Source organism: Cryptomeria japonica, chromosome 1 (genome assembly GCF_030272615.1).
Source record: "Cryptomeria japonica chromosome 1, Sugi_1.0, whole genome shotgun sequence".
Taxonomy (NCBI): Eukaryota; Viridiplantae; Streptophyta; class Pinopsida; order Cupressales; family Cupressaceae; genus Cryptomeria; species Cryptomeria japonica.
This window is the reverse complement of record NC_081405.1, coordinates 392,605,814-392,677,902: the sequence shown is the minus strand read 5'-3', so window position 1 is coordinate 392,677,902 and position 72,089 is coordinate 392,605,814. Positions and strand designations below refer to the sequence as shown.

At 35.6% G+C, this 72,089-nt stretch overlaps 1 protein-coding gene across 1 annotated transcript; it reads right to left on the bottom strand.

Moving 5' to 3' along the window:
- Positions 1-27,503: 27,503 nt before the first annotated feature.
- On the bottom strand, positions 27,504-49,050 carry LOC131070930 (glycine cleavage system H protein 2, mitochondrial). Its single transcript, XM_058006622.1, has 5 exons — positions 48,720-49,050; positions 48,419-48,507; positions 47,803-47,973; positions 27,991-28,150; positions 27,504-27,822 (listed from the first exon to the last, which is right to left on the bottom strand). Exons 1-4 carry the CDS (start codon positions 48,829-48,831, stop codon positions 28,022-28,024), a joined length of 501 nt encoding a protein of 166 aa, XP_057862605.1. The 5' UTR covers positions 48,832-49,050; the 3' UTR covers positions 27,504-27,822; positions 27,991-28,021.
- Positions 49,051-72,089: the final 23,039 nt, after the last annotated feature.

The following is a 72,089-nucleotide window of genomic DNA, read 5'->3' as shown; positions in this document are numbered from 1 at the left end:
TCACCGGCGCCATGTGTAGAGACATTGCTCCTCCCTCCTTCAGGATTCCATTTCCTTCATTCTTCACTTTGCACACACTCATGACCAATTCATCCATAATAAACTTACCCATTCCCATCATGACTTGTTATTGATCTACCCAAGATTGGTTAGCCATTCATAATAAACCTCCCTTTTCACCTCCCTTTCCATCCATAATAAATCAGCTCCTATCTGTGGCTAAGGCAAATCCTATGTCTAGTGATGGGTGTGGAACTGAGAACATCACATGTTTCGAGGAGCACAGTTTCTTCCAGCTTCCTTCAGTCTATCCACACACAATCCGCAATAAAGCAACATTTGCTTCACAGATCCGCAATAAAGTTTCATCTTCTCCACAATAAAGTATCAGTTTCATGGATTCAGTCAGTTTCAGATGAGACACAGCAGCAACAATGGGCTTCAACAAATCAAATCTTTCAACAGACTCAGACAACATATGGTTCAGTGCTATCTATCATTTCTGTGAAAGTAAACATTATGACCACAATCAAATAAGACTTATACAAGTGACAAGAGACACTAAACTTGAGGACTACAGTGGATGTTGGTGTCGAGTCTTGGTTTTCTTTTGATGTTATCTTTTGGTGACATGTCTATTAGCTTTTCCAGGATGTCTCTGACTAGAGATTCTATCTCCAGGATGTCTTTGACTAGAAAGGCGAGGATGGGGTATCGTCACCTATTTATATTTGTTGTCTGTGGATTGTCTCTTAGTAATGCTATGACTTGTCCAAGGATATGAGGACATTGTGAGTCTAGTATGAACTGGGGCATTCCTTGTTTGTGACTGTCTTATCTCCATGCAAACAGGTACAATGACTTTCTGGGTCAAACATATGCCTCGATTGTCATAACCTACTTGCCATAATAAAGCTCAATGATGATAATGCACAAGAAGCTCTTTCACTTTCATATCTTTTGTCTTCCATCCCCCTTTCTTGATTGACTTCCATCATCCTTCTCGAGTCCGTGTAGCTTGCTATCACATGACTGAGTATAATGACACACCAAAAACATTTGCATTTCATGTAGTTGCACCTGCATTACCACATATATGCATTTCATACATACATATAGATATCACATCCTGCACACAACACCTGTTAGCACAATTTACATTTGCATTATCATATTCATTTGCATTACATACATTCACATTTGCATTGGCATAACATATAAAAACATAAAAGAACAAATATTGCATTACATCATATAAATATTTGTATCCATAGCATAAAACAAACATCACATAAGAACATCTCATCACATAAGTACACATGCATATAGCTGCTGCAAAGATAAATCATCTCATATATATAATCATAAAAGTGTCATGATACAATGATGTCAAAATCATATGGCTACAAAAGCACCCGCAGGTGTCTACATCATCATACAAAAATGGTACAATACTGATACATAGGGAGCCCTCTATGGCTATGATGAACTCCCTCCCTCGGAGCCGCCTGGCCTCAATGGAATCTAAGCCCCTGAAGGACCCGCCCCAGGATCACTCGATGTCTGTCTCCTCTGGCTCTCTCCCGTAGCTGTCGATGTACGCAACAGTCTCTGGAAGCTCCTTGCCCACTAGTCCGCTGCACTGCACCATAATAGAGATCCCACCAGTAGGCAATCTCCTCCCCTACCCACAGGACATAAGCATATCCTACCCCTGTGTCCTCCGTTTCCTGTCTCCCCGCCCTTAGCGCTATCTCAACCTCTGTATAACGCTGAATAGCTTGATCCCGCTCCTGCTCAGTATCTCTGAGCCTCCTCCTGAGCCGGTCCCTCTCCCTCTCCAACTCCTAGATCTCATCTGCCTGGCCCTGGCAGATCTCCCTCAGCTCTATCAGCTCATCCTCCTCTGTGTCAGCCCCCTCCACCTCTAGCTGTGGCTCCCCCTGTACAGGTGCCTACCCCTGTGCCTGTACCTGTACTGGTACCTATCCCTGTATCTGTCCCTGTCCCTGTACCTGTACTTGTCTGGGACCCTGTGCTGCTGGCACCTGTAGCAGCAATCCACCGCGACCTCTCACCATCCGAGCCTGTCTCTCCTCTCCACCCTCCCTCCGAGGTGCAACCCTCCTCTCTCCAACTGCTCCCCTCCTCCTCCGTCGGCCTCTGCCCCCATCACCTCCACCATCATCATCATCCCCACCCCCATCTTCATCCAATGGCTCTCCCGGATCCATCAAGTGTGGGAAGGGATGCTCCGCCCAGTATGCTGTATACTCGGCATCCATGTCGGCATCCTCAATCTCTGGCCACATGTCCTAAGGTAGGGGCATCATCTCTACCAGCTGTGTAACTGCCTGATCATATGATAATAGGGACCCAAACTGTGTCGAATCTCTGACAGTCCGTGCATACATGCCTAAGCCCCGTGGCATCCTCTGAATCCTCCCAAACTGTCGGCCAACCCTGTCCACTAGCTGCCTCTCCAGCACATAGGGCGTCTGCCCAATCAGATACCTGCTCCGAAAGGTGTAAGGAAGCTCAACTGCATCGTCCTCCCACTGCTCGCATCCCAGATATGGCCTCCATATGACCACATCAATATCATCTATCACCCGCTGCCAGTGCTCCAACCTGCCAATCCGTGGCTGCGACGTGATCATATCATACAAGTGCACAAAACTGCATCCATGACCCCTGCCTCTGAAGTGTATTGGCCTCATCACTGGCAGATGCTCATAAGCCCACACCTGCAATAATGTCACCCCGCAGCCCAATCCCACTGATCCATGGTATACGAACTGATGCGGCTCATAGTAGAGGTGTGCCAGCACACACGGTCCCCAAGCATATCTGGTGTGTTGCGTCACCAGTGTCTCCAGTGCTCCTCCCCGACCCACAGCCAACCCCCGTGTCGCCCTATCTGGACACAGGAACCCACTGATTGCTCCTCCTACCACTGCTGGCAGCGCTAGCCCTGTGGCTATCATAGTGTCCCACGCCACATGTCCTGCCCTCATCTCCAGTCTTGGGGTCCTGGAATACTCGTCTCAGGGCCTCTCTGTCTCCATCTCGATCGTATGGGATCAGCTCCCCATCGATCGTTATCCTCAGTATCCTATATACATCCTCAAGGGTGACTGTCATCTCACCCATCGGCAAATGAAAAGTACAGGTCTCGAAGTGCCATCTCTCCACCAGCGCAGTCAATAGTCCCATGTTCGCCCGAAACTCAGGCACATATAGAACATGTCTCAATCCCATCTCCTCAATAGCAGCTCGCTCCTCGGCTCTCAGCTCAGGTCGCAACCTCTGAGTAGACAGGAATCTCTCCCATGACTCCAGCATCGGCAAATACTCCTACAGTCAAGCAAATCACCCATGTCAGTCATAGTGGCATTCCCTATTTATCACAAAATGCTACTTTTTATCTAAATGCATATTGCTATCTACCCTAGTGACACTCACTGTTCATCACAAAGTGTTGCTTCTATCCTAGTGATACTCCTTGTTCATCACAAAGTACTACGTGTGTGACACTCACTATTCATCACAAAGTGTTACTCACATTTGCACTCACTGTTCATCACAAAGTGTTGCTCATATTCTAGTACTCCTTGTTCATCACAAAGTACTCTATCTTGGTACTCACTATTCATCACAAATTGCCTTGATCTATTCTAGTCTTCCCTAGAGGACCTGCTTGAGTGTATCCTCTTAGCAGCTTATCCAATCGACAGCGTATGTTCATCACAGAATTGTCGATTTGACCTAGAAGACACAACTTCACACTTTTTAAAACACAAATGCGCTTACCTGACATAAACGCGCTTAAAGACTGCACAGACGCGCCTGACAAACATAGACGTGCCTATGCTCTGCACAGACGCGCCTAGGCGACACAGACGTGCCTTCTTGGCACAGACGCGACTGACCATCACAAACGCGGCCACATTTGGCACAGACGCGGTTTCAAAGGCAGACGCGCCTGGCACAAACACAGATGTGCCTCACAAGCACAGACGCGCCTGGCACCAACGCAGACGCACTTGGACGTTTTTGGACATTTTTTGGACCCTAGTCTAAGCGCATTTATTGCCCTATCTACCATGCATTAATGACAAAATTAAATGCATCAAAGTACGAGGAGGTTTGGTGGTACTTACCGGCTCTCCTGCCTCTGCTGGCCTCTAAAATCGGCGAACGCGGTCAGATCTATGAATGAAGGCCATCGCTACTGACTGCTACTACTCTTTTTTTTTTTTCGCTCTGCAATCTGCTCTCGTGGATGTGTAGATGACAATGAGGATGTATTTTCCCCTGTGGTCTATCTTATAATCTACCCTAGCCCTAGCCCTCGCCTCCCAAGTCAGTCTTCATTATCCCGTGACTCTGTCACTTTATCTGGTCAGTCCATTCTAGCCTCTCTTTCTTATCGAGAGATTGTCTGCAATCTTTTCAAACATTTTCATCCAATCTCTCCAGGGGGCATATCATTCCCATCTTGGGGCAAATTTGTATCAGTTCATCTTATCTTCTTTGAAACAACGTGACAAGCCGCATTGTCTCAAAGAGGGGCAAAATGTAGACACCCAAAATTGTCATGTCTAATTAAATAAATATTTTATTTATTTAATTATCTAAGCTTAATTCTTCTATTAATTAAATAAATCTTTATTTATTTAATTAATTCATTTATCCTCTTCTAGCCTTATTTCTCATTTAAATAAATACATTTATTTATTTAAATTATCCTTTTCCTAAATTAAATAAATATTTTTATTTATTTAATTATCCCACTTCTTCTATTAATTAAATAAATTTTTATTTATTTAATTAATTCATTAACCTTTTCTACCCATGACACATGTCATTCATCTCTTAATTCATACACTACCTACCCCTTTCATTGTTTTATTATTTCTTTTACCTACCCTCTAATCATAGCCGACCTCCTTTTACACCTCTCAATCTTATCCCTCCATTTCTTATAGTGTCTTCTATATAAGGAGATGTTTCCTTCATTATCAAACCCTAATGATTCATTCTAATCAATTTATGTAATTTGACTACACTACGATCCTACTAGCAACCACATTCCGTTCTTTGTTGAGCTCTTGTGCACATAAAATCTGAGAGCAAATATACCAAGCAAGATCAATGGAGATAGGAAGAATGGAGATCAAAACCCTATTGGACATGTGATGGTATAATCTTTGTGATTTCGTTTGATTTGCATTGTCTTAGGTAATCTTCATATGTTATGGTGGATCTTTGTTGTTGTTAGGCTAGGGTTTTGTGGTTGAATTCATTTAGCCTTTCAATATTGTTATTATTGTTATCCATTTTCACCATATACAGTATGATTTTTACAAACTGGGGCCAATATTCCCCAACGCTTTTTTATTTTTGATATTCCACTTGTTTATTTCAATCTAATAATCCTTTCATTGATGTAAAGAGGATATTATTGATAAGTGTCGACATAACAAAGATGTGTTTGAATAGAGCAGAGAAGTAGAGAAGTATTCAAGAAAGGCATGTGCAAAATGGATAAAATTATGTTTGGGATTATATCCCACATTGTCGGTGTAGCAAGGCTATTGGCCATTTATATATATCAACACACAGCTGGTGAAGAGAGTTATGGACCACATGCTTTTGTCGCTCGACTTAGAGTATGTCTTGAGCAAGCGATGTCAATGAGACACAAAGCCTTCAATGTGAGTTTCTCTCAAACTAATCAATATGCCCATGTTACATCAATCACGGGTTTGACAAGAGCCATCGACATGAGTTGGTGTTCTCAATGAGAGTCTTAAACCCCTCTCACTGATATGGTGTAGTCACATCGATATAGTAAGTGACAAGTTAAGTGTGACCCGCAAAGTTTTTATTGTTAAGACAAATTCGATGAGACTCTCCTTCAGTCACATCAATCCAACAATGTCTCTCTAATATAGGTTGAGAACTTGGTTAAGTGGTAATGAATTATATGAAACAAGCATGTCAACAAGACATTAACACATTCACAAGGGATCTTCCAAGTCTCTCTAAAGTGACATATAGATGAAGAGCCAAGAATATTTTGCAATCTGTAATGTGATGTGGCGTGTGGAACCACCACAGTGGTGAGATTGACCAATTCATTTTTTGGTCAAACCAAGATGATCAACGGTCTAGATTTAAATGATCTAAAGGAACTCACTTTGGCACGATATCAAGGTATTATAGGAACTTTATGTAGAGTAGGATAATAACCAAAAACCAACACAAATCAATCACCTTGGAGGGCTCACAAAAATCCAAAATGGGAATCTTTCTCCCAACTCACCTATCCCTTCACTAGACCCAACTCAATCGCAAATTTGGCACAACCTTGGGACAGACCTCAAAATCATTCAATCCTAGATAGGAAAGATTCTATAATGACTATAGGAATAATAACAACACTAACCATCCCCTTTTTTGGGTCCCACAACTTGCCTTCAAGTATGTTGCTTCACAACTAGGCTAGGCTCCTTATAGCCCTACTCAAAGGGTTTTCCTACCATAACTTTCTATACGGACAGGTTCAAGACAAAAGGAGAATATTTATGGATACCCTTTTGGCAATTTTTCAATATACATAAAACTTTGGTAGGGTTACTTTGGAGTAAAGGCCTCAAAAATTGATTGCTATTTCTGCAACTAGGGCTAATTAGGCCACTTTTCCAAAGCAAGTACTACAAATTCAATCACCAAAATTCAAAACACAACTCATGAGGCTTAAAAACATCACATAGGTTCCCAATAAGTGGATTTTTTCCACCACTTGCACTCACTAATTTCTCACCAACAAATTCTTACTCCCACCTACACTTCTAAGCCCAACACATGAAGAAGTTGGGCTAGGGCTCGCTCAAAAAGGCATCAAAAAATTAACCTCCTGCAAAAATCCTTCAAATCCCATCTGGATCATCCCTATACCAAACATTCCACTAATTTGGGTAATATTTCAATAGTGAAATTGTGAGATATGCATATTTTTTCGTTTCACACCCTCAAAACAAGGGTTTCAGGGCAGTTTTCAAAGATTCACTTGTAAAATACTTAAAACTTATTAAAAACTCATAAAATTGGTACCAAATGAAAGGTAATTTGATTCCCTTTCAAATAAACCTATCCTTGAGTCATAATATTTCTATTCCAATATGGAATAAATGCTACAACGGAGAAAAAAATAGTGAAAATGTAGGAAAATGAAGAAGTTTTATTGCTTTTCTTCAAGATTTGCATCAACAACCTTTTCCTCGAGATGTGGGAAGATTATTTAAACACTTTTACATGAATTCCAATGGTCTCCAACTAAAATTCAAAAAGATGACTATTCATCTTCCCCTTCCAACCAAAATTGACATTGTTGCAAAAGCAACTTTACAACATTCTTGCAACTTTTAACAAAATTGACAAAACTAAACAAGTGGACCCTACATGACACAAAAACATTATAAATGGTCTCAATAGACCTTATTATCATCAAAATAAGACTTTACACACTAATTTCCACAATTGCATCAAATTGACAAAAAAAAAGTGTTATGGGGTGCCCCTGCACCAGAACTTGCACAATTTGATTTAGACAACTATTTGTTATTGTAATTGGATAGGTTGTGATGAGTTACAAAATGGGATGGATCGTCTATGTTGTGATGATAAGAATAGAGTGCAAACTGAGTGAATGAATGATCCCTAAAGTAAGCATAGAAAGATGTACAGATCATGTTGTATGATTTCAATGAAAACAAAAAAAATTATGATCTTTGATGAGGTATGGTGAAATAGGATCTTGGTAGATTTTATGGAGGTGAATACAGACCATACATTGACATAGATTATGTTTATTTTTTAATGAAAAAAAGATTCAAAAGTTGTAGAGAAGCTAAACAGAGTGTGTGCAGATATTGTTTCATCAATCTGAACAACAACAAAAAGGGAGAGTTGCAAAGATGAAAGGGTGTGAACAATACTTTTGAAGAGACAAAGCATAACTATAGAGGTTCATTTTAATTCATTCTCTTTGCATTAAGTTTATTACATCAAGATTGTAGTCTTGTATATTGATTGAGGGTCGGAGCCCTATATGAATGTAATGAGGGATTGGCATCCTATATCCAAATAGTTATTTTAAGGGGATAGATTTCTCCAAAAGGTTGGTGCCTTCAAAACAATTGTAATCATTTGATACATTTGTGAGGCTGGATTTGAATAGTAGCTCCAAGTAGCATTTTCTCACTGTGGTTTTTTCCATCTTGGGTTTTTCACATATATTCAAGCATTGCGTGTTGTGTTACTATTTTTTCATTCATTTTCATTTTATGATTAATTGCTTGTGAGTGCTAAAAGTGGAAATAGGAGGATTTTAAGTGATACACTGATTCACCCCCCCCCCCCCCCACACCCTCTCAATGTATTAGTGTGTTCAACACCACTTAACAAGTTCATTTGGATCAATTGGTGATATTGAATTTGGTTTGACAACATCCCAAAGATCTTTTCAATCAAATGCAATTGCATTTGTATCTATCATGTATGGAAATCTTTACCTTCAAAATTCTCATTGAAACTTAATTTATCCATAACTATTCCTTTAATCAAAAGAGAATAAAAGGTGTCAGGCTTCATTGACAATGCACCTTTATTATAACGTATTCAACACATTGAAATTTTTAAATGCCATTATGTGAACAAAACTAAAGAATAATACTAGCTTTCATCAGATCAAATAAAAGACATACCTTGTAATGCTAAGCATTTTTAACCTCTTCCAAATAATGTAGTGATGAAGCTTTCCAAGGACTATTCTTATGCCAAAACTAAGATATATTAATTGTTGGCTTGTCTCTTAGAGGCCTTTTCCTTCACCCAAGCGAGAATTGCTATGAGGTGTAACCCACTTTTTTTAAACTATTTCAGTCTCAACGGAATTTCCACACTTGACTCCAAAATTTCTCATTGAAGCATACAATTACAAATACCTATTCCACTCAAACAAAGTTACAAGTAATGTAGATTCTATCCTACCAGGGAGTGCTAGATCACAACCAATAGTCTGGATTTGACTTTTAATAATGTAAGAATTGTGTAGTGATGTGGGAGGGCAGTGTGTGGATAGAATGCATTACTCTTTGATAATCAACTACATCTTTAGAATGGGATACGGATCCTTATACGCATCCATTGTGCATGAATTCACTTTATATTAGATGCCACTCTTTCATATTCTTTCAAAGAATATTCAAAAAGAAATTTCAAAGAAAGAAGAATGAATAGATTGGCATGCCGAAAAAATGGCGTCAATCATTTAGCATCTTATTTGAGTTATGTCATCGACTTCACTATTTGTAACAAATTCATGGATTGTGCTAGCCTAGATATAAACAAATCTGATGCCTGTAAGAACTCTATGTTATGCAGATGTTACAAAAGGGAAGCAGCTTGACTACTCTAGTACCATATTTTAATTCTGAGTGTTGCAATTCATTTACATAAAAAGGAATGATGCTTTATATATCTTATATTTTAAACCATTCAAAATAGTTAAATGAGCAATAATAATAGAGTTTCCAATAGGTTCTAAGAAGTCCTTGGGATTTTTTTTGCCTTGCCTATGAGTTTCTTGGAGGCTATCTTGCATGAAATTTTCTATCCATTCTTCTAATTTGTACTTTTGTTATTTCATTTGATTTGAGTGGCTTTAACCTTTATAGACTTTGTGAAATCCACATTATGTAATTATGCTTTTGACAAACCGGTGCCAATAGTCCCCAAAGTTTTTTATTTTTGATAATCCACTTAGCAAGTTCATTTGGATCAGTTGATGAAATTGAATTTAGTTTGACAACATCCCAAAGATCTTTTTCAATTAGATGCAAATATATCTGTAGCTGCCATGTATGGAAATCTCTACCTTCAAATTTATCATTGAAACTTAATTTATCCATAACTATTCCTTTAATCAAAAGAGAATCAAAGGTGTTAAGCTCCATCAATAGTACACCTTGATTATAACACTTTCAACACATTGACATTATTGAAATATCATTATGTGAACAAAACTAAAGAATAATACTAGCATTCATTGGATCTAAACAACTTGGATCAAATAAGAGACATACCTTGTAATGCTAAGCATTTTTAATCCCTTCCAAATAATGTAGTGATGAAGCTTTCCAATGAATATTCTTATGCCAAAACTAAGATATATTACTTGTTGGCTTACCTCTTGGAAGCCTTTTCCTCCACTATGAGGTGTCACCCACTTTATTTTAATTATTTCAGCCTTAACAGAGTTTCTAGCTTCCACTTGAATACAAAATTTCTCATTTGAGCATACAATTACAAATACCTATTCCACTCAAACAAAGTTATAGGTAATGAAGATTCTATCCTACCAAGATATTGGTAGAGCACAGCTTATAGTCTGGATCTGAATTTTAATTGTGTAAGAATTGTATAGTGATAGTGATATGGGAGGGCAACGTGTGGATAGAATTCATTACTCTTTTATGATCAATGGCATCTTTAGAATGGGCGACACATCCATTGTGCATGAATTCACTCTACATTAGATGTAGATGTCACTCTTTCAAAGAAGAATGTAGAGATGGGTATGCCGAAAAATAGCATCAATCTGATATGAGTTATGTCATTGACTTCACTATTTGCAACAATGTAATGCCCCACCAAGAACCCTAAAGGAAAACAACACAACTAGGCAACTAAAGAGTGAAATAATTTTTTTTGTTAAGGACTAAGTGCACTAACTAAAACCATTGCACATTTAATAACACAATGGAAGTCTAACATATGATTTCCTAAGGGTTACTAGCGGAGATTAATTCGTAGATTATATTAACACCACAGTTAATCCAATTGTCCATTTAATTAGATAAAATAAATGCTTAATTTTAAAACTACACATACATCTAAATTCCATAATGAAGAAATGAAAGTATTCCAATGTACCCAAATTCCATAAAACAATTTAACATAAGATCAAAGCAACTGAAATAACATACATTCCACTGACATACTGTTTACAATATCCATAAATACATGGCTTCCAATAATACCACAGGTTACAAAGTTACAATATCAAGGTTACATAAAAGTCTGATACAATGACCACAAGGTCTCAACTGAACAATGATCTCGAACAAGAGTTAGTACATGAACCACGAACCAAGAAACACCAACGAAGCCTTTCCTCGCCTGAAGATACAATCCAGAACATTCGATGGGAAGTGGCACTACCACCCAACCATGTGATCCCGAAATGGAACCACCCCACCGTGCTAGGAGATAGTAGAAAACCCTCAAGCAAACAAAGTAAGACAAGTACAAAAGGACTACAAGACTCTGCAAACATCCATGTGACTCAACTCACAAAACACAAGTGACTCTAAGAAGAGAGTGTCATCGCATAGCTTGATGGTTACCATGGTACAGCCTCCATAGGTCCCAGCCCCCATCCTCGGGTTTCTCTTGGTAACCTCTCCCGAGCTTCCGGTTCCAACTAAGTCTCATGCGGACCCTACCAATCCTTTCGTGAAGACAAGGTGGTAAGTTTGCCATTCCAGGCCTTCTCGTAACATTATGAGCCCTGTACAAGCACTCACCTATGCATGAGGTACACTTATCTTAATTAATATTTATCTCACTCCCCACCCCCCCCCCAATATATTATTATGTTATCACTTTTTAACCAACTTTCGACGGGTTATCCTATCATCCACTTTGAGCACAGCCCCCGCTCGAAAGCCACTCTCTCTCATAAACACTAACAGGAAATGTCTCTCACTACGAGAACTCTACGGTGAAATGGACAACCATAAACAATCTTGACAAAGCACAGGTGAAGGATACATAATCACTAACCCAAGATTGACCATTTGGACAAAACACACAATGGCTCACATCAAAAAGGTTATACAACAACACCTGGTCAAGGAGAAATAATAACATAGAACACAATGACAACTCAACCAGAATTGCAACAAAATTAAGCTTGACTGCAAACAACATTTACACAAGACCCTAACATAGGCAATCTTTCTTTACAACAGCCAAAAGCATAAATAACTTGCAAATAAGGAATTTCCAGAAAATAAGAAAATACAACTATATTAATACAAGAAATCAATGTTGTCATTTGTCCAATAAAGTTAAATAAAATCACATAAAAATTAACCCCCTAAATATATGTTCATAATTAATTTACAAATAAACCCGATTAGATTTTATAAATAATCTAAATTAAATTCCAAATTAAAAATTATATATAATAATATAATATAATTACATAAATATATATATTCTACAAATATAATATTATATAATTTTATCACATTTAAATATATAATAAAAAGAAGATTTAATTTTGAAATATCTTTCATTTCCAAAATAACATAATTAAAACCACAGAAAATACTATATACATATATATAATATTTATTTTTATTTTTTATTTTTAATTAATTTTTATTTTTTTTAATTAATTGTTTGTTTTTTTTTTGTTTTTGTTTTTTTATTTTTTTTTAATACAATAATCTAAAACAAGTAAATTCTATTTTCACCCAAAATTTATTTCCAATCAAATTTATTTACAAGGAAATTAATTAATGCATAATATCTCCAAAATAATATAATAAAATAATTTCCCTTAACTTTTAATAATACAATAAAGTTAATTAATAATTAAATTTATTTCTATAATAACTAATAATATCACAGAGATACACAAATATTAAAAAGACTGTCATAGCCAAATATCGAAACAAAAATCAAACAAGACGAAATGATTTATCTGGTAAATCCCATTCCTCTCAAATCTTGCAATTTCCATGCACAATAAAAATCTTGGCAAAATTCGTCAAAATAACTTTTCCCAATTTTCTCAAAATTTAATCTACAAACACCCAAGTAATAACTTCTTTCCACAAACTAGAAATTAACTTCAGGAATGGACTTTAGCCAAGAACAAGAAATAATCAAACAGGATTTTAGATTTGACAAACATCTTAACACACACATCATTCAAAAAGAAGAAATAAATAAAATATTTTCTTAAAACAACAATCAAAAGAAGCCACCCAACCTGGTATAGCTTTACTGGAAGAAATCTGTAGAAGAGGCCTAATCTTTTCAACAAGCTTCCAATAAATTTCTTCACCTAAATTCCTGACATGTTTCCTGTGTATCTATAATAAAGACCTATTCCGTATTTAAACTAAAATTCTAGGTTCAATAGCTTTTTCTTAAAAACCTAAATTTAGATTAAAAGCAATTTTATTTTCTTTTCTAATTTTATAACAAAAGATGAGCTAACATGCAATAATTAAAAATCATTATTCTTTCTTTTCTTTTCTTATGCAAATTAATTAATTTATAAATAAAGAGTTAAAACAATACTTTAATTCCAATTAATTCTTTTTCTAAATAAAGAATTGAAACAATACTTTAATTCCAATTAATTTTTTTTCTAAATAAAGAATTGAAACAATACTTTAATTCCAATTAAAAAAATTTCTAAATAAAGAATTAAAACAATATTTTAATTCTAATTAATTATTTTATTCATTTATTTATTTATTCTTTTATTCTTTTATTTATTTATTCTTTTATTCTTTTATTCATTTATTCTTTTATTTATTTATTTATTTGTTTATTTATTTATTTATTTATTTATTTATTTATTTATTTATTTATTTATTTATTTATTTATTTATTCTTTTATTATTTATTTATTTATCCTTTTATTTATTTATTTATTTAAAATTCTAGGAAACAATAAATATAATTAATCTAATTTATTTTTCCACTAAAATTTAAATAAAATATATTTCTAGTATCATGCAACTTGCAACTTAATTTAATAAAAAAAAAAATTTAATTAATTAAATTTATAATCTCAATGCATACATAATTCAAAAATGAGATAATTTCATAAACTTAATTAATTAATTAATTAAATCCACTAAAAACACTCAAATTAAACAACTCTCAAGCAATTACCCATAAAAGATAAAATGACAAAATACGAAGACCGAACTAACTGACAAGACGACCAACTGACAACACTCATACGAGTGTAACTGAATAAAATAGGGTCAACTACTATCTCCTCCACTTCCATCGAAAAATATAAGGCACGCTCAGACCTGTGAAGCTAGATGGAGACGATATCCCGTACCTACCCGGTACTTGTACCTACAATATCCTACATCACCGAACCACACATGCATATATACAATATAGAAAACACGGCATACACACTGATGAAGGAGAATCGCGACGTTCCTTGTCTCACCGAAATGAGTGAAGGAAAATCGTCCCCTTGCATCCAATACACTCTCAGACACACAACATATAATTCCACATTGCATAAATAAAGTAAAGTGTCAGTACATAGCAATAATCCATAAAATACCATAAATCACAAGTACTGAAATACTGCAAATAAATTATGCATCTCATATCCAAATAAGGCATGAAATAATGTCATATAAGTCTGATTAACACATCATGGTAATGTATCCACTGAAAACAACCAATAACAAAATATGAGTCTAATGAGTTCAAACAAGTAGGGGTACTACAAACAACTCCATGGATTGTGCACACACGAATATAAACAAATCTAATGCATTATGCAGATGCTATGAAAGGGAAGTAGCTTCACTGCTCTGATACCATATTGTTAATTCTTAGTGCTACAATTCAAGTTGCTTGTTATCTCTTATTTTTTTAAACATTCAAAACAATATATATATAAAGGACTAAACATCCTTTCTACGGTTTTAACTTATTCTTGCCTTGCTTATGAGTTTCTTGGAGGCTAGATCACATGAAAATTTTCTATTCATTCTTCTATTTTGTATTTTTGTTATTTCATTTGAATTGAGTGGTTTTAAATTGGTTTTTATATTTTATTTTTTCTTGTCTCTTTTGGTTAGTTCCCAAAATATTATGTTATATCTTTGATTCTTGGTGTGCAAAGAAGATCAATTTGGGCAACTTTTATTTTCTACCATCCCAGGATAACAACACATATCTTAGACTATAACACAAAAATAGGATAGTAGCATAATGCATTAGCATTTGGGATAGTGAGTTGTTGAGTATATTTCCTAGGTTTTGTATAATGTTAGATTTATTGTCTTGTAATTGATTTTATGTTTCTTAGTTCATTAATATAGTATAAAGTTTAAAATAGTTTAATTTTATATTACATAGTAGATAAGAACAATACATGAGATTCGGTGAAGCTTCCTACAGATAGGCAACATGATGTGTGCAAATAGATTTTCAAAAAATCCAATTTCGAAGAAAATTTTAAGAAGTATGAAACAAAGTTACTTGCTAAGGCTTATTTTCAAGTAGAGGGAAATGATTTCAACGAGATGATTTATTTTAATGTGAAATTAGCATCTATGATTCTTGCAGTAAGGGGCACCTCATCTCGAGAGGATTCAACCAAGACAGAGTCAGAAGCATTAATTGTCAAGTGATCTTCAGTAGTGTCCTTCCACCAAGTAGTAGTGCCTCTGTGGCGAGAGAGAGAGAGAGCAGTTTGAAGATAAGTGACTCGTTGAGAAGCACCTTCGACAGCGAAAGGGGAGGCCCTCATAATCCAGCGGTTGAGCCCATGGCTTATCCCCAACCATAAGAACCACATCCCTGGGGAGGACCAGAGATATTGTTGTGATTGCTATCAAAGGGGAATTAATGTCAAGGCGATTTATTATTAATGTCAAAGGAGGTGTAATATTAAAATATTTATTGAGTTTTAAAGATAAATACTTGAATGTTAAGGGTTAGTCGGCCTATGTATTAATAAAATTTATTTATTTATGTGCAAAAGTTGGCTGACCTCCCTAGTAAAATAAATACCTGCATAATTAAAATAAATCTATTTATGTGCAAAAGTTGGCCAACCTACTTGGTGAAATTTAATTAAAATTATTATTTTCATATGAGGTCAATCTCTTAGGTAAAAAAAGCATGATCGGGGTATAAATAAAAGATGAAGTTCAAGTAAAGACATAAAGCAACTAATGAAATATCTTTTAGTTTTAGAACAGAAGTATATTCTCCACCCATAGATTTGTAGTAGACTTTCAAGGAGATTTATAATAGACTTCAGTAAATTTGGAGCAGACTTAAGAGAAGATTTAAGGTAGACCTTCAAGGTGATTTAAGGCAAAGTTAAGGTAGACCTTTGAGGTGATCTAAAGTAGATTTATGGCAAACTTTTCAAAGAGTTTTAGAGCAGACTTTTGGAGGTCATTTATAGCATATTTGGAATAAACCTAAGAGTGTGGAGTAGACCTAAGAGCAACCTTATAGCAAATTTTTGGAGGTAATTTATTGCAAAACAATGATATATTAGTCCAATTAAGAGAAAACCTAAAACAAAAAATATGAAGGGTGTTGAAGATTTATATTAAAGGAAGTTGGAGTTGTCATCATTGAAGATTTATTTCAAACATTATGCCTAATTTGGAGACAACCTTGGTGCAATCAATATACCATTTTGGATCAGTCATGAGGAGCTTTCATCACATCAATTTTTATTGCAAACCTTGAACGAACATATAGGGAAGATTAGAAGCAAAGGTACAATGTGAACTTGAGCGATAAATATAAGACACGTTTGGAGCAAAGATTTATAGAATTTGGATAAAAAATTACATCATTTTGGAGCACACTTTATTGCAAATCTTGAGCATAGATATAAGGTAGATTTAGAGTATTTATATAAGGCGAACTTGGAGCAAATATTAAGCCAAAATTGGAGCAGAAAATAACTGAAGTTTTGAAGCGGATATTAGAGAGGTTGGTGCCTTCCAATTTAGAAGAGATTGGTGTCTCTTGTTGTGTTGGTGAATACAAATTGTAGGGATTGTTGTCTCCAGTAGGTTAGTGCCTATGAATTGAGGAGATTTGTGTCTCTCATGGGTTGGTGTCTATGAAGTTTGTAAGACAACTTTATATAAGCAATAAAATGTTGTTGTTTTGTTTAGTAAAGGTTTTCATATAAATCGTGCATTCTTCTTGTGTTGCATAATTGTTAGATCTTATGTGCATGACATTATGCAATTAATATTATTGTGCTTGTAAGTTTGAAAAAGTAAAGAATTGTCTTATATTGACTGACTAAAGAAAAGTTAGTTGCTAAGAGTTATTTCCAAGTAGAAGGAAATGGTTTCAATGAGATGGTCTCTCTTTATGTAAAATTAGCATCTATGGTATTCTTGCCAGATTGTGTTGTTATGTTTGATCTTGAAATTAAATAAATAGGTATGAAGACAAATCTTCTACATGTGGATTTAGTGGAGATCTACATAAAATACCTAGAGAACTTCTTGATAAAAGATTTGGTTCACACATTGAAGAAGTTCTTTGTGGTCTTAAATAGTCCCTCACAATGTGGTATCAAAAGTTCAACACAAGATTTTGGAATTCAAGAATGTTTGAGCTCAATTCAATCACTATAATTTCTACAAATAAGATGACAGTCATTTTACTATTCTTTATCTTTAAGTCAATGACATGTTTTTGGCAAGTAATAGTAATGATATGATTAAGGCTTTGAAATATTAGCTTTCAACATAGTTTGGTATGAAGAATAGGGAGAACCTAAGTTCATTTTAGAGGTGATAACCAAGAAACATAGAGCAAACATAAAACTTTAGATCAATCAAAAAAAGAATGTTAACTATATTTCATAATTATTTGGGATGAAATATTACAAACCAATGAGTGTCCATATTCCTATGAGAATATTTGATCGGCTCCCTTCAACACAACATGGCATATAAGACATGAGCCACATCCCCTATTCAAGTGTACTTAGGAGTCTTATGTATATTATATCATTTGCACTATAATAAACATTTTCCAAGAAATGGGAGTCTTAATCATGTATATATATAATCCTCAAAGAAAGAATTGAACTACGTTGAAAGGGTTCTTTAGGTATCTTAGAGACACATCAAATTGTTTCATTTGCTCTCAAGAAGGATATAATTTAAGAAAGAAAATGAATATACTGTAAAGATTTATGGATTTCTATTGGACTACATATTTAGGGTATAGAGAAGTTCAACATACATGTAAGAAAGAAATATGGTTATGGATATTACATTTAGACATCACATTAAGGTGGGAAACAATGGCGGTTCTATGTGAGTTGGAATTCCATCAACTTGGCAAAGAACCTTGCCTTTTATAAATGAACAAATCACATTGATATGCCATATCACTTTGTTCGTGACATGGATGCGAATAAGAATTTCATGATCAAGAAGGTGGATACTTTAGACATCACATTCTGGTGGGAAAAAATGGTGGTTCTATATAAGTTGGAATTCCATCAACTTGGCAAACAACCTTGCCTTTTATGAATGAACAAATCACATTAATATGCAATATCATTTTGTTCATGACGTGGACAAGGATATTCATGATCAGAATGGTGGATACCTTGGTGAATGTTTTAAATTTTGTAATGAAGCCAATGAGCATAAAGAAGTGCAGATGGTATTACATCGATATGCGAATAAATCCCTAGCATTTGTCTGTTACATTTAACTTACAATTATTATTCATGCAATGTATATAACAAGTGATATTTTCCACTCCACATTTGCCCGCATACTTGTTGACCTGGATATCTCAAATGGGTTTCTTGCTGAAATTTTACTTAATTCTTCAAAGGGTTCTTGGGTCCAATCTTTGGACTACGAAGGGATTCCCTTTCGTTGTAGAAGATGTTTTAAAAGAGGGCATGTTGTTGAGCATTGTGGGCTTGAGAAAAAGGCAAATAAGGATAAATGGTGGAAAGCCACATCAATACAACATTATACGGCGTTGAAGTTACCCGATTAACCTAGGAATTTTTCTGAGGTGGTTGCTTTGGAACCACAGGATCTTGAGGCATCCCCTCTGGTTGTCTCTCTTGGTGGGGCTGTTGAATCTATGCATGTGTCTCCTGATGTTTCTCGTGTGAAGGAGACTCGGGAGGCTTCTTCTGGTGTTAATGATTTGACTAGCACTCTTGTATTTACCAAATATGTTGACTTGTCTGTTGTTGTTGGGGTTTTGTCGTCTGCTGGTTCTGGTGAGACTGTGTCTATTAGGCTGAGGCGGACTAGTGATGTTGGGGTTTTGCCTTTGTTGTCTGTTGGTTCTAGTGAGGCTGAGACAACGGCTGCTAACACTCGCTCTCATGATTTTGGTGGGTTGGATTGGCATGTTAAGGCAGCGCAAGTGGAAGAGGGATGGATTTATGTTAAAGGCAAAAAGGATAAGTCCTTTAAGCCTTCTTTCGATATGACTCTCTAATCCCATAAGAGGAATCCTAAATGTAAATCTTGATGGTTCTTGGGTAGGGGATGGTTTTTTGTTGGCTGTAGGTTGTTCTTTCTGCAGCTTTGTTGTTTTTGGTTATGGGTGTCCTTTTTTCCCATGGTTGTCTGGTGCTTTCCTGTTCCTTTTATTTGGACAACTTTCTAGTTGAGGATTCCAGATCCTTTCATATTCTATTTGTAAAGGGTTTTGGGTCCCTTCAAAACCTATTTTTTCCCTAATCAAAAATAAGTGAGAGATTAGTTTAACAATAGGAGGTGTAATACATCCCCTTAATCCTATGTCTAGGAGCAATTATTTAATATTTGTAATATTGTAAAAATGTATCACATGAAAGAGGCCACTCCACTTGGTTGGAACCTTGAGATTCTATTATTTGCACTCTTTATCATTTAGCATTGTTTTTATGAGAGTTGTAACAAGACATTGAATATAGGTTTATTAGATGGACTATGAGCTTAAGCATCTTTGACCAACTAAATATAGTCATGTATAAGAGGTGTGTAAATGTATGTTGGATTATTGAGAATCACACTTGAGTCCTTGATCATAAAGCTCAAACTAGAAAAATTAGGAGTTACACTCGATGTTGGGAGGAGTTACTTTTTGAGGGGTGGATTGATTAAATGTTAGCCACTTGGACTTTAATTCATTGTTTTGAGCCTATTGTTTTAATAGACTACTTTTGGTTTCTTGAGTGTCCTTGTTAGAACCTTGATAATGTCTTCAATTGACTCAAAGTAAAAGAATTCTTCTAGCTTAGTGATCCAACCCAACAATTCTTTACATTTAATCTTCCCAAATAGCTAGGCAAGTCAAACCTCAATTTAATACCAACTCACATTAGTCTGACAAAATAGTCTTCTTCAACTTTTTCCTTATCAATATCCATGTTTGCTTCCAACATGAACTCCTCTCCATGCCTACCTTTGTTTGTATCGTCAAACATCTCTCCTTTATGTGGCCTTCATGATCTCAAATCTCATATAGACCTCAACATATGAGTAAGCCCCACCAAGCATGAGCCTCAATTCACACATACAATTTTGTGCATTCAATCTTCAACTTTATGGATCATAATGACTTATACATAATTTACAACACAACAATCTAAAAATGCCTGGAACTATGTATATCATGCATAACTCCAATTTCAAATTCAAAATCTAAGGCTTTGATACCAATTGTTACAATACTATAATAAGTCAAATAAACAACCAATATAAAACATATGATCATAACAAAAAAAAGAGAATAAGGAAAAAAGAAGACAACAAGTAGAACCTTGATGAAAGCATACAAGAATATTACATTCAATGGCCCTTTTTACAAAATAAGCCCACCCAATATCCTACTTAAAAAAATATTGCATGCAAAACTACTCAGCCATGATCCACACAATCCCAATGCCCTTTTCTTGACTTTCTATTTTTCTTTAGAAAGATTATACCCTTAAATAACAACAACAAATTAACATGATCTTTGGGGTTAGCTCACTTGGTCTTGGCTACCAATTTAGGTAACTTAGGTTGTTGATTCAACGCCTGACTTGCATGTAATATGGATGAGGGTCCATTACACTTTGCAAGCTCTAAATTGTTCATCTTAACACTTGATTCCTCTTGATAAAATTTTAAAAAAATAAAAATTAACATGATATTTCACCTGCATAAATTACATGAAGAATTACACCATGTCCACCATTTACAGAAAGTTGACATTACAAAAAGAATTGGAAAATTAATTATTCTCATCTATTCTCAAGTTACCACCTAACAAAAATATTTTGCATGAAACAATTGACTATGAAGTGTACAAGCATCTTCCAAGATCAATGAACAACAAAAAAACCTAGTTCAAGGAAACCACTTGCATGACTAAATAAGTCTAATTAAGGACAAAAGATAAGAATGTGCAGGAGCTTACATTGCAATGCACTTGATGTGCAAGTGATAGGTGCAAGGCAAAATATATAACAAGATTGTGCTTTGAAACCAAGGGCGTAAGGCATGTAAGAAAGCACAAACAAATACCTATTTGAAACAAACCCCAAAATAGACATGTGCAACAAACAGAAACTACATGAGAGAACAAGCATGTACGAGCAAACAAGGCACAACAGAGAAAAAAAAACATGCAACACTGTGAACAAATATTTTGGAGGATACAAGATTGCTTAACTCGTGGATCCTCCTCCACTATTAAGGTGTGTATCCTTAACCTTTTTATCAAATTGGAGATTGGTTGGTTTTCATTTTAGTTTATGGTTTAAGAATTTTTTTAAGTCAACTCTATTTATTTTGTTAGCATCATTTTTCAATGACTATTGTCTCATTTTCCCACTAGTGCATGTGACTTGTCTCTCATTGGTGGATACATGTGGCCTCTCTTTTTTTATGTTGGTTTGGAAAGAATGAGATAATGTTATCTTTGCTCTCCCCTTTTTTCCCACTAGTGCATGTGACTTGGGTGCATATGACCTCTTTTCTTTATGTTGATTTGGGAAGAAGTTAATTTTGCTCTCCCTTTTGCAAGTTGGTTTGTTGGCAATTATGTGGGATATGTTGGTTCTATAATGGAGGCTTGGTAGTGATTTAGTTAGTTTGTTGTGTGTGATAATCTTGGGGAGTATGGTTTGTAAACATCTTCTTCTAAGGGGTATGAATACTTATCTTAATGAAGATGTTTTCAACCACAACATAAATTTGTCAATGGACCTAACTTTTTCTTTCTTGAAAGCATTTAAGATGTCAATGTTGTGCAATTGCAAACAATCATTATTTTGAATTTTTAACTAAAAGAAGCCAGTTGTGCCCTTGACAAAAGTGCATATATGAGTGTTGCACTTTTTGTCATGTTCTCCATTAATCAAGAATTTTATATTGAGTGGGGATGGTTATGGAATTTTTAGGTTATGAGGTATTATCAACAGTATGAGGTGAATTTAATGTCTTGAATAAAGAGCTAATGGTGAATCAATGACTAAACATGATGTGCATGACTTAAAACATTTTGTGAAGATCTTCATTAGGATATAGAGCATTGGTTAGTGTCTCATTACCAAGGGACTTTGATGGTGAGCATTCATCATGTTATCCTCTTTGGTTGGTGGTATTTCGACACATGTTGCTCCAACGGAGGAAATAATACATGTTAAGTTTGTTGATCCAAAGAATTTTGAATGCACCATATTGGTGGAGCCTAAACAAGTGGTGATGGCAAATAAGGGATGGGCTAATGTCTTCAAGGGTAGTGTCCACAATTTGACACAATTTGACACTTAGTGTTGGTGGTTGAGGATTCCCCAATCTTCTCAACCTTTATCCTATTTTCTCAATATTTTTTGGGCAAGTGGAGCTTCAATTGGTTCTTTTTGTTTTTTGTTGGCTTCATTTTTTTTTAAGTTAGTCACCCCTCGTGGGTTTGGTGGGGTATATTTTACTTTGATGCTTTTGTTTATCTCATTCAACCCTTGATTTTATATCCAATATTCAATTGTTAAGAAAAAAAAAAGATTTTTTTTCATTCTAGGTTGAAATACAACATAGATTTTACAAGCATTCTCATAAAATGTATTTCCCTAGCTCAACCTACTTTCCCCAACTATCCATCACTACTAATAAACAAGAAAAAACCTCTAAAAAGAGCAATTTTTACAAATTACCTATTAGGTTTACAAATCCCAAAAATGGAAAAGACAACAAAATCCTTATGTTTGAAATAACAATAAGTGGGAAATATTTAGCATTAATTTGTCTAGCATACATTATCATCCCTAACTTTTTTTTAAAATGGGTTCAAATGAACCTTGTTTTGCAAATTTAATCTTGAAGTTCATCACTACTTGCCTGAGTGTTGACCTTCCAAACAAGATGTCAATAGTTTTTTCCTACAAAGCATGCTCCAATGATTCTTTGGTCCAATCTAAACCACTATTTGATCTTCCAATCTTTGCACTTCTAGGGTCAAGAGGAGGCCAATGATACTTTACTATTGAGTTGGGGTGGAAGATCCATGTGCAAATGCTAATGTAGAATTTGATGAAATGATCTTTATTACTACCACCAATTGACCTAAACCTTGTCCCAAGCACATTATGCACCATGAAAATATTTGACTAGACTTTAGATATCATTCTTTGAGGATTTTCTATGATATAGCCTCCTCTTGTGACTCAATATTGTTCTCGATCTAGCAAGAACTCCTTGTGAAATCACACTCGATTTATTTTGCCTTGTCTATCAAGAGAATGGTTGCCTTCAAGTCTATCCAAGTACTTATGTTTTTCCCCCATGCCATGTACTTCCCATCTAGTCTTCAATCCAAATAGTTTAGTCATGGGATTTTCAACCTTTAGATTCAAGTTTGCCCTTTGATTTGATGTGCACCCTTGTGTTTCTTCTAAATTCCTTAAGGCTCTAGTATTATCTTACAGTCTCTCTATTGTGTTCAAATAATGAAAAAAGAATGCCAACTAAATCTTCATTATTCGTCTCTTAGATGTAATTTTAACCTCATTCTTCAACTCTTAGTGTAGCTCCATTGCTCTTGCATCAATTCTATTTACTAACTCGAGCTTCAAATCATTTTCCATTTGGCTATCAAAAATGCTTCTAGCTCACTTCTAGCTCACTTCTTGGCTCATCTAGAGTCTAGAGGTTATAAATCCCCGTGCTAAAGCTTGGCTTGTGCTAGAAGTGACAAACCCCCTTCTTTCCATAACTTAAGGAGGTACATCTTCCCCTCATATTGTACTTCATAAGTATTGTTGCCATATGATGGATTACTTTCTTATCTTCATAGACCTACCGTCTACAATCACCTTGCACACTTTACCCTTACGTGTGCAAAAGACACTTCTTTACTTCCAATCAATTTTTAAGGCCTCTTTGTTTTCTGTATTAAAATTCTTTGTAGCATCAAGTTATGTCGTCTCGCTTTAATTTCTTGTGATGCGGGTGGTTCTTTTTGAGCAACATATGGCCCTATAAGCTTCCTTACATGTGGATGTTTCTTCGGCCACCAAAAGCTTACACTCGTTGTCTCTAAGACCTCTTATTTTGGAGTTTAAACTCACATTCTCACCTTCCTCTAGCTCTTCATTATTTCAAGTTCTAAGGAAATTCCCTTTCCTATAAAAGAAGCTTAGTCTTGTTCTGCCCCTTCCTTAAACCGATTGGGCTTCTCCATAACTCTTAGAGCAGAGTGATATTTTTCATAAAACGGTATTTACTTTGATTAGGATCAGCTCATCTTGGAGTTGGAAGCGGAGCCCACTGAGGTATCTAGCAACAACTTACCATCTTCTAATAAAATCACTCTTCCTTTGTTTTTGCCAAATGTTGAGTGTGATTAAAGAACATGGAATGGGGAGGAAATGGTTAGGCATAACGAATCGTGTGCTACCTTTGCCCTATTCTATAAAGTGAGAAATATTCAGCATTCATTTGTCTGCCATACATCAAAGGGCAGGGGGTAAATAGAGCCCCGTCCAAATTTATCTATTTTTATGAAAAAGGAGAAAAAAACTCAAAGACTAGTTTTACTTCTTTTTAGGTTTTGGGCTGGTGTTTCATTGCTCTTTCTTCTTTGTTTTAGACAACTGTTGGGTGTAATCAACGAACATCAATTGGGGTAGAAAATTGTCAGGCATACTAAATCTCGTGCTCCCATTTTCCTGGTCCATTTTTAAATCTTGGAGAAATGCTGATGGACCGGTAATCATCCCTGGAAGCAACCTCTGCTTTCTTAGACAAGAAAAAAAAGTATTATCAAGTTGCTTAAGAATGCTCCCAAACTAAAGAGCTTTATAAGCCAAGGACGAGAAAGCAATGGCCTTTACCTCCTTAATCTGCCTTGCCCTAGTTTAATTATCCTCATCAGAGAACGAAGCATGTATAACCTTCAACAGCAAGTCGACCAACTCATCATTGAGAGGTGGGGGGGGGCAAACAAAGGAGTTGTTTGAAGTAGTTGGTAGCAGTTTTGCTCATTTTCGCTTCCAGAATGGATTCTGAACCTTCCACAACAGCAAGTTTAGAAATTTTATTAATTCTAGTGTTTGAGGGTATCTATTGGTGGAAATTTAGTGTTTTTATCTCCCCAAGTTGCTTTCAAGCTGTTGTCTTTTTTTTTGATGATCATTCTCTATGAAGTACTCTGATTTTGGAGTTGTGAAACCCATCGAATAGACATTTACTTATTACTGATGACAAGTAGTTAGCTGGGGAAGTGGATTGGCGACACTTGGGGTGTATTTGTCAAGGCCTGCTGTTCGTTCTCATCCTAAGAGGATTCAACTTTTGCTTGTATTTGAATGCCACTTCTGTCCATACAAAGATTTTAAGATTGAAGAAATTGAAATGAGGTTACACCTTTGAGGTGTGGCACTTGAGTATTTTGATTTCTAATGTATGTTGTTGCTGGAAAAAACGATGAAAGTTCTTAGCTTTTTTATAAAGTGGGGTTTTTTAGCTCCTCTTCCTTAACCTTGGAGCAGGCTGATTAGCGTATTTACTGGCCTCAAGAATGGAAGGAAGATGTTCCTCCATTAGATTTCATGCATCCACTGACCATTTGTTTGAATGAAAGGTGTGTTTGTTGTATATTTGGGCTGTGAAAGGTGTGTTTGTTGTATATTTGTATGCCCAGGAAAGAGCACATCTAGAGGACTTGAATGGCAAGTAAGCCTGTTCTAATGACTATTGTTTGAATGAAAAAAGGTGCATGTGTTGTTTATTTGTATGTGGTCCAAGAAGGAGCATATCTAGAGGAAGACTTCAATGGCAAGTAAGCTTGTTCTATTGACTATTGTTGAATGAAAGAAGGTGCATGTGTTGTTTATTTGCATCCGGTCAAAGAAGGAGCATATCTAGAGGAAGACTTGAATGGCAACTAAGCCTGCCCTGTCAATTCATATGCAGTTCTAAGAAAGGAGAGGTGTTATATATTCAAAAACTTCCGTCTTTCAAGTTTGAGATGGGATGAGTGATACGAGATCTGGCTCTTGAGAATTCAGTCTTGGAGACCTTATTTTGTCATTGCAATAGTGTTCTGCCACTGTATTCTCTAAGCAAGCAACAAGCACCAAGTAAGCAGAGCTATTTAGTCTTCGTGAGAGTCAAATACTATCCAACTAGATGTCTTGTAAGTCATTTCGTCTTTTGGCGCAGAGCTGTGATGTAAATAACACCTGGGTGCTAGTAACTTCTGATTAGCTTTAAGTTCTCAAATGGTCCATTTAGGGATTAAATATGCCTAGATTGATGGCATATATGACACATTATTTGGACAAAAAACATGTCAGCTAATATTTATTATCAACAAAGCGATAAATAAAGTTTCCAAAATATGCTCCCGTATGTACCAGCTGGAGTGCAGTATTATATGGTTTCGTATTATCTACCTTTAAAAAAGTGAAGCAGCAAGCCTATCATTTTAGGGAATGGCATTAGTCTGACATACAGTTTTACATAGATTATGTTATCTTCCTTTAAAAAGTGAGACAGCAAATCTTGCTATTACGGAGTGCCATGTAGTCTGACAAAAAACAAATAAAATAGTATGTCATTCAGTTGCATAAATTATGAGAAATTCCATGAGAAGATTTGTAAACTCTCACGAGTAGCTACCACAGCATTTACTAAAAGCTGAAGATAAAAAGAAATGGTGACCCCATTAGGCGATTCATGGGAGATGCAAATAAAAAAAACGAGTACATAAAAGAAAGTGGAAGACTCTTCACAAGTGAACATATCACGGGAAACCAAACAAATGCACAACTCTTAAGAGATATTATAATCATAATAAGGCTCTTCAAAGCTTCATGAGCAAACAAAAGAACGTGGAGGCATCCAACATTGGACAAGGTCCTCTATGAATTAGAAAGTGAACTATTCTGGAGGTTTGACTACATTCACACGTACCCAAAGTGTTGCATGTTAATTTAATGCTCAAATGGAAATTCAATTTCAATGGTTTTTGAATGGCCACTGCAGACACATTTCTGAATAATATTCTGAAAACAATCAGATTTAACAAAAGCATATATCATCAAGAACCTCAATGCTATCAGCCTCTACAAATTCAAGATATTTATCAAGAAATCCAATGCTGCATTAATTAGAGCTTCAACATGCTTCCTGTATAAAACTGCACTTTGAAGTAGGCAAATTTCAAAAATGCACGTACACCCTGTTTTTCATCTGCATTACTCTCAAAACAATGTTTTAAAACAATACTTGAATATAATATTAGAACAGAAGCATTACATGTGCATGTAGCAATGGTTTTAACCTCAAAACACAATCCTTAATCTCACATTCATATACCACCTAAATGGTTTCCATAGATAAAACTTTGAACTTGGCATTTGGAAATGTTTCCATGAAACTTTGATTATTCAAAGAAAATCTGCAGAGATAACATTCGGTTAGTATCTAGCAACTCTCTAGATAAATATTAAGGCTGTAAACCCAAATCCATACAAAAACAATGCGATGAGATACTTTTAACTTGTGGAAAGAAAGAGTAAACAATGGAATTAAACTTATTAAAAGTTGCATCAAGAGCTTCGATTACCATTAGCCTTATCACAAGGGCAGTTGCTCTGTTAATGGCTAGAATCCTCATTTTCACAAAATGTTGTGTACTGGTCTGCACTCATTAAAGAGTCCACCTCTGATGGGTCATTCATGCGCAATTTTACTATCCATCCCTCATCATATGGACTTGCATTAACCTGAAACCAAATATATGATTACCATACACAAAACTTCAAAGATTAAAAAAGATGCATTAATTATCAGAGCCCAGCTAGATATGTGAAATTGTGCCAGACATAGGAAATAGCATAATACTACAGATAATAATATCTTGTAATCTATGCTGGTGTAGCTATGGAAAATTACATGATATTATGCCAAACATATGAAAAGCGAACATAAAACTATGGATGATAGTATCTAGTGATTAATTTGAAGAAAATTTGAGTAAATTAATAAATGGTTCCTTCTAATGGCAAATTGATCAAGTTAACTGGCAAATTATTTAAAAACTGTGGCCATGAACATCACTTGTCATCTTATGTATCCATTAAATGCACATTCTACTTATATTTTGATTCAGTGCTACATATACATTAATGATATGGTAAGATGTTTGAGTAGAGTAGTAAGTTGTTTCTTCTTATGGCAAATTGATCAAGCTAACTAGCGAATTGTTTAAAAATTGTGGCAAGGAACAACTCTAGAGAATATCATCCTATATATCCATTAAATGCAAATTCTTGTTTCATTCTCATCCAGTGATGCTGTATACATTAATGCTAGAGAAAGAAAATTAAAGATACGATTTTGGCAAATTATTGCCACCATGGTCATCAGGATATTAAAACTGAAAAGTTTATCTTTTCTGACATTTAACATAATATTCATAAATGTTAATGATGTCGTAAGCCAGTCAAACACTTACTGCCATTGCATTCATCAGGAATACATCCAAATCTCCAGGAATAATCTCTTAATGTCCAGCTTCAGGAGACAAGATTGACTTTGCTCTCTATTAGCCCACTATTATATACAGCTTTGAAAACTTGAGCTCGAATATGTTTCAATATGTACTTGTTTATCATTTTATGTTACCATTGGCAACACTTGACGCTATGGCATTATCTTACAATTTTCTCCTGCAGTAAATTTTTAAAACATGGGTTGAAAAAAATGATGCAAATTGTGTCGATTAAAATCAAAGAAACCTGGGGATGTGTCCCGGTCTTTTTTGGCGTGTCACCATTTCCAGGCGCATCCCCATTTCCAGGAAATTTTGGGGACAGGGGGCGTGTCAGGGATGTCCCTGGCCATCCCCAAAACACCACTAATCACCGAAAACATTTCTGAAACGTGGGGACAGGAATGAAACGCAAAGGGGATATAGCCAGCCTTCCCCTCTGTTTTCAATGCATTTTAAACAAAAATAAAAAATCAAAGCACTTTAAAAAAACATTAATTTAATTCTTTTTGGGTGGGCTCCCACGTCCCAGGTCATCCTAAATGGGAAATTTTATGTTTGTCAAAACAATATTGCAAGTGACAACAGGGTTTGAAGTTGAAGGAGAAACAATTTTTTTTAGCAGGGTTTGAAGGGGAAGTTGTAAGAGAAGTTGAATCAAGGCATTTTTGGTAGTGGAACAACTCTTTCTTGAAAGAGGTAGGTCATTCTTTAAAAGATTATAGTAAGAAATAAAAAAAATTCTTTTTCATTTTTCAGTTTAAAGTTTCACTAAATCTCACAAAACCAACATGAGCAGCAATGAGGATGATAGTAGTGACAATGAAGTGGAAGAAATTCAAATAAATGCAACTCAAAGTGTGGAATGTTGTGGGTGGAGGTGAACAGGCAGAACAGCTACCAAATTCATTTTAAGTGCCTTTCAATTGTCTTGAAAATTTATGCAAAGGGCCCTTTTAACAAAAAACCTCTTCTTCAACTTGTGACAGCCCTAGATACCAAAAGTAAAAATTTAAGGGGGAATGGGTGTGATTTTGTTGCATTTGCAAGACAGATTTTAGAGGGAGCTACACAAGGGTACGGTCTCATAGATTGCACATGGAGGCAGAAATGAGGCCTCAAGGTGTGGCAATGTCAGCACATTGTTTTCCAAGTGGACAATCATCTATGCATATGCTATCCATGGTTGGTAGTGATAGTAGTGATATTGTCACAAGAGAAAAGAGGAAAATTAGTGGTGGTGAATGGTTGGTGGTGAGTTATTCAAATGTTCATTCGCAACTGCCACACCTCACTTGCTCTCTCTTCAAGACATTTTCAAAAGAGTTCCTCAAACATGTTGAAACAAGATATGCCAATTAGCTCATTTTATTAGAGAGTGTGTTTGAGGTGCATGATCCTCTACAATTGATGATGCTGAATTCAAAATGGAGTACATGGCCTATTCCAGCTCTACTAAAGGAAAGCCATCAATCAAAGGGTCCTTGATGATGATCGGTGGTCCATTGTGAGGTAAGACATTACTGATTTTATTAAATATTAAATATCAAATTGCTGATTTTCTGATTAAATTTCTGATATTAATATTTTAATATTTTAACTTTTGAAGTTTCTAACTTGTCACTTAATTCTTTTGAATTTTTTGTTTGCATTTTGCAAATATGTTCTCTTTCATCTCACTTCTTGTAGATGTCATTGATATGGTGAGATGGACTCTACTAATCTTGGAGAGATATATGAGACATTTGGCAACATGCTTAGAAAGATAAAGCAAACAATTTTGGCTAAAGATCCTACTTTGGGATTCTATAAGCAACATATTAAGCCCATTGTAATGCAGAGGTGGACACAATGAACACCCCACTCTATATGGAAGCCTTTTCTCTAAATCCCAAATGGCATGCACCAAAGGCTAGAAGGTTTGTGATATTCCCATCTAAACAATCAAAACAGGATGATGCCCGCTTTATAATAGAATTTAATAATAAATGATAATACAATTAAAATGATAATAAATGATAATATATATAACCAAATAAATAAATAGAACGAACTAAATAAAATCTTAATGACAATAATAAACAAGTTTAATATATAATTTATATTTATTAAATATTAATATTAATTTCATATTTATCAAATAATGATATAAATTTTACAATATTATATTATTGACAAAATAACAAAGTAATTAGAAAACAAATATAATAATAATAAATTCAGAAAATCAACTATTCAATAAAAACAATATATAATAGAATAACAATCATTCTAAATAAAGTTAATTATTAAATTAAATATAACTGCTGATGTCAGAGATTGTCCCCTCACAATAGACAGTGATTTATGATAATCAGATATCGATCTTGAAGAGGATTAAGAAGGCCAACAACATTGATTAAGATTATCAAAGACAAAAAAGATAATATGGTTACAACGTGGCCCAAGGTGAATGATCAACTGTGTTAACACTGTGGAGCCAGCAAATAGAATGAATTAATGCAGTAATCATAGTAATCATTATCGCTAGTATACACAATACTATCGGGTGTTGGGCATCTCAAGTATGAAGAGACAATACAGAGGAATATGGACATTGAATAATAGCAGTGAAGTATTAATCTGCGGAGTATTTAGTCTGAAGACCTCAGTAACGGGAGTTAAGAGACTTAGATATGCCGTAAAGAATATCCATTGATATGTTAGCATGATAACTATTACAAATGTATCTGATATATTTTATTGTGGCCAGCAAAAGAGTGTGGAACAATGGATATAGGGAGTCGTATGACATTACCAAGAGACAAGCTCGATTACCAAGCCAATGATTTGTTATGCGGTTGTAATATGCAAGGTCGTGCGGTTTACAAGAAACCATAATTAATACATACGTTAATACAAACAACATATAAAGAATCGAGAAAAGCTGCGATTATAACACTAAACCAATTATAAAGAGATACGATTATGATAGGGTGTGTCTATCCTAAACAATGGTTGCACTCATACAACTCTACAGGATATTTAATGAGGATCGGTTTGGTCTCTAGAGGGGGACATTACATTAGGGGATATAGAAAAGGATCATTGGAGAATAGTTACATATCGCTGTTAGCAATACATGGACATTTGTAAAGAAACTGATATATCAGACAGAATAAACCATCACCAAAGCCATATATATATCAATTGGGGCATATCGTACATCAGACCAGCCTCATTCCTTTATTACAATAAGTAATTAAGTAAATCATTTATAGTATATCTCATAATTGTTTATCAGACCTTGCTATCAGTTCTACATCAATCTGACATAATTGGTAAGAAATAACAATTGATAATTTGTGTAATACTCTTCACTTGGTTTTAAGTCGCAACCATTTGATAGAGAAAGAATAGGAATCGAGATATGTGCCCCCACTTGCCAAGATAGTCCATAAGGGGACATTACAAGGTTGCCTTCATGTGATAACACAAAGAGGTGAAAGAAAGGCTTGAAGGCCTTTCAAAAGATGTATTGAGTTGAGGAATCTACAATAGTTCGCACACAATGGCTTTCCTTCACAAATCTTGGTGGTCCAACATACAGTAAACCAAAGGCAAAGATAAATAGAGCTACATTAGCTCAAACTGACCTTAATGGTTGGTGGACATGGCATGAGAAAGATACATCACAATTTAAGATGCTTTCCATTTGCCTCCTTTCACAAGTTTCCAATTCCTCTAATGCGGAGAGGAATTGGTCCGCATATGGCTTTATCCACTCCATCAAAGGAATAGACTTACCTACAAACAAACGAAGAAGCTAGTGGCCATGCATAGTGCTCTTTGAGGAATTTCTCTAATGCAAAGAGGAATTGGTCCACATATGGCTTTATCCACTCCATCAAAAGGAATAGACTTACCTACAGATGAGTGAAAAAGCTAGTGGCCATGCATACTGCTCTTTGACTTCAAGATCATCAAACTCCAAAGTATCAACAGACTCCACCTTTAGGTGGGATGTCGATCCCAAAGTTGCTGCCCAAGTTCATGACGAGACACCAACGGGATTGGTTGGGATTCCGTTGGATGGCAGATCCTCACCTTTTTGTTGGTTCCTCTAAGAAAGAAACCAGTGGGGTATTGTTGGGCCTCTAAACAAGGAATGAAAAAGAGAACTTACATGAATAAGACAGATCTGTCAAATAGATAGTGGTTGAAATACAGTCCCTTGTGTTGACAAAGGATTATGAGAAGATGTAACTAATGGAATGGAAAAGAGAATACATGGCTTATAGCTCTCATTGAAGCTAAGGTCTTAACTGCAATGTAATGAGAGGATGTTCACAGCCCTTCCATCATGTCCTCATCCACCTCCCATTTTTTAAATAAAAGGACAGCCAAGAACAATTCCCTAACATTCCCAAAGTTGAGGGAAAATCAATGAAGCATGCCCAACAGCCCAAGAACAGCCAAGAACAGCCCTCAAATATCCCCCATATGCAGCCAAACATCACTATGGGTATCAAAATGGTCAACTTTTTTTAAAAAAATTTAAACCAAAAAATTGGCCTTGTGTGCCACTTATCAAACCTCAAATCTTCCATAAATGTTCATTTAAAGCAGCATATTGCACAACTACATGCTTCAACCCAAAGAATCATGAATAGATCTAAGTCATGAATCAATAGAATTAATACTCTCCATGGACCTAACCTAATTATACTGAGGGTTGTAAGGCATGATCAACATTCTCTTGTTCTCTACATCTCTACAAAACATAAAAGCGCTTGGAGATATACTCACCTTCATTATCAGACCTCATATTTGGTCATCACAAAATTAATCTAGGTTTTTCTTGAAAAATCATCAACTAAAGAAACATAGTAAATATTTCCAGCCACAAAAGCTGTTAACATAGGTCCACAAACATCTAAATGAATCAAATATAGATTTAATTTTGATTTGTGCTCATTGTTTAGAACAGTAGTCTTGATGAGCTTGTCAAGTGCACATCCCTTGCATCTATCACTTTTTTCTACCCTAAAGTTAGGTAATCCATACACCATATTCTTCAAATGAAATAGGGCACCACAGTGCGAGTGGCCAAATCTAATGTGTCAAAGCTTATGCAATTTGCCACTGTCATGTATCAATAACATCTACTTGATTGGATTAACAATCAACTTAGAAAGACCTCATTTACAAACACCTCTAGCCAATATTTGGCTCGGATCTTGGCTACAATTTCTACTGATTGCTTGTCAATGATCAAATCCAACCACTTCAAAACTGTCATAGCTGAAACTGAAAGTAAATTCTTTGCTAATCCAAGATCATAAAGTACATCATGAAAGTCAAGAATATTAGCAAAAGACATGCAGAAAAAAAGTAGTTCTTATTGTTGAAGATGTAGCTACGATAGAGATTATCAATGCAGTGTTCCTTATTTATTTCGTCTAGTATCAGCTCCTTAGCTTCCGTTCTTTTCTTGCCTTGTTTGCTGTCGGTGACTCTTCATGTTGCTACGGCTGTCGGTGAAGGTGATGTGGCTGTCAGTGAAGGTGATGAGGCTGTCGGTGCAGATGTAACTGTCTGTGCCTTTCCCTCTCCCTTCGTGTCACTCTTCACTAGAAATTCCGATATGTTATATTCATTATTCTTCCTTGTCTCGGGTTCTTCTTCTTCGGCAGTTTCAATATCGACTTCTCTCTTTCATAAAAATTGTGTGATTGTGTCTGACAGTTCAGAGATATTATGTGTTCCTTCTGTATACAGAGTTTTCAGATATATGAAGCTTTTTCGATTGTATGCGAGATGTATCATCTGAGTTCATTCTTATGATTGATTTGTAGAGAGTCAAACTCATATTATTGTGATTGATAGTAATCTGAGACTATCATCAGTTGTATTCTTTTCTGAGATATAATAAACTTCATTTTGAGTGGGTTGGGTTTTCACCCTCAGTTGGAGGGTTTTCCCAGGATAAGGACTTGTGTATTTGTGTTTCATTCTTTGTTTTTTGTTCTCAGTTTTTCTAAATTCTGGTTCAAGTTTTAACACTTATCCCAACAATAGGACATAAGGCATCATCACCAAGTTCTACATGTAAACCAACCTTTTACTCCTGAAATTTGCTAAAAAACTTTTTATTGAATGTCATATCTTTAGATGGATTGGGGGCCTGGCTCAAATGGTGAGCACTCCCTGTGATAGGAGCAAGGTCACGAGGTCCAATCTCCCCCCAGCCGACGCGGTACCAAAAGGTGTGTCACGCCAGTGGCATCGGTCACGTTAAAAAGTTTACCCAGTGCACTGCGGTTTAAAGGGAGGCCTACCTAATTCCTGCATCTAAAAAAATGTCATGTCTTGATGCTACAGTTCACATACCACCCTACACAAAAAAACAACTTTAATGAATAAGCATGAAACTGTGGAGACAGTGGTCTCAAACCTGGATGAAAGCTAATTCACTGTTGAAGCTTTTGCACCCTTTAAAACCTATTGCTACTGCCACTTGCCTTCCCCTTCTTAGGACATTGAGAAGCATGGTGGCCAAACTTTTAGCACTTGAAACACTTGATATGGCTTAAATCATTCTTCCATTATTGAAAAGAATTTGCCTCCTAGGGATTTCCTTTCTGACCCTTCCCAAGTCTTTTCTTGCAACTTTTATTCATCTTCTATCTTCTATTCTATATTTAGCTTCAAGTCCAATTTCTTCCTAGAAAAAATCATCCCAAAGCTTCTCAAAAGACACAAACACCCAAAACAAAAGGTTCCCAAAATGGAGAGAACATGACCATTGGTACCAACTCTTCATCCTTCACCTTAATCTCAATTGTTGCAAGCTGATCATAAATTTATGTGATCTTCATTACAAAGGTGGCTATTGCCTTTATGTCACTCATGAATGTGGCATTAAATTTGTTCTTCAGCAACATCTTATGGAAGATTTTAACACTGAGAAAGAGTGGCCAAGGCATCACACATATAGTTTGCTGATTTATTTTCAACAATGTGAAACCAAATGATCCTTCACAAAACCCGAGATGGTATGCTTTGCCTTGACCATCCTGTTATGTTAAGCCAACTAAACAACGTGAAAAGGTTTCAACATGGTTTCCATATAGACCCAATGATCAACATCTTCCAACAACATTTGCATTCTGCACTTCCGAGGAGTAAAATTTTGCAGCTGTTGGAACACGCTAAAACTGAACAAATTAGATCAACCACCTATGACAAGTCCAGATCAACAACCTAACACAGTTCTAGATTAATATTCCATACGCTAAAGCAACCAGGATATCACACCCTACAAAATTCAAAGTTCCTAGATACTTCAATCACTAATGTAAAGCACCAAAATCTTGCTACAACTCCTTCACCGGCAGCAACATATTCCATTCACAATCTTGGAAGATCTCGATAGCAGTGCTCTAACACCATGTTTAGCACATGGTATATAAATTTTGCACTACAGGGTTGAAATGAATAGTTTAACTTAAACTTTGATCAAACCTGCACTTCTAAATGCTATGCATACACAAACTTTTAAAAGTACCAAAAACAATGAATAAAAGTTGAGATCAAATTATATCAGTTGTCTGAAATATTCTTCCATTCTAGATTCTTCTGTGTCTCATGGTCATTATATAGACACGTTAATTTAGGCAAACAAAAATAGGACTAAAGCACTAATAAAGTTGAAGCTTATCACATTTTCTATCACTTAGAATTCTCTAGAAATAGGAAATTTAACTACTACTACATCCAGAATAAAATAAAAATAAAACAAAAATATTCTCAAAAGTTGACTAGACACTTTCACCTAAATTTTAAAAAATTAACACTAAATATAGTATCCTAAATTTGGGAAAGCTAAATATACTGTCCTGAGTTTTAACTCAATATGGCATCCTAATTTAAGGAAAATATTGTATCCTAAATTTAGGATATATTTGCTAATTTTCTACACCCAAAAACAATAGCTCAGTGACCTAAAGATCCAACGGAAGGTAATTGTGGCTTTGTTTGCAATTTCCTTTGTTCAATTTACTGAATTGTCTGTATTGTTTTCAATCCAATTTTTGCTTTGTACTCATGCTTCCTAGTCTCTACTTTTAGCTAGAAAGTGCAAGTGTTAGTTAGCCATTGTAGGTTTTACTTTTGGAAAAGAGAAAAATCTTTCATCATAAGTAGAAATGCCGATAAGCCTTGTGCCCTGCCCAAGAAGTAATGCACACTCAAAATCCACATATCTAACTTTTACATAATATAAAAAGTTAAGCATCCATTTCCTTGACAGTAGGGTTTTGCTTTTTGTTACAAAGGAGCTTCCTCTTCTAATTCAAAGAAGGATTTTACCTTACATGCTGTCCCATTTTGTGTTACCTCAAAAGGGGCAAATTAAAATGCTAACAAAAGGAATGGGAATGCAGTTTCAAGAACCAAAAACATTTCAAATTTCAGTGACAACAGGATGACTATTCAAATAACATAGGCAAACTAAAAGAAGTGTGAAATTTTAAAAGTAAATAAAATGTGCTGAATTTGCAATTGATGATCTTCCCCATTTTAAATTTTTAGGTGTTAGCATTTTTTCCCTTAGGAACCTTTTCTATTTTTATGCACCAAATGGTGCAGACGGTCCAGTCCTAAAAAGGGAGATGTCTCCTCCAATTCACCAAGGCATTTGGGATGTTGTCCAGACCCCTGGGTGGCATCCTAGTGGAACATTGCTCTGGACCAATTATCATATAAAAGGATATAAATAATCAAATAAATAAAACTGAATTGAAGAAGTTTTATACATTTGGAAAACAGATTTGCCTCACTTTGGTGTGCCTTTTGGAAGCATTTTTTATTTAATGAACTATATTGCATTTAGATTGAAAATGCCATCAAAACAAAAATGGTAGCTCATTGAGCTGCACTAACTCAAAATTATCTCATCCAAAGGAATGAATTGGTTGCAGTCCTGATTTCTCACTTTGGTGTGCCTTTTGGAAGCATTTTTTATTCAATGAACTTATATTGCATTTAGATTGAAAATGCCATCAAAACAAAAATGGTAGCTCATTGAGCTGCACTAACTCAAAATTATCTCATCCAAAGGAATGAACTGGTTGCAGTCCTGATTTCTTTGAAGGAGGACCATACAACAGATTATTACTATGCTGTAAACCCTGTGGAAGCATTTGCAATTGCTATGGCTGTAGTACCAATACTTGAAATGTACAACAGATCTTGCCTATATAAGCTGTGGACTGGTGGGATTGATATGATTGATTGCTGCGATGCAAGCAAAAGCTTTAACAATGAGAAGGCTCCTTCATACGTGTCAAATAGGTCCTTTCACAATCTTCATCCTCAGCATTAGGTTAATCGGGACCAATGTTTCTTTCATATATGTTTTATACAGACTGCAAAACTCACTACAACTACCAAAATCAATCAGATTCCATATATAGTTATACAGTTATACTCTCTGAAAAAATCAATTTTATGTTTAACCTGCTTTTACCAAAAAAATTCTCAAATTTTCTTTAGAAATTAAACTTGCCCATATGAACATTTACCTTTCAGAGAATAGAAAATTTACTTTAAAATGAAATATTCTCTTTTAAAATTTCCCAGCACTTCTACTGAAATATTTTTTTATTCTGACAATTTTTTTATTTTTTTTTGTCAATATAATTTCCAAATAAATAGCTGCTAATTAAATTTATTATTATTATTATGAATACAATATTCAAAAACATTAGTCAAATAGTATTTAATCAATTTTAAATAATATGGGAAACTGGAGCTGCAATCCTTTGAAAACCTTGATTCTTTTATCTCATGACCCCTTTAGAACTGTCGGGTGGCAGATAAGATTAAAAAACTACTAAATTCTAGTTGTTGCCTGTTTTGTGAACCACAGCCTTCATTCTACCTTTTCTCCCACTTGACCTAACACGTCACCTCCCTTCTGCTGATTAGGCCTGGTCAAAGCCTGCAATCCCCTTTGTATCACTTGCGATTCCTTTTCTAAGGTTGCTGTGATTACTTTGGAAAAGATTCTTTTAAGTTAAAAGTTAGCGACAAAGATTGGAGGTGACTGCAGGCTTGGAAGAGTTCCACAACTTCCCTTAAAACTCCGTGCAAGATTTCAACGCTGCATTGTTCATTTACGGATGTTGATGTTGGCGACCACCAAACTTTCCCATGTCACCTTCCTTACATACTGTTTATGCCTTCTAACTTGCTGCAATCAACTTTGGAAATTCAATTGTTATTTAAATTTGGACATCTACTTCAGAATGGTCATTAATAATAAATTAATAATTTAAACCTCCTAAACCTGGCACATCATCCTCGTAACCCCAACAGAAGCAATTGAACTAGTTGTTGCTCTTTTATTGGTTCATCCAGCTTCCAAAGGTTTATGGGCTACCATACTAATAACATAAGTTGAATTCTGATTTATTTTGAAGTGTGTAAGACAGATTTGATGTAGATAGGGAATGTGTATAAGACAGATTTAATGAGCCAAACTCTGCCAACCATGGTCAGTCACCAACGTGTGTACTGTGTCAACTTTGTTGATGTATGTAGCTAGGTCGGAGCCCTTCTAGGGCCGACCTAGCTCGCCTAGGGTGCATGTGGCCCTGCCGGCCTTAGAAGACATTAATAGTCAGGCCCTAATTGGGCGTCATATGTAACTTGTGGCATATGTAACTTGTGATTCAGTTAAATGTAACTTGCAACTAAGGGAGACTCATATGTAACTTGTAATATATAGGTCTAACCCTATCCTTGGCGCCAAAAGTATATGGCCGACTTGAGGTCCATTAGGAGGTATTGATTCATATATATGCAAGGTCATGAATTGAATAACATGAAGGACATGTAGTGTGCTCAAGGGTGACAATAAGAGCTTATCGTCTATGGTTGGGAAGGCAACAGATCTAATGTTTGCCTGCGGTTAACGAGCACTACCATAAAATCAACATGGTATGATCTTGTGCTTTTGTGAGGGATCTGAAAATGGAGTTTCATAGTTTGGATTATGTGTATGTCTAGCACGCTTTTTTGTGGTTACTAGGGCGGTGTGCGCCCTAGGAGTACAAAATTGTCGTCTGAAATTTTGACCCCAAGGCTTTTGCCAGGGTTGGAAACTACCATGGAAGATCTGGCTGTTGATAAGATTGTTAGCAATGGTGTGGGCCTCGTTCCGCCGGAGCGTGCTGTGGAACTTTATAATGCATTGAACTCATATTTGTCCCGGGCGAGAATCGATGGCGTGAAGGTCAACGTTATTCATATTTTGGAGTTGTTGAGCGAGGGCCTTGGCGGGCAGGTGGAACAAGCTAAGGCTTATTTTAATGGGTTGAGCGAGTCCGTGAGGTAGTACTTTAAGGAAATGGAATGATTGCCAGTATGGAGCACTACAACGACTTTGTGTATCTGGGCACTGAGCAAATCACCCTCGGTCGTGTTGGACGAATCAGAGATTGCATTCAAGGAAGGAAGATTGCTTGCACTTCTTCGCAGAGGAAGAATCAGCATTCAGGGGAAGACTGACATATCATCAAAAGTAACCCTGGACGAAGAGGTCAGAAGATTGATTTCAGCTTCAGAGGGAGCTTGAAGAAGCCTAACATTTCAGCTTCAAAGGGAGCTCGACATTTCAGCTTTAGAGAGAGCCTAACATTTCAGCTTCAAAGGGAGCTCGACATTTCAGCTTCAGAGAGAACCTGACATTTCAGCTTCAGAGGGAGCCACGTCATCATGAAAATTTTGTTAATGAATTCTTCTCTGTGAGGGAGAAGTTCAAGGTGCAATCCCTTGTTAATGCGTTCTTCTCTACGAGAGAAGTTTTAGGTGAAAGCCTCGTTCCACCCTCTGCGAGTAGGTATGGTGGATCCACCCTCTGCGAGTAGGCATGGTGGAGATGCATTCTTCTCTGAGAGAAGTTTGAGGTTAGAGCCCTTGTTCCACCCTCTTCGAGTAGGCATGGTGGAGCCACCCTCTGCGAGTAGGCATGGTGGTAATGCACCCTTCTCTGGCAGAAGGTTGAGGTGAAAGCCCTCTTCCACCCTCTGCGAGTAGGCATGGTGAGCCCACCCTTTGCGAGTAGGTATGGTGGGTATCATGGAAGAAATTGCATGATGTGCTTGTTCACCCTCTGGAAGCAGCTATGGTGAACATCATCCATGGGTGTAGCCATGGTGGTTGTATTCACTTACATTTTCCATGGGAGCAGCCATGTATCTCAGATCTTGAGAAGGTCTCCTCCCTAGCTAAGAGGGAGTGTTGACATATGTAGCTAGGTCGGAGCCCTTCTAGGGCCGACCTAGCTCGCCTAGCGTGCATGTGGCCCTGCCGGCCTTAGAAGACATTAATAGTCGGGCCCTAATTGGGCGTCATATGTAACTTGTGGCATATGTAACTTGTGATTAAGTTAAATGTAACTTGCAACTAAGGGAGACTCATATGTAACTTGTAATATATAGGTCTAACCCTATCCTTGGCGCCAAAAGTATATGGCCGACTTGAGGTCCATTAGGAGGTATTGATTCATATATATGCAAGGTCATGAATTGAATAACATGAAGGACATATAGTGTGCTCGGGGGTGACGATAAGAGCTTATCGTCTATGGTTAGGAAGGCAACAGATCTGATGTTTGCTTGCGGTTAATGAGCACTACCATAAAATCAACAAACTTTACCTGTAATTGATACAATATCAAGTCTCATATGAATGTTGTGGAGTTACAGTGAAGCAGATAACCCGAGTATGATAACAGGAGTGTTCCTGCTTGAAATCCCACAATGTTTTGCAGTTTCCTTTGTGAGTTCTTATATTAATAGAGACACAACTGGATTTCCCCTTGTTGATGAGTTGGTAGAAATTGAAAAAATTAAGAAATTGTTTGATTTCCTTAGTGATCAACATGGATGTTGATGAGTTGGTAGAGATTCAAAAGATTATGAAATTGTTTAATTTCCTTAATGATCAGCATGGACATATGATCATATCATCTGCAAACTGAAAACTGTGTAATACTATCCTTTTTCTACGGCAAGGAATTCATAGATTGTACCTTGTTTCTTGGTTTTGCTGAAAAAATATGTTAGATGGGATCTCCCTTATCAAGAGGTATGGACTAGGAGGATCCCCCTACCAAAGCCAATCCCTATTGAGGAGAGGAAAGTTCCACCAGCGCAATTGTTTATCCAACTGTTAAAAAATTTAAACTGCAATTGTCAAAAGCTGCAGACATATCCATTTTAAAAATGTTTCCAAACATATCTCGTGTTCAGATAGAGTATCGGTAGACTATCTCTCGGGTGGCAATAATGTTGTCAAGTATTTGCTTTCCTAGTATGAAAACAAATTATGAACTTTGAAACGACATTATGTAGCCTCTTCAGTTGTGGTGCAGTTGAATAATACTGATCCATCATCAGTTCAACCTTAGGCTGTTTGGAAACTTGGAATGTCACAGTAGAGCATTTAATTGTTCAAGCATTCTTTTGTTGCAGCATTATTCCTCTATAATTGGCCAGAGGAGGTCCATCTTCCTTGAGGAGGTCCAACAAATGTTCATAGAAAGCAGACAGGAAATCATCCAATCTAATGCATTGTCTCTTTGGAAATAGAAGACCACATTAATAAGCTCCATCACTGTCATTGGACGTATTATATTGTGATTTTCAGCTTCCTGCATTTCAATGGTGATATTTTTCAGCAAAAACAATTTGAGCTCGGAATTTTACTTGATTGCAATTTGCTGGGAGTCACTTGAAGTAGACCCTCAAAGTATTCAGTCACATGTGCACAGATGTCAAACAATCAATGGGCAATGTTTGTTGGCATTGACAGCTAGCTCTCTTCCATGGCTGCTTTATATTTGAGTAAAGCATTCCCAAAGATAACATGTGACTGAACAGTCAATGAGCAATGTTTGTTGGTGGTTTTGATTGCTAGCCCTTCCATGGCTGCTTTATATTTGAAAGTGAAGTATTCCCAAAGACCTCACAATTCCAAGTTTTCATTTCAGCTTCAAGTGGTAGAGTTCATCCAAAAATTAAAACATTTTGTGCCCTACGATATTTTAGGGTTATGTCCACCATTGTTCTGTTTGTGGCAAAAAATCAAGGTGAGAACGCCATGCATTTTCCAATCTCAATTGCTTTTTAGTGTGTTGTTCTAGTTTTGGGGTGATCTCTAAATGAACTATCCAGTGATTCAATAGAATGGCATCACTGACTTTGGTCTTCAGTATGACAGTATCAATTGGGGCTTCCCAATTTGTCTGAGATAATAAGTCTATCTATTTTTAAGATGAGACAAAGATGCTGCCTTTGTGATTTCTTGAAGAGGGAACATGTCAACCTCATTATTCCTTACCTAAGCATTCAGAAAGTGACATTTGTTTGATACACCAAAGCCCCCAAATGTTCCAAGACAGTAGCCACAGATAATAATATATTAATGTGAGGTGCTTGCCTCAGTGGCATTATGATTCTTTAATTTAATAATTATCTGGTTAATCCCATTTCAGCCACATATCCATATTTAGGTTCCAAAGTTTCAATTGAAGATTTCCTCTCTTTTTTCAGAGACCTGGGGGAAAGTTCAGTTCTCAGATCTGCTCATGGGTGACAATAATCTTATCCAGCATTTGCCTTCCTGGGATGAAAGCAGATTGGGAACATGAAATGATTTGATGCAGAGTACTCTTTAGTCTGTGAGCTACTATCTTGGACAGGATTTTAATACCATGTTACATGATGCTAACGGGCAATATTGGTTAATTAGTTCAGTGTTATCCTGTTTGGGAACGAAGACCGGCATAGTACAATTTAATTGTTTAAGCATTCTTTTGTTGCAGTGCATTTCCTCCATGACTATCAAGAGATCTTCCTTAAGGAAGTTCAAGAAATGTTGATAGAAAAAGTTAAGAAAACCACCCAGTCCTAGACCTTTGTCCATTTGAAAAGAGAAGACCACAGTTCTGACTTAATCATAGCGATCAGGCAAATGATATTGTGATTTTCAACTTCCTACATTAGACTGGAGGTGTTCTTCAGAAGATATTTATTAGCTCGTAATTTTGCTTGATTGTTGAAAGTTGCTTGAAGTAGACCTTCAAAGTATTTTGTCCTGTATGCCCAGATATCTTAACTGTCAGTGAGCAAGAAGTTTTCAGTCGCTTTGATTGCAAGCATAGCATTGACATTTTTCATGTTTGTGGTTGATTTTGAGAAAGAATTTAGTGTTCGCATCCCCTTGAAGGATCCAAGTTTCTCCGTATAGTTAATGCAGGAGATTTCTGCCCTACATTGTATAGTGTCAAGATCCTGATGGATTCTTGTTCTTGGTGTGTTAACAATCCCAAATTTTTGTTTCTATTTTTTGATATAGGCTAGCCCTTCCATAACTGCTTTGTATTAGAGTAAAGTATTCCTAAAGAAATCATGGTTTCAGACTTTCATTTTAGACTTGAAGTGGGAGAATTTGTCCATGAATTTATACATAACATACCATATGATTCCTGAAACTTCTTCTACCATTGTTATACTTATGGCAAAAGAAAGATAAGTGCACCACGCAAGTTCTTTTTGTAAAAAATGTCAATTGTGTTGAAATAAAGGATAAGAATATATAAGAACCAAACCCAAGGTCTGGCCTAAGGTTTGGAAGATCACAAAGAGCCAAGAAAGGACAGCAAAGACAATTAAAAGAGCTGGCCAGAAAGGAAAGACTATTAAACTTAGCAACAGCTAACTACAACAATTTACATATTTCATGTATCATACAACTTCAAATCTTAAGTATTTTTTAGCGTGCTGGGATGATCTCCAAATGAATTGACCAGTTATCCAATAGAGTGATATCACTGACTTTGGTCTTCAGTCTCAATTTGGGACTTGCCCAATTGTCTGAGATGATGCCTCTAAGTTTCTAACCATTTTTTCAGCATTGTAATGTTTTTCTTTCTGTCTATCAGTCAACGTTAGTTCTAGATCAAGTAAATGAGCTGTGAAATTAAATCAATTAAGCACCTGCTACAATGTGATTATTTCAAATCAGCGTCTCATGTTTTTTCCTCTGGGGATTTGATTGTATTGGAATCACACATTGGGATGATTCTGACATCTTGATTTTTTATTACCCAGTTTTAAAAGTGATTGAAGTTTATTTAGCAGTTGTATCTTAAGGGGTGGATATATACATTTATAACATACAAGGTTTCTTGAAACCAATGGAACAAAAAGTTTTCAGCTATAATTTGCTTGCTGCCCCAGGTCTTCATCACTTTAGCTTGAAACAAAGAGACCACCCTTGTGGTTTCTTGAAGCAGAACCATATCAATCTTATCCTTCCTTATTTGAACCTTTAGATAGAGGTGGGTGTTGGGGATGCTCATACCCCGAAGTTTTCAAGAGAAAAACCACATGAGATCTGCTAATTTTCAGAGTTGCTTGCCTTGGTGATATTATTATTCTTTGACCTAATGATTTTTCAAGACTTGTGAGGAATTTCGTCACTTAGAAATTTAGAATGATAACACAAAAGCAAGATATTAAGATAATCTAAGTTTTAGAAGCCTTGGATTCCAGGATTTGATGGAACAAGACAAGAGAAAGGTCAGACAAACTAAAGAGCCTAACAGACAGTTAGAGAATTATTCAGTGGTTGGGATATCAAGATCTGCAGTGTTGAAAAAACTAAGGCAGAGAGCTCAAAAAATCATGACATGAATTATGTGAGCTGAACTTAGCCATTGAAAGACTGTTAAAAAAATAATCTTGAAGGGATGAAATCAAATTAAACAGCTAAGACTCCAGCCGAAGTACATAAATTTCAAATAGATTCAATGAGAACAAGGGAAAAAACAGGAAACAAATTAGGCGTACAGAGAAGGAAGACTTAACAAAGAGGAAAAAGGAAAGCAAGAATTTTAGAGATCTGTAAGTTTGGAGCAAAAACAAAGATAACATTTGCAGGTTGTATCAAAAGTACAGTAAGTCAAACTTATATTTGGGTGAATTCAAGTATTGAAATTAGAAGACAGAAGATTGACCATGTTAAGGGAAAACATGAAAATCTAACGCCTAAATTAGGTTTGAGTGAGCAAATCAAAACTCTATCAACTTGCATAAATAGGAATTTGAAGCTATGTGAGAATCCAATAAATTCTCAACTCCAACATCATAACCTCAACTAGGCAGACTACCAACCGCAATCAGGACTAGCAGTTCGTTATATCTCCAAAGCCATTCAGGAAAGCAACAGAGCATAAATCTAAACAGGTGGATTCTAAGAGACAAATATGCTTTAAAAATGCAGACACTAAGACCGAAATTAATTTTGGAACCATAAGAACATTAGGATGCATACTTTAAAACAGCAGACACAAGACTGAAATTTTGATTTTGGGACCACAAGAACATTAAGATGCATATTTTACACAAGCTATCGTCCTACTTTATTGGTATGAACTTCCTTCATAGGCTTTCATCTTGTATTTTATTGGTTGTAAATTTCTTTTGTGGCATTTTTTGAAGGTATCTATCCCCTTGAATTCCTTGCCAATTATGGCTTTGTTCATCAGATTTATGATGTGATACATCCCCTGGAAAATTGATTGGCTTTATGCTGACTAAACAATTAATTGTTGAGTTTTTTAACTTGGAAAGGAACTTCTGCATAGGTTGATTCACATTGTGAACGTGTTGGAAATGGTTCACAAGTGGTTCAAGTTATTCTATTTTGCATTTCACTTTTAAGGATTCAAGTGAAAGTTAATTATTTAGCTAAATCATGTCTAATAAAGTGCAGATAAACAATAATGAACATACTTATCTCTGAACTTAAATATCTTGTAAGAGATAAGGAGCTCTCTGAAGATTAGATCTTTACTAAATAATATAAAGATAGGTGCAAAATTGAATAAAGTAATATACAGTAAATTCCTATGCAGTTGTGAGATGTACAGCTTGTAGAGGTTTCCTTGTAAGTTTTTGAAGGAACGAAGACTAATTTGAAGGTGCAATTATATGTTTATCTGTTTTATGTTTCCCAATTTAAGTTTCAGCTATTTTGTGCAATTGTTGCAATATTCAGAAATTTATTTTTTCTGCTGTTAAATAATAAATGATTTAGTTATTTAATTAGAGAGACAATAGGACAGCAGTCACCTGGGATTTGAAATTCTTCTTTAACTAAACACCAAATATGAGATTGTGACAGATGCAAATAAATCAAGCATACTTCATAAGTAGTTGACAGCTGCATGTTCAAGGATTTTGGTGTTCTGTAAACGAAGTTTGGTAATCTCAGTGGTAAATCCTAACTAATCACTGTAACACGGCATAAAACTTATGCATGAACATTAAAGTCTAAAGGAAACGAGAGATAAATCTATCAAAACATCAAACGATTGATAAACACCTTGACCTGATTTGTAGTTACAGCTCGACTTGTTCTAATTCAAGTTAAGATGTGTATAGAACCGAGAATATAAGGCGATTGAGATAACATGACTATCTATAGTCTAAAAGAAAATTGCACAATTCCAGGATCTAACGCTTAAAAATGCACAACTTGTATACCAATATCTAAGGAAAGTGCAACATTTATAAAGATGTAGTGCTTAAGCTGAACACAGTTTAGATTAGAAGCACGACTGTTCGCACAATTCTCTACATACGTGAAAATGATTGCTCCGTGCAGCTATTCATGAGCAAATGCAGTTGTTCGTGACCAAAACAACAATCTATGATGCATCAAAGTCAAGTAAGCAACAATTTATTTCAGTACAGCAAACTATGATGCACCAAAGTCAACCATGGTAAACAGCAATTTATCTCAATGCTCAAGTTCCTGAAATCTTACCAAACCAGGAGAGCTATTGAGTTCTGCATTGACTTCGATTATTTCTCCTGAAATAGGCGAGAATACATCACTGGTCGCTTTTACACTTTCTACAGCACCAAAAGTGCCCCCTTTTGAAACATTAGTCCCCACATCGGGTAGCTCAACAAACACAACATCTCCTAGATGATCCTGTAAGATTCAAATTCAACAAATAGAAACAAAAAGAATCATTTAACCAAATAATATTTGCACCCATTATAATGGCAACTACATCAAGCCTCTCATTGCTGCACATAGAAATAACATGCCAATTTCACACCCAAAACATTAAGATATGCAGACATTCTTATGAAACCTCCACAAAAAACTTTATAAATAGTAGCATCAACACTAAATCACAGAAGACTTGCAAAAACCAACTTAGTCTCATTATTACAAAATCAAAAGCGGAAGATGAAAACCCAATTATGGATATTTTAAAATCTAACAAATCAAATAAGACTACACTGAAAATAACACTGTACGCACTAAGAATCCGAACCCACTCCCAAATAAGATCTATTCACTTGACTTTTGCCTTAAAGAGCACTCGCACGTAATCAAACCCATGGATTAGTGGTACTGTGACACTAACCTGAGCATGATCACTTATTCCAACAACAGCAAGTGGACCGTCAACTTTGACCCACTCATGTGAATCAGCATATTTAAGGTCCTTGACAACTGCGAAAAAAACATAAAATACACTGAAATTTTCAACGAACAGAATAACTCTGTTTTCGTTATTTATAAACGGTTGTGGCAGATTCAGATTTAGGGTGTTCGATTCGTATTCAGGCTCTCATTTTAGTAAATCATCTAGCCAGAGAATAAAGGCTCCAAGTTCAAAAACAAACCCATGGAAACATAAAGAAAATAGAATAAAAATATCATACCAGAGGCAAACCCACGAGCGAGAAGAGCGTGAAATGGAAATGGGGGAGATCTGGCGGAGCTTATGCTCATCTTCACTCTTAAATGAGACGCAGCTCGCGAAGCCCAGGCCATTTTGGCTGATCTTCAACACCACCACCTCCGATCCTCAAATCCTCTCTACCTGAATACAAATTTCCAACTCAACTCACCTCGCCGCCTCCTCGTTTAATGGGCTGAACGAGCAAGTGCATACATATTACATACCAACTGTTTTGCAATATTTTTAAGCAAAGCGATGGGTAGCTCTCACATCACCCACCTTAGGTGCCACTACCACCAACCCCGAATACCATTCGCATATCATTCGTCCTCCACTTGTTTATACAGTGTGGCCTCCTCCTTGGCACCATTCCACCCCTCATTAAATTTATTCTGCTATTATTAGAGGAATCGTATAGATTGATGATGGATAATTTTTTCCTTAATTCTTTTTTCTTTCTTTTCTTTTCATAGTGTTGGTGTTTTTCTTGGTCTCAAAGGCTATTCAGTTTGGTGGACATCAATAAAATCATTTATCCATTCATTTCTTTCGTCTACATTCTTGTCATTCATATCTTCATTGATTATCATTTCTTTTGGTACCCTTTCATTTAATTTTTTTCCTTTGAATACATTCATAAAATCGAAAGATTGAACCTTGTTTTATTATAGATAAAGTTCATCTACCTATATAATCCATTTTCTCTTCATCATTTTCTTTTCCTTCTCCTCCTTCTACATCCTTGGCATCCACATCTTCATTGACTATCATTTCTTTTGGTATCCCTCTATCTAAAAAAAATTGTTTTAATTTGTTCAATGAAGAAATGTCATTTTGCAATGTCATGTACCAATGTTTAGATTCACCTACTAAGTATATAGAAAAACCTAATATCCATATTAGACAGTGACCATAAGCTCTCTTATATTTATTCCACCATTCTTATAAATTTGCATTGCTATTAAAATCAAGAATCCCCATTGAAACTAAGATTTCTAAATTTTTACTACATACACAACTCTCATTGTATCATTTTGTAATTATTTTGATTTTAGTAATAAAATACAAATAATAGACATCTAAAAATGTTTGGTGATCTTTCCATGACTTTCAAAATATCAAAAAAAAATCTTTAAATTGTGGCCAATAAAGTTGATTTGAGAAATTATAAGTTATTAGAATAAGTACCCAATATTGATGATCTAAAATTGGTTTTTGGATAGTATATTCTTCAAATTATCCGTCTTCAATTTAAAATTGTAGAAAATTGCATAATTTTATGAAAGATATAGCCTTCAAAAATTAGGATTTTGTCCTCATCTTTGCAAAACATGATGTTGATACCACTTGATAAGATACACACATGTTTAATATTATAAATAATACAATGTAAAGGAAAGATGACACAAAACAAAAAGAGATTTTGTAGGCCAAGATTCCCTAATATTCAATATATATAGAAGTAGAATAAACCCTTAAGGTATAATAACACCATACATTACTCCTCGTGGAAGAAACTACATCACACTATATCTCTAAGAGATCTCAAACATAATATCATTCTCAACGCATATCCTTACAATGATATTAAATTCCTATATATATACCATCTCCTAATAACAAAATGGAGGGGTGCCATAATTCCAATGAAGGCCTACTCACCACCTAATATAATTAATTACATAAGTTGTCCACATTACTCATATATCTAACTAAAGGGATGTGTGCCACAAGTTGGCATCTCCATCCATCTAAATACATTGTAATATCATACCCGTAGGTGCATCACAAGATTTACCCCAAGCGCAAAGTTCTACTTTGACAAAGATTGAATGTTAATGTTGGTCTCTTTCATGCATTTATGGACTATATCCCAATTAATGAGAGGGATCCACTTAGTCTCATTAGATCTATTTTAGAGGAACCAAATTACAATTCTAACCACATTGGTCATCACCTTCTTTGTAAGTTAAAAACAAGTCTCATTTATATTAGAATTTTTGAAATGAAACTTTGATCAATAATATTTTCTTGCCACTATGAGTCACATCCCTTTCTAGAGATATAGGTTTGTTTTGCAGTCTCTAATGGTACCCTCCCATAAATTAGATTTAATAGCACCTTTAAATAATGGGACCCCAAGTATTTACCTATGGTATCATTGATGTTAAAGCCAAGATGGGTTGCAACTTATCTTTGTAGTGCTCTTTAAGTATGAAAAAGATGTTAGGTTTGTTACTAAATGTCATTGGTTTATTCACACGCTAAGATACATTAGTCTAGAATGCCCCTAATCGACTCAACTTCTTCCAAACTGGTTTCCCCATAAAAGGATCCTCTCATTCCTGGCCTTGGATTTGATGGCTTGTTCAAGAAATTTTGTCGTAAGCACAAAGAGGAATGGCGATAAAGGGTCTCCTTACCTCAATCATCTTAAGGCCTCAAAGAAATTACATGTGTGAACCCATTCACTAGAATAAAGAAGCATGTAGAGATTTTGTTGAAGATCCATTCCATCCAAGACTATCATAATCTATTTTTTTCAAAATCCTCATTAAAAAAAACCAACAAACTCTCATATTTATAATTGATATCAAGCTAGATGATCATACATTTCTAATTTGAGCTAGCGATTGAGCAAATGACTTCATGTGCAATTATTATTCCATCAATGATGGTCCTACCAAGAGTGAAATCACTCTCTTGCAATGACATTAAATTTGGGTGCCAATTTTAACCTATTTGTAATAACCAAGTCAAAATATCTTTATACACAATGTTATATAAGGAGATAGGGTGGTAATTCACAAATAATTCATGAGACAATCTCTTTGGAGCAAGAGTTATATGTTTGTGGTATTAATATTTTTAAGAATCCTTCTAGCTTTATGGGTATTTTCCACCAAATTATGCTACTTCAACCAATGATTTGCCAAAAAAAATTTATAAAAGCAAGTTGAAAACTCATATGATCATGGGGCTTTATTGGGGTGAAGTTAAAATGTCATGTTTTTGACCTCCTCTATGATGGAAGACATGAGAGTAAAATCATCCTTTATAGATACCAAACAAGGAATATCATGTAGTAGTCTTGACATGTTTATAATATCTAAAGCTCCATTTGAAGTTAGCATGCCCTTAAAGAATGAGAAAACCTCATCTTGAATTTCTTCCATTTTGTTTAAGATGATTCCTTTTGATGAGCATGTTGATTTGACTATATTTTGGGCCCTTCAAACTTTGGACATGTGAAAGAATCTTGTGCTATGATCCACTGCCTCCAACCAAACCTCTCACAATTCAAATTTTCAATGTAGATATGAAATTTATCATTATATTTGGCTAAGTCATGAATATTGAAAACAACTATAAAAGATAAAAAAGAAACTCTCTACATAAACAACCATCCAATTTAGAGATGAAGAAGAACCTCTACTTCAACTCTGTTTGATTTCCAAAGAATCCCAACCTTCACCAACAACACCAACTCCACAAATAAGCCTTCACATTTCTTATAATATTTGATCAAACATCATTTGTTAGAGAGATTTAAAGACCTAACTTAGAAAATTTTAAATGATAGATATTCATTGATCTCTAATGGACGGCTTTCCTCCCTTATTAGATTGAACAAATATTAGTTGATACTTGACTGTCCACCATACATCACATTCCCCTCTCTTTGTTGTTTGCTGCTCTTGCGGCCCCACTTTTTAGAGGATCTAACATTGGTCCCGAGAATCTTTGAAGCAGATTCACTAACCTACCTAAGGCACCATGAATTCATGCTCCAACTCATAGTATATGTCTGAGTTAGCATCCTTCCACACAAAAATCTCAAAGAAGGGCAGATCAAAGAGAATAAGTGGAAGTTCAGACGGTCCAACTCCTTAGCAGAGACATTGGGAGTGGATCAGAAATAGTTGGATCTACCTCCTCGTTGGATTCAGGAGCACATTGGGTTTCGATTTGATTACATGCTGACCATTGAGACATTTATTGGCGAATGAGATCGGTTACCAGATCTCATGGAAAAGTACTTTTAGTATTCAAATTTGACCAACGGACTCCAATCTCCTCTAAACTTTCCAGGGATTTCACGGGTGGAAATAATACATATCCACATATAAATTCTAGTTAAAAATCTTTGATTAAAATGAAACAAGATTCTCCAAGCTATTTCTGAGTAAAATCGTTTGTGATGTGGAGGTTTTTCTTTAATGCTTCCTGCGCCTCCATTGTTTGCAGAGTATGAATTTGAAGACCTAAGCTGCCTCCTTTTAACTATATATATATATCAGAAATGATCGGTTTTGCTTCATCTCATTTTAAAAAGAATTCTTTGTTTGCTACTATCCACTATATTTTGGTTTTCTGTATTATTATATATCATGCGTGTGGAACCTATAGCATTTCTGTTTGATTTTGTATCCATTCTGTTAATTTTTAGTATAGTTGGAATTAGAAGATCAACCCCTTGAGGTGCTTGATGACATTGAAGCGAAGTTTATACTATTTCTTCAGATCTTAAATCTAGAAGCTTTAAAAGAAGTATGATATGGATTGTGGAAATCTGATAGCATTAATACAAAGAAGTGTTAGAATACCGTTATTATGAGTATGTGATCCTTCAAAAAAAATTAAGCTTTTTCAACAAATTTGTTCTGTGCTTGTACTGTTATCATGCATTTTGTCAAATAATTCACATGCGAAACCTGTAAGCAAATGTTTTTGAGACATTTTGTCATATAATTTATGAGTTATAACAAGTAGTTGAAGATTTATTAATACATTTTGTGAAACAATTCATGGGTTTTACATACATGTTTGCCTCCAGCATCCCACAAAAATCATCCCTTCATTATGTTTTGATGAATGTTCATGCCCATGTTAGCATAGATAGGGAGGACTATTGGCAAAAGGCATGAATTTTTTTAATTTTTTTTCTCTGCTCACTAAGGTTTGAGAAAATGAACATGGAATTTGCTTTATACCTTTTAATTGCTTTTTAGAACAACAACAACTTTTAACATCCACGAGGCTAAACAATGAAAGCCTATGGGACAGTCAGTCTTGCCATCATTGTCTTTTGCAGTTTGGTTCTTTTCCTATACAATCTGATGATGAGCTACCCCAATTTCTCAACATACCCCACATTGAAAAGACTGAACCAAGAGCTGGCAATCAAAACATTTTCATAGTTGTTCCTAATGTCACTATAAGCATCACATTCCAAAAAGAAGTGTCTTTCATATTCAACTGCCCCAGAGGTACAAAAGATGCAAACCCTTTCTTCCCAAATTTCTTCAGGTCTCTTCCACAGTCCTGTTTCACATTGAAGTTGATGAGAGTTGGTTCTCACTTGAGCAATAAGGATTTTGGCCCTCCAAGGGATACAAGACTGTATGCACGTTTTTTGAAAATGATCATATGTGGGATTGAACTCTTCAATATAATAGCTCTTTTTTCTCCCTAACTCTCCACTCCAAATATGCATGTTAAACTTATATGTAACAAAAGCCTTAATCTCTTTTTTACTTGTGGGACACGAACTTAAATAAATATTCCATTTACTCAACCATTTCTTGTTTTGTCTCATCCATGTCTTTTTTCTTTTGCTCAAGTTGTCTCCAAAAACCAACTTAGGTCATCTACTTGCCTCCATGTTTTTTATTCTTATTAAATATCCTATGAGATGCATCATAGTTATTGCTTCAATATAGACTACCCCAACTTCACTTAACAAGATATCAGAGTTAATTGAGCTTTTCATTTTAAACTTGGTTGTGATCATGTGCGCTTTTGAATTTTCTCAATTTGTTTCCACTTTGAGATAGAGGTGTTGTTAGCCCATAACTCAAACCCATATAACACAACTAGAATCACAAGAAGACCAAAAAGAACCTGAGTAGTTTTCCAATCCCAAAGTTTCACCTCTCTACATTTGTTTTGGAGAGCATACAATGCTTTCCAACCTCCTAAAGTTCTCTTATTTTTGCAGCTTTCCTAACTTAGCTTCTTGTTAAAGTCAAATCCAAGATATTTGTACTCCTTGACTTCTTCAAGAATATTGCCTCTGAAGTAGAATTTATGATGACTTTGCTTTCTTTTGTTAGAGAAAATCATGATTTTAGTCTTACTAATATTAACTTGCATCCCCACAACATTACAAAAGCGTTCAAGTGCAAATAAGTGTTCTTGCAACCCTTGAGCATAATTTGCAATCAAAATAAGGTCATCGGCATAAAGAAGAAGCCTTATCACAAACTCCCCTAAATGAACCCCATCACCACCTTGAGAATTTAGCCATTCCTTAAGCTTGTCAATATAGAGACCAAAAAGAGTAGGGGATAAGGGGCACCCTTGTTTAACACCAATGTCACTCTGAAAACTTTTTGAGATGCCAGTTGAAGTTTTGATTTTAACTTTAACCTCATCATAAAGTGTATGGATAGTCGCCCTAAGATGCAAAGGAATATCAAGTTCTTCCATTCTCTACCATAGTTTATCCCTAGGGACTATGTCAAATACCTTCTTGAAGTCAACAAAACAACAGAAGGCTTCTTCCATGTTCTCCCAAACCTTTTCAATTAAATGCCTCAAAGTGATGACATGGTCAACTGTAGAGTGTTTAGGCCTAAAACTTTCTTGTCCTTCTGCATGTTTATCATTTTCTTTAGCCCATGTGTTGATTCTCTTTTCTATCATACTACCAAATAGCTTTGCAAACCATGGGTTTATTATCATGATGGTTCTATAATTGGAAGGATTATTGATGTCACCACTCTTAAAAAGAGGTATAGCTACAGTGGTTAACCATTCATTGAAAAACCCATGTTGCATGATGCTATTGAATATTCTCATTATGTGAGGTGCAAGAAATCTTATCCCCCATTTTAGATATTCTGCTTGAAGTTTAGTCAAATCCTTTGCTTTACCAACCCCCAACTTCTTAATACCCATCTCCACCTCTTGCACAGTAAAAAGCTTTGTTGTGGTGTTGACCACAAGAGGAGGGACAACCTCAAATTTATGCTCATAGATTTGTCTTGCATATTCAAACCATCGTGCATCTGAAATTTTATTTTCAGTTTATTTCTTTCTAGGCTAGAGTTCTTTCCAAAAGGACTTGAGATTATTATTACCAAGATAAATTAGTTCTCCACACCTTGTATTCATGAAATCGGCTTTTCTCTTCCTCAAAATCTACTTATACATTTTGATATTCTTGAGTGATTCTTTCAACGTTTTCCTAGTGATTTTACATTCCTCATCAAACCAAGCATTAACCAAGAAACTATTTGTTATAGATTTCTTAAGTTTTTCTCTTTTTTCACTCATTGAGTGCACCTTGAATCAAATTTGTTAGCTCACATCAGTGGAGAACTTGCAAAAGGGGACTCTTTTCCTTAAATAGCCTCTTAAGAGAGTTCTTGAATGCAATGCAGTTTTCATAGGTTAGAAGAATTGTACCCTTCAAAGGTAGTTGTTGGTGAGAGTTAATTTTCCTCACATGTTGCCTCCTTTCTACCCAATAGAAGCTTAAATGAATGGGATTATGGTCTGATTTTAAATCCCAAATCCACTCCCCAATGAAAACTTCTTGTATCCTTTCAATAAATCTTTATGAACAAATGATATAATCAACTACACTTGCCCCATTATATGTTTTGTAGGTAAGATTTCTTGAATTCTTCCACCTATCTAAACCATTTGTGCATCTCTAGAACTCACTACATTCCATGTGGCCACATTTCTTTGAGGCATTTTGTCATACAGTTTATGCACCTTTGTTGTAGGTGCACATTTTATAAGGGATTTTATCAAATAGTTTAGGTGTCTTTTTTAGGTGGTTGCAACAAAAGCATCTAGTAAAATTATTTTTCATATCATGCTTTGATGGATGCCATACTTTGTTCGGTGTTTCTATTTTGTCATAGTGCTAAACTAATATTCGATCGAATTCTTTTAATCTTTAGACTTTGACTAGTGCCACAGAATTTGGCTTTATGCATCAATATTTGAAAATGTAAAATTTTTGAATGCATTTTCTTAGTCCAATTTCACAACACTTATATTTGTAATATCTTCAAAATATTAAAATACTTATTTAATGTTTGTATCGATAATTTCAGGGTTTTGATGTGTTGATAACATGCAACAAGCTAATATAGTTGCCCGAACTTACATTATTTTTTGGAGATATTGAAGTCCATCTAGTTGTCTGATAATTATATCTAGATATAATAGGTTGAACTCACCCTAACTAATGTTTATTTGTAAATCTAATTTTATGAAATTTTAGGTAAGTGTGTAAAAATTTACATCATGTTTTTATTGTAAAAAAAATTGCATTACTTTCCACCCTTGATTGACACTTTGCAAAAGAACTTTGGCTAGCAAATATCAATCATGATTGTGGCATTCCAATAGAAGTGATCAAGTCATTAATAGTAGGATCAAATGCTCTAAAATTGAAGAGATTCCTTTTTACCAAAGTTTTAAAGCATGCAAAACTCCTTCCTAAGGAAAATGGTTTATGAAAGCTCAATTTTCTAGAAACTCTCCATATTTTGAGCAACTTGCCATTGTTGCTTCTTAAGGAGAGGAAACTGATCTAGAAGGATTTAACACTTTGATGGATTTGAATGTAATGGTGGCACTAAATTACATATATTGTCTTCACCGCTATGTTTAATGCATTGCCTAAAATATATGTTCATAGTATGAGACTCTTCATTCCTTTTGTTTTAATCACTCACCTTTGACAATACAGTGTTGTTTTATGTAGCCAATGTTTCGAGAAAGAAAAAAAGGCACTGAACATGAATGGATAGAAAGTTAGTGGTTGTGGATCTTGTATCTTCTATGACACTCCTCACATTTACTCTTTGTATAAAAATGTAATATGGTTGTTCCTAGACAAATGCGTATAATACTACAAAAAATAGACACCTAGCAGACACTTTTGCATAAGCAATCTTGCAACCTAAAGTTTCTTATCATCCTTAAATTTATGTTGTTATGTGACACTAATATGTGCACTCTAATACATTTAAATTTGTTTGAGTGTGTTTTCTTTAGGCAAACTAGAGCCTTAGATCATTAACATAGGGCTAATCGTTATGTTTTGCAATAGGTTTCTAGTTTAAAAATGTAAATAAACATTACTTAGAGTGAATCCAATCTTTTATAGCCAGGGACAGTTATCAAACCTTGGTTTAGTTGCACACAAAAGTTCAAGATGCAAATTCCTAAGGCTATTGTGGAAGACAACGAGATTATGATGTTTCAAATATTCTTGAGATGTTCCAAATAGAAAATGATGTTTCACGTCTTCCTTCATTTTGTCACTTATATTAGCTAGTAATGTCTCACATGTTTTCACTCTAAATCAATGTTTTAAAGATGTCCATCTCTTGCTAGTTAAAATTTGTGGACAAATTTTGGTTTATATACACTATATACACGTTTGAATAAACTAGCACTGGTAAAGGCTTTAGTGTCAAAGTAAGTAATAGCATTTATCATTGAATTTGTGTAGAAAGATTGTATATAGGTAATTGGAGATATATGTGTTACATGAAATAATACTATTAAAATTTATTTGTTTCAAGCTTCGTCAATCCATAATGTTAAATAATAATTTTTTTCAAAGGCATTTGTCTACACAAAATTTTCCCAAAAATACATTTGTTAAGATAATATATTTTTAAATTGAACTTCAATAAGGTGGTTTTGGTAGTGCCTTTCCAATCACATTTTCTCATTTGAGAATACTTAATTTTTTCTTCCTTGCCTTCAACAATCTTAAAATGTCATAATGTATTTCTTTTCTAACACAAGTACTATATATAGCTCCTTCCTCTTGCACCTATAGGACAAAAGTGTTGTGAAGATGGCTCTCCTTATGATAGAGATTAGCATTGGAGTATTTTATTTTTTTAAGGGAACACTAAAGCTTTTGATTCATTTATTTTTTAGGAAATGTGAAGTCAAATGCATAATTAGCTTAGAGAGAATTCAAATGTAAAAATTAAATAACTTACAATTGAACAACCTCTTCGTTGAGCTCTTATTCTTGATGATATTTTTAATACATTTTCCTCTTTGCAAGGCATGCATCTCATATTACATTAGAGAATAATATAATTTTATTGTAGAGTATAGTAACTAGTTACATAATGTCCTTAATCATTCTACTTCAAACATAGGAAAGGTGGGTAAACATGTCTTATTGCCATAGTTAAGATTGTCTACATTGTTTTGATATCTGCAAACCTAAAATTTGATTGGCCAACTCAATTTTAAAAGCTAACAAATGTTGAGGTGAATGTTGGAAACATTTTCATTGGTAATTTATGAAGCATTCTAGTTGCATTACAATTTATCTTACTTTGCTCAATTCTTTGACAATTTAGAAGTTTCCATGAATAACTCCCTTGCAATGGAATGCCACAAGAAAGAGGAGCATGCCTTTTAGCTAAGACATACTATTGAAGAGATGAGGCTCCAAAAGTAGATCACTCTTTGCATCAAAAGTAGTTATGCACCATCTTGCTAATTAAGTTCCTATTAAAAATGACTTTCCTTATTTAATAGGACAAGAATGGGTCTTTGATTGCACTGGCATTTGTTCACCTTCAAATTTCTAAAGATTTGTTTCTATGATTATACAAAGAAAATCATTAGATTTAGCTCCAAAATTTATATAGGCATTCATTTTATTACCATTTCTTTTTTTATACATAATACATACATTATGATTATGATCAATTCAATCTTTGCATCTATATTACATTGATTTTAGCTTCAACTATGCTAAATTTCTCCCATTTTAACATAAGGAAGGTCACAAGTTTGAAAGCTACGAGTGTTAGGGTAGAAAAACTTGTCAAACAATATATAAGGAGTAATTATGTTTGATCTATATTTCACTTAATGGTTAAGGTCATTTTGTTAAGGTTTGTTTTGTAATTTTTGATTTACTTATTGTAGTGTCATAAATTGTACACGCTTGCTAGGGTGGTACAATTTCACACTTAGGTTAGCACCCGCCTTAGTGTGTCTTGCATCTTGCGTTTCTAATTTCTCTTTAAGAATTTAATTAATTAATTTAATTAAATCTAAAGTTATGTTTCATCACTTTACATGTTATAAAGTTGGGCCCTTTACCCTAAGCGTGCCGCTTTCTATTTTATTCCTCCAACGAATCATTTGATCATAGACCCTAATTATGTCCTATTTTGATATTTTAGGCCCGACTTTGCATATCAAAACATCTCAGAATCAGTTGTAACTTTGGGATTCACTCTAATATTATCATATCTAATGATCCTAAAAAATTTGGTGAAAAATTGGTCGGACCGTGACGGGAATGCACATGGTCCTCGACTTTTTTCTCGAAATTTCGGGAGCATAATCCTATGATATATTAATGCTTAACCCCAAATGATCGACGAGTAATTCAAATCCTAGGTCAGCGTAAACATGAAATTAAGATCTAGGGTTTCATACTTAAGAGCTCTCTTTCTTCATTTGAAGGGGTCTTCTTCTAAAAATCTAAGAGCGGGTTTTTGGAGCATAAGAACCTTCTTTGCAATGAAAGAGTAGATCTTTGAATTCTTCAACAAAATTCAACATTTATCCACCGAACATTCATCAAGCATCATTTTATCAATTGGGGGCTTTTGAAGATGTAGAAGAACAATAGGAGATCACCGACTGATGATTGGCTTGTACCTCTCCCTTGGGGTTGGGTATGGTGTCATGTTGTTTTCATGTATTTGCACAAGCTTCATTTTGATTCATATTCATTCTTTAGATCACTTTGCATCATGGATTTAGAGCATTTACTTTGTCAATTATAAGCAATTAGAGTTTACTCTTTAGGGTTGCTCTAGATTGTTTGCTTTCATTTTAGGATCTTGCATGTACACAAGGTTCTTACACACACATTTTCAGTACATTATCGGTTATTTGTGGAGGTTTAAATCACCAACATAGGGTTTTGACTAAGCCAAAACCCTATATAGCCACCCCAAACTCTCTTTTTCAGCTTCAGGTACAGGTTTGGATCCGAGCATCGCTGGAAGTTTCGAGACCGAAAGAGCACACAGAGACAGTTTTTGGTTGCAGATCTTAGAAAAAACCCTAAGGACAGGGGTGTGGTGCCCTCGTCCTGCCCATGATAGTGGCGTGGTGCCATGGTCCTACTCTTTATCAATAGGATTTGGCAGAACAATGTCTTGCAGGCTTCATAACCCATCTTGTTAGTTGCAGCTCCAGATTTGCAGAATCAAGACAGTGGTGTGGCCCCCTGGTCCTGAACATTTCTGCTTAGATTTTAGACACAGGTGCACCTCTGATTTTTCCTTCTGATCTATACTTTTAAGCAGTATATTAGTTATCCTTTGATCTGCATTCTCAAATTAGAGTTTGCTTACTTACTTGCATCCTGGGTTAGATTGCATTTTTTAAGCATTCCTCCCTCTCATTTGCAACAAGGGATTAGAAACCCTAAGAGGTGACCCTCCGCTCTCTCTTCCATGCAAGAAGTGTTGGCATTTGGCATTATAACAGACAATGGGAGATTGTTGGCATTTCAATAAGGATATTGAGAAGGTTGTTGATGATTATGGATATAACTGACTAAGGATGTTTACTGTCTTAATATTATTATTTTGTCATTGATGTCAAGAAATTGATTTTCTAAATTTAGTATGATGTTGCCATATCTTGAGAAGTATGATTTGATGAGTATAAAGATGTCGGTAAAAGACACAGAAAGAATATGATGAATAAGGGGAGAAATAAGTTATTCAATGGGCAACTATTACCGAGTTAGACAATGATGAGATCATGATGTTTAGATTGTTTTGATATCATACATATGCTATTGATTGTAAGGTTAATACTATATTATGTTACCGAGCAAAGAACCTAGTCGGTAAACCCTAAGGAACCTAGTCGGTAAACCCTAAGGTTATCGCTATCAGTTAATGAAGGCAGAATGTCTACCGAGTAAAGTTTAGTATTCACTGAGTTGTAACCGAGCTATAACAGAATGCATTAAATGATTACAAGCATTATTTAATGAAGGAAGCTGATGAGCTGGACATGATTAAATGATTAGTATGCCATGAATGAAGTTTGTTAAAAGATCTATGGCAAAGGAAAATCAGCAAGAAGATCTACAACTTAGATTGAACTGTAATACCCTAGCACAAGTTCCAAGAAATGTATGCAAGTTCCAAGGCAAGGTAAAACGTTTTCAGATCGAAGGATACATTGAACCTGGTCAAAGTTTGAAGATCTGATGGCTATGATTGATCATGGGAAATGTGATCAAGGAGATTAAGCGGTTGGTGGATTGTTTATAAATAGGGAACTATTGATAAATAATGCATGCGAGAAAGTGTATGCACAGGGATGCTACATAGTGATTACCGAGCACAGAAGCTTGAAGACCTGTTTTAAATAAACAGAGTATAGAGCCCCAACAGATGGACAAGATTAGTTCTATGTCTATATTGTATTGAGCAAATAAGAATCTGCTTTAGCATTTTAGATGTGAAGTTGCAGATAGATTTTTATTACTGTTATTTTGTGAAAGTGACAGAAAATCTCTTAGCCGAGTGGACTTAACAGTCTTATTTGTAAAACCCTCTAGCAAGGTGACATTCTGATTGAGTGTTTGAAATCCTTTAACAAGGTCACTTCTAACAAGGTGAAGATCCTAACAGATCTGAGGGAAATCCCTTAACCGGGTCACATCTAGCAATGTGTTTGTAATCTTTAACAGGATTTTCTTTTAACCGAGCATACTCTAGAAGAGTATATTTCTTAGTGGGTCCGAAATCCCACAGTGGTTTTTCCCTATTTGGGTTTCCACGTTAAATCTGGTGTTATGAGTGTTATGATGTTTATATGCTTTTGAGTTTGCATGTTTAGCAGTTTTTGGTTATATTACTGAAGTATATGTTATTGAGATTGAATCTGATGTTTTTATGGAAGATTAAGTTTGTATGATTCACCCCCCCTTCTCATCTTATTAGCTTGGCATCTTTACTTATCTTTAAGTATCAAACCTATCAATTGGTATCAGAGCTTTGGACTCCAGAAGAAAAAGTTTAAAGGCACTTGAGGCAAAGATCCAAAAATGTATAAGAGGGATGCACCAAAGCTGAACAAGTCAAGTTTCTCTACATGGCAAAAAAGGATGAAGCTGCACCTATCAGGAATTGGAGAATATGTTGTATATTATCTGGAGAATGATTTCATCACACCGAGCACCTATCCATTGACAATGGAAGAAATCAAATCAAAGCAAGAACAAATCCAAGCAATGATTGAAATAACATCTGCATTGAGTTTAATGATCTAGAAGGCTGCAATGATGCAAAGGCTATGTGGGACAAGCTCATATCTGTGTATGGTGGAGATGAACACGTTCAAAGAGAAAAAGTGGATAGTCTAAGAGGTCAACTTGAATCTATGAGGATGAATGAAGGTGAGAACATAACCCAGTATAGTACAAGACTAAAGGAGATTGTTAATCAAATCAAAGGAGCGGGTGGAACTATTGAAGAAAAGGACATAACAAGTAAGCTGTTAAGAACCCTTCTACCGGCTTATGCAATCCGAGTCTCTGCAATCAATGAATTGAGGTTTGTACCTAATATGCCAATTTCTTTAGATGCTACTATTGGTAAGCTACATGCATTTGAGTTAAGTAACTTTGATAACAATGGGTCATCGGTAAATAAAGTTGAATCTGCATTCAGTTCTTTTCATCTTGATGAATCTAATGATTACAATGAAAGAAAGTATAAGTACTCTGAAGGAGATCACAGTGGAGCAAGTGAAATATTTCGCAAGAACATGGAGGAAGTACACAAACTGTATGAGGAAATCAGAAAGCAAGAAGAGTTTGAAGCACTATTAGCCAGAAGGTTACTGAGAGGCAAAGGTAAGTATAAAGGAAAACTACCTTTGAAATGTTTTAATTGTGATAAGATAGGACATATGGCTTCTAACTGTCCTAGCAAAGATTCTACTGAAAAGAGAGATTACTGAGATGATAGACAGAAAGATAATCATTACAGAAGACACCGAGACTTCAAAAGAAGAGATAGAAAGTCATGCTTAATAGCCGATGAGGAATCCAATGATGATAAATCAGATGAAACTGATTTAGAGGAAGTAGTTTATGTGGCTATCAAAAATGGATCAGATGAAGAAAGGTATGAAGAAAAAGCCTTGATATCTCACATAAATACTAATGATTCTTGGATCATAGATAGTGGATGCTCACATCACATGACAGGTGATAAACACAAGTTTGTTATGTTAGAAGACTATGATGGAGGCTATGTAAGATTTGGTAATGACGCACCATGTCTGGTAAGAGGTAAAGGATCCATAACACTTCTTGACAATGCAAGATGCAATGATGTTTATTGGGTTGAAGGTTTGAAATACAATTTGTTGAGTGTAGCACAGCTAAACAATACAAGATACCGAATAGAATTTCAGAAAGGAATTGTCAAAGTTCATGACAAGCATGGAAAGTTAACTGCTATCGAGACACAAACAAAAGGTAACACATTTCACCTTGACTCAACTCGGAATAAATGTTTGTATGCAAAGATAGATGATACCTGGTTATGGCATAAAAGGTTTTGTCATGTAAATTTTGATAATCTGATCAAAATAAGCAAGAAGCACCGAGTAAGAGGTCTATCGAGTCTTGAAAAACCTGAGAATGCTATGTGTCGAGGATGCCAGATGGGTAAAATGACAAGATCAAGCTTTACAAGTAAGTCTTACACCTCTAAGGGAATTTTAGATCTTGTGCATACTGATCTTTGTGGTCCTATGAAAGTTCAAAGTTATTATGGTGACAAATATTTCATATTATTTGTGGATGATTACTCAAGGATGATGTCAGTAATGTTTTTAAAATAAAAATCAGAAGCTTTTCAAATGTTTAAATGGTACAAGGCAAGAGTTGAAAATGAAACAGGAAGACAACTGAAATGTCTTAGATCAGATAGACGAGGAGAGTTCACATCTGATGAGTTCAACTTATTCTGCAATGATCATGGTATTAAAAGACAAGTCTCTGCACTGAGAACTCCACAACAAAATGGAATTGCTGAGAGAAGAAACAGATCTATTGTGGATTGTGCGAGAACCGTGATGATTGAAAAGAAAGTGCCACAAACATTTTGGAGAGAAGCAATAAGCACAACAGTTTACACCCTGAACCGAGTACAACTGAAGAAAGGTACTTTGAAGACACCATATGAAATCTGGTATGACAAGAAACCTAATGTAAGTTATTTTAAAATCTTTGGAAGTAGATGCTATGTACACAAGGATGATAGAAATGGCAAGTTTGATCAGAAAAGTGAAGAAGGAACATTTCTTGGTTATTCCTCTAGAAGTAAAGCATTTAAATGTCTGATCAAATCATCTAATAAAATAGTAGAAAGTGCAAATGTGAAAATTGATGAATTTGCAGAAAGAAATGATGAAGGAAATTCCAAGGAACCAGAAGATTATGATGAATTTGTCTGTGTTCAACCGACAAGTCCTACCAAGAAAACTGCAGAAGGAAATGAAGAGAATATCTAGTTATTGAGTGATGAAGAAGATCATATAGAGCCTACCGAGCCTGTATTAGCCAAGTATGTCAGAAGACATCATGCACCAAGTCAGATTATAGGAGATAAGGATGATCCAGTGATGACAAGGAACAAACTGAGACAGAACACATGTCTGATATCTGAATTTGAACTGAGAATAGTGAAAGAGGCATTTAACAGTGAAGATTGGATAAATGCTATGACAGAAGAGATTGATCAAATCAAGAAGAATGACACATGGACATTGGTCCCAAGACCGAAGGACAAAAATGTAATCGGTACAAAATGGATTTTCAGAAACAAGCTGAATGAAAAAGGAGAGGTCATTCTGTTGGTAAACAAATTTGTCTTTCATTATGTAATTAAATAACATCAGTGTGAAACACAAAAAAATAGACAATTTCTCCTACCAAACAGTTGGAAAAACATTTAATTGATTAACCTCTGAATTTAGGTACAGCTCCCTCTAGTTAATGTTCATTCGGCTCCAAATTACATACAATCAATGGAATGCTTTTCACCAGAAAGCACTTAAAGGCAGTTGCATACACCACACAATACAAAATGAATGCAGGTATTGATCCATATATAATTTTATATATAAAGCCGACAAACTTCATATGATCACTAAAACAAAATGAAAAGGCTTCCAAAATGAATCTAGCCAATAACCTTCTGCATATATAAAAAGTATAATAGCCCTTTCTTCAAAATAGACTTGCACAGAAATTAACTTTGAAATCAAACACACAGATTTGAAATTGAAAATAGCTGTTAAAAAGATTCACATTCACAGATGTTACTCCACTTTCTTCATACACAAAATGTATTTAACTAGTCTTAAAGCCAGTCTTTTCAAAAACTTAGCGAACCCCGACAAAGTCATTACACTAGATACTTATAGGTCACCAGACCCAATAGTTTTTAACCAAAGTAAAATTAACTCATAAGAGTTAATGGAAATCAACCCTAACTACAATAACTGAATTTTAAAGAAAATATTTAGACTTGCTAGCAAACAACTACCAGCAGTGCTAGTCATGCAGACTGCTCTGTTTCGGTGTTATCGCTCAGATTAGTGTCTTGGACAGACACCATCACCACCTTGGCCGCGCTCCATTCTTGATGTACCTTTGAAAACTCCTAGATTACCGTTACGTGCGGCAAACTAATATGAATAACTCTCTAGTTCCAAAGCTCCTTCTTCCTCTTTACCATTTGCACTTTATCCCTGTGAGAATCCAGATGATCGAGGCACACAGTGAGCATTGATTCCACCTTAGATATCCATGTGAAATCTTCCACAGACAAGGTTTTCTCCATCTTAATCTGCCTGATGTGACTGTTGAATTGGTTAATCATTTCCATGGTGTCCTCCAGAGTTTCACTACCTTCCTTAAGTAATTGAACATCCACACACCACAAGTCCTTCTGCATGGTTGTCCTTGGGGCTGTTAATTCACTGTGCAGGCTGGTTGACTCATTATAACCCTGCTTAATAATCTGATTGCGCCATTCGATACTCTCTTTGCAAATGAACATGACATCTTCATTCAGGCTTGACACTTGGTTTTCAGCAAGAAAATTCATTAGCCCATAATGTTGGATATCCCACATCTGCTTCGAAATCATAGTCCATTTAGACTTCTCTTTCTGCCATGAGACCAAGTCGGTATCTAAGGTTTTGGTGACCTCATTGGCATCCTTAAAAATATGAACCAAGTCGGTAATGTAATTGGTTGCCTGGCACATGATTGTGGTGAGCCATTCTGAGAAAACCTCGGCGATCATCCTGTTCCGTTGAACTTCATCCAGGAATTTCTGATTGCTAGGTGATTTTGGACTAAAAGGTCCTAAAAGTTGTGATAATGGCAACAGTCTATTCTACAAGGCATGGATATATTGAGCCATTTGTGTCAAACTCTGTTTCAACTCAACCTTGTCCCTTTCATCCTTCCAGGTACGGGAGATGATTCGTTTGGTAGAAGTCTCTAGGTGTTTAACATCCACAGCTCTGGTTCTGACTCCCAAATCTATCTGTTCCACAGCATAATCCACTTCTGAGGCTGTAGCAGCATCTTTGTTAGGCCAGGGTCTAGCAATATCCGTAGTCCAGTGCTTCGTATTTTCATCAAAGTTAATCATTGACTCTGTTTTTAACTTTTTAGGCTTCACAGACCTTCCCAGGCATTTGCTTACAACGTCCTCCATTGATACTGAAATTGGAACTACATTCCTTTTTCTGGAGATGGAGTCATTTAGCCATTTTGGTGCTAGAGTTAGCTCCTTTGAGGACATGGATGAAAACCCTGTTGAGGACGGGGGAGTGGTATGACCTACATGAGACTGAATCTCAAGTGTTCCTGAATCCTGAAAAATAGTATCAATGTCAATTGAAAGCTTGTCTTCTTCTGAAACAGGGGATGTCATTTTGCTCGGTGTTTCTTTTGGATCCAAATCCAGAATGAGGTGAGAAGCCGGCGGTTTGAAACCCTTCTTGGATCTTGATCTGGTTACCCGACCAGCAATAGGAAATTCGACCCCGATGCTAGGTTTCTCCTCCTTAATCCTTTCCTATACTTTCCCTGCATCAGAAACAGGAATGTTAGTCACAGCAAAAATTTTATTCACAGTATTCCTCTTCCCACTTTTGCTTCTTGGGCTTGTGGTTCGCGCTGGGTGAGAACGACGACCCCTCAACCAATTTTTTGTCCTTCGGATTACACCAAAAGTGTGCGTCTGAACACTGTCACTCATCTTCTTGTTCCAATCTACTTCCGGAAGAGGTTCATTATGAACCCGTCTCATAAACTCAGAGTCAAGTGTATCCTCATTATCACTGGTGACACCTGAAGTATCCATGGGTAACTTCATATCATGAATTTGCTTCAAAGTTAGTCTTGACCAACTCCTTCTCCATACTTCAAATTCATCTCGACAGCCCTCCCAATAATCATCCAATTGAGAGACATGTTGATCAGACACCGCTTTCTTTACATACTGAGGAATGAAACCCCTACTGCAAAATTATCCCTCTTTACAAAGGACTTCAAATGAAACTTTTTAAATTCGAGTTCAAGGTTCAATGCATCAGAAACTAGTCTCCAGCTATAATGTCCTAAATCAATGGGAAAAATCCTGCTTGTGTCGAAGTCCTCACCATAATCTTTGGCCACGTAAGCGAGCTGTCTAGATACCTCAATCAATATGCAAGAGTCTGAGACGTACCTAGGAAGCCTAAAGGGCTCACCCTTAAATCCTCTGACTCTTAAATAAGTGAAATGGCTTAACTGTATGAAGAAACTGCCATATACATTGAGGAGTTCAACTGCTTCCATGGACATTCTTTTATGCAAATTTCCTTACAACTCGAAGGTTAGCCTTCTAGGGAAAACATCATTCCAATGGAGGTAATCAACAACATGCCCTTTCAAGGTTAAACTAGGATGATACTCATAAATTCTCATACCTTGAACCCATTTTACATGTGACAACCCAGACCACTCTCTGACACAGGCAAGCATGTATAGCAGATAGGATGACATATAAAAATTGGACATTCCAAGATAGTTACTCAGACCCTCATGTAATCTTTCTATGATAATAGTTCCCCAATCAATAAACTGATTTTTATCCAAAGTAACCTGGATGAAGAAATACATCCAGTCTTCCTAGTAAAAAGAATGACAATTACCTTTTACCCTGCTCAGCAGTATGACCACATCTCAGATTACTGGGATTAAGTGTTCACGAATTAAGGGTCTCAGTAACCTCGAGCCTCCCTTTTGGAATTTAATTAGCCAATTTCGGGCAATCACTATTCTATAATACTGCTTCTTCTCAGAGAAGATCCCGTATGATTTACCAATGGTCCAGTCTTCATAGGGTTCCTGGTGTAGGATACCCATAGCTGCCATTACCGTCTGTCTGTCAATAGACAACAAAACTTCACCATCGTTTCTCCTTATGCACCTGTTGCCCTTGTCATAATGATTCATACACTCTAAGACTAATTTTGGACAAGGAGCAGTAGTGGGGAAAGCAGTGGCTTCCAATAAACCGCACTGAGCCACATCTTTCATCATGTCTGTGGTTGAATTTTTAATTCTCCCTAGAAAGACCTCTAAATCTAGTTGAACTAGGGTTGTGTCTCCCAATTCCGGTAAAGAGCTTACAAGGGAATACGGGCTCACCAATTTGGGTAAAACATGCCTCATCTTCTGGTTCGTGGTTTTTCCCAAATTAATCCCAGGTGAAGAAGGAAATTGAACACAAAACAAGCAACTAAAGAACACCTAGATCTTTTAAAACAAACTGCAACAATTTAGAAAATTATTGAACATACCTTCCTTTGCTCTCTGTACACCCTTATCACTGCCTAATTTTCCCGCTCCGAAAACTCCTTCCCCAAAATCTTCTCACGAAAAATAATACTTGTGATGAGACAACTACTCAGTTTTAAAGCAGAGAAAATCTTACCCATCATTACTAAAACTGCCCTTATTACTCCTTGTTCGTGTGAAGTTACTTTGAAATGATTACGCTGTGATTCGCCTTAACCGTTAAGTCACCTCTCTTTTGACATTGTCGATTTTCACACATACTTGTCATAAATGGCAGATTTCAAATCACTGGAAAAAGAATATTCTTTCCTTCGGCGGTCGTCAATCGAGTTCTGAAAACCTGCGCCATCACCACGTGGCAAGTCACATGCCATCCAAAGAACCCAAACATATAACTCAGAACCTTGCACGAGCACCACAAAAAAAAAATTAACACGACGAATGTTGAACTTGAACCTTGAACCCAAATGGTTCAAGTTCAAGGTTCAAAGAATGCAAAATGCTAGTAAGACTAGCAAAGCTTAAAGTTGCACGGGAAGAAAAGACGCTCAAAACAACGCTCGTTGAACTTTGAACCTTGAACCAGAAAGGTTCAAGTTCAAGTTCAAGTTCAAGTTCAATGCAATGAAAACTAACAAGGACCGAAAGACAAGAGCAAAATTTAAACAAGCTTTCGACCAATGAACTAGATCAACATGACTACAAACAGGGGTGCATATCAAATGGAAATTTGTATATGGGCCCAACACATTCGAAATAAAGCAAGACTAGTTTGCAAAGGTTATGCCCAAGAAGAAGGAATTGATTATGGTGAGACTTTTGCACCTGTGGCTAGACTTGAAGGAGTAAGAACATTGTTGGCATATGTTGCTTACAAGAATTTCAAGGTATATCAAATGGATGCCAAATCTGCATTTCTGAATGGAGTATTAGAAGAAGAAGTTTTTATTGAACAACCTAAAGGATTTGCTGAAGACAATAATAAAGATTAGGTATGTAAATTGAACAAAGCTTTATATGGTCCGAAACAAGCACCTAGAGCATGGTATGAAAGATTGCACTCTTATTTGATTAAGATTGGCTTTATAAGGACAAGTGAGAACAACAATATTTACATGAAGAATGATGAAAATGGAATATTGATCTCAGCCATATTTGTTGATGATATTATATTTTGTGGAAATGACTCTCTATGTAAGAACTTTGGAAATGAAATGAGCAAAGAATTTGAGATGTCATTAATTGGTGAGATAAAGTATTTTATAGGTTTACAGATACTGCAAATGAAAGATGAAATTTTCATTACTCAATCCAAGTACATAAAAGAAATCTTGAAGAAATTTGGAATGGAGGATTCAAAACCAGTAAGTACTCCTATGACTACCAACTGCAAATTATCAAAAAATGATGAATCTGCATCTATTGATGAGACACTTTACCGATCCATGATTGGAAAGTTGCAATATGTTGTTCATAGTAGGCCAGACATAGCACATGCAGTAGGTATAGTTGCAAGATTCTCTGGAGATCCTAAGGAAACACACATGATAGCAATCAAGAGAATTTTTAGATACTTGAAAGGCACTGAAGATTATGGCTTAGTATATCAGAAAAGAAATGATTTTGATTTAAAAGTTTATACTGATGCTGATTGGGCAGGCAACATTGATGACAGAAAAAGTACAAGTGGGCAGGCAACATTGATGACAGAAAAAGTACAAGTGGAGGAGCTTTCTTTTTAGGAGAAAGACTAGTGAGTTGGCTTAGCAAGAAACAAGGATGTGTTTCACAGTCAACAACAGAAGCTGAATGTGTTGCTGCAACATTAAATTGCACCAACATAGCATGCATCAAACAACTGTTGGAAGGTATACATGAGAAAGTTACCGAGCCAATAACTATATTCTGTGACAATACTAGTGCCATTAACATTTCAAAGAGTCCTATTATGCACTTTAAGACAAATCACATCTCTATCAAATATCATTATCTTAGAGAAGAAGCTCAAGAGAAGAAAGTGGTGTTGGAGTATGTTAGCACAAAGGAACAAATAGCAAACATCTTCACCAAGCCACTACAAAGGGACACTTTTGAGTATCTCAGAAGTAAGTTAGGGGTCCTACCCCTATCTTCTACTCACTGACTGAGTTCGGTGAAAGAATCAATTCGATGACTCTATCGAATATCTTTTAAGAGTTGATGCTGCTTTACACACTTTAGGATGTTTTCTAAAGGTGTGTAGGAAACAATACAAGAAATAATACAGGGAACAAGAATTGAAAACAAAATGCTCTAACCGAGACTAAAGTTGACACATAACAACAGGAAATCACTTCATACAGGAAGAAATTATGT

Excerpts from the sequence above, each read along its gene's own strand:
- LOC131070930 (XM_058006622.1), bottom strand. The coding sequence starts at position 48,831 with ATGGCCTGGGCTTCGCGAGCTGCGTCTCATTTAAGAGTGAAGATGAGC. Across the intron at positions 48,508-48,719 it reads CGCTCGTGGGTTTGCCTCTG|TTGTCAAGGACCTTAAATAT; the intron begins GTATGATATTTT and ends TTTTTTTCGCAG. Across the intron at positions 28,151-47,802 it reads TCAATAGCTCTCCTGGTTTG|GTTAATGCAAGTCCATATGA; the intron begins GTAAGATTTCAG and ends ATTTGGTTTCAG.